The sequence below is a fragment of the Gadus morhua genome, chromosome 20 (genome assembly GCF_902167405.1).
Source record: "Gadus morhua chromosome 20, gadMor3.0, whole genome shotgun sequence".
Classification (NCBI taxonomy): domain Eukaryota; kingdom Metazoa; phylum Chordata; class Actinopteri; order Gadiformes; family Gadidae; genus Gadus; species Gadus morhua.
In genome coordinates this window covers 12,489,653-12,548,542 of record NC_044067.1, presented here as the reverse complement: position 1 = coordinate 12,548,542, position 58,890 = coordinate 12,489,653, and the positions used below count along the sequence as shown (strand labels likewise).

The window sequence follows — 58,890 nt, the reverse complement described above, 5'->3', positions numbered from 1 at the left end:
TTCTGGCAGGCTTTAGGTGAGTCACCACTTCTTACAGGCAGCAGTAGGTGGCTACGCACGCAGTGCCTGCTCTAAATAGACACGCAGCTTAGAGACAGTCTGCAGACTTAGGAAGGGAAAGAGACAGAGAGAGAGATGGAGAGAGCAAGAGAGACAGAGATGAGAGAGAGCTAGATGGAGATGAGAGCGGGAAGGGGAGAGCGAGAGAGAGAGAGAGAGAGAGAGAGAGAGAGAGAGAGAGAGAGAGAGAGAGAGAGAGAGAGAGAGAGAGAGAGAGAGCGATGGAGAGAGAGGCAAAGCAATAGAGTGAGAGAGAGATGGCAAGAGCAAGGGAGAGGGAGAGAGGGAGAGATGTGGAAAGAGAAAGAAAGATCGAAGGGAGCAAGAGATGGAGAGACAGAGATGAAGCAGGGAAGATAGGAAGATAGGAAGATAGGGAGGGAGGGTGGGAGGGAGGGAGGGAGGGATAGAAAGAAAGTGATGAGAAATAATAACTCCAGGGGTAAAGGGAAAGAGTTTTTAGAATAATCTCGTCAGAGTACCTTGTGGATGTGCTGAGTGTGTCAAGCTGAGCTGGAGGGCCAGGAATCACTTCTCATCCGTCATGGCGGCTGGTACCGGGTCATGTGCGGTGCTGTGGCGAATGGGACTGTTATCACAGAGCTGTGCATTCGATGCGCTCACAGTCTTTTTGCCCAAAAAGCGGTGAAAAAAAATGAAACAAATCCAGGGACTGGAAGACAACCAAAAATAGAGATGGGCCAATTAGAGCTGCTCTCAAAGCTTTGATGGAATTAGCTGGGAAATAGGGGAGCTTGCGTAACAACTGCCCCCCCCCCCCCCTTCACACACACACACACACACACACACACACACACACACACACACACACACACACACACACACACACACACACACACACACACACGCACACACACACACACACACACACACACACACACACAAAACTCACTCACGGACAAACACACTTACACACTTACACATACACACAGACAGACTCACATACATCCTGCTCCAAATAACCTGCCTAACCCACCAATTCACATGCACCACTGTTTTCTAAATAATTTTACGTACATTTTGTGTATATTTTTTGTGTAATTTATTATTTTCTACTGGCAGTACTAAACATTTATAAATGTTTATTGTTGATGATAATTTTCCTCATTCCGTTCCACTTCAACAAACAAGGAATTTCCTCCGGAATGATATAGTCTTTTAAAACTGAATCTGAAGTTTAAATCAAAATTCAATAACCAATTGTCAATTGAAGTTTGGAATTTGTGTTTAAAATCCAATTCATTCTGAATTGTAACAGTTCATTTTGTACCACCACATCCGGCTGAGTTACTTGGTTGAAAAGTCTAAAGTAATTTGGTCAGGTTTCCGGGCGTCGACCAAAGCAATGCACCATTTGACCCATTCTCAAACACCCACCAACACACAGACACACACACACACACACATACTGATCTAGGTTACAGACCAGCTCTCCCAGGGAGGTTTGCTCCCAGCTCCCAGGAAGTAGCTTACTATGCCCCCTTAGTGGTATGTCAGACATGTCCACGTTGTCACTGTCAGTCAGTATGGTTTTGGTTCATAAGTTTAAGCCCCAATACCCCAATAGATATACTATGCAGTACAATGTACTATTATACAATGTATAATATGTGTCTGTGTGTGTGTGTGTGTGTGTGTGTGTGTGTGTGTGTGTGTGTGTGTGTGTGTGTGTGTGTGTGTGTGTGTGTGTGTGTGTGTGTGTGTGTGTGTGTGTGTGTGTGCATCTGTGTGTGTGTGTGTGTGTGTGTGTGTGTGTGTGTGTGTGTGTGTGTGTGTGTGTGTGTGTGTGTGTGTGTGTGTGTGTGTGTGTGTGTGTGTGTGTGTGTGTGTGTGTGTATGTGTGAAGGAGTGGTAATCAGCCATGGTGTGGGACCGAATTGCTGTAGAGGCCTCTAGAGAGAGAGACAGAAAGAGAGAGAGAAAGAAAGGTAGAGACAGAGAGACAGAGAGAAAGGGTAAAAGAGAAGATAGGAAGTTATGTGCTTTGGCTATTACTGGGTTAAGTCTGTTGGGTTACCCCACCCCCCCGCCCCACCCAACCCCATCTCCGCTTCCATTCCCTCTCCGCTAGCAGATGGCAAGAGAGAGGTAGTGAGAGAGAAAGAGTGACAGAGAGCGAGAGAGAGAGAGAGAAGGCCAGAGAGAGAGAGAGAGAAAGAGTGACAGAGAGCGAGAGAGAGAGAGAGAAGGCCAGAGAGAGAGAGAGAGAAAGAGTGACAGAGAGCGAGAGAGAGAGAAGGCGAGAGAGAGAGAGAGAGAAAAAGTGACAGAGAGCGAGAGAGAGAGAAGGCGAGAGAGAGAGAAGGCCAGAGAGAGAGAGAGAGAGAGAGAGAGAGAGAGAGAGAGAGAGAGAGAGAGAGAGAGAGAGAGAGAGAGAGAGAGAGAGAGAAAGCATGAGGAGCCGCCGGGTGGTGGAAGCCCCCCCCCCCACACACACACACTCCTCTGAATAAGTGAGGAGCTGGGTCGGGGGGGTGGGATGGGAGTAAGGAGACTTGGGGTGGGGCTATGAGCGCAGCCGGGCGTGCCTAATCAAACAAGACAGCCCCCCGCTTATTATAGAACCCCGACTTTGGATAATACAATCTGAGTCAAACTGCCAAGAGGAGAGGAGCCACAGGAGAGAGAGAGAGAGAGAGAGAGAGAGAGAGAGAGAGAGAGAGAGAGAGAGAGAGAGAGAGAGAGAGAGAGAGAGAGAGAGAGACAGAGAGAGAGAGAGCGGGGGAGCAAGGGAGAGAGAAAGATCGAGAGAGCAGGAGAGAGGGAGAGGGAGGGAGAAAGAGAGAGATGGAGAGGGAGGGAGAAAGAGGGAGAGAGAGAGAGGTGGAGAGGGAGAGAGAGAGGGAGAGGGAGAGGGGAAACGAGAGGGAGAGAGGGAGGGAGATGAAGAGAGACAGGGAGAGGGAGAGAGAGTCATCTCCTCCATTTTTTAAATCATGGAAGCATTTGACACTGAGGCGGATTAAACATGTGGCCGTCTTTTCGCCGCGTGTTAGTCCCTACTTAGTGGACGTGGGCCGGTCAGCAGGTGAGGCCCGCCGTGCCTCGAACACGCTCAGGCTTATTACACTCGGATTATTCCCGCCCATCTTTGCTAGAGTCCCTCCATTCACTTACCTGTCAGGCCCATCCATTTCCCCTACCATCTTGGTCTCTCCTCCCCACCCCTCCTTCGCTCCGCTTACAGTAAGTGGTTATGACTCAATTCTTTCCGTGGCTCTTCGCTTGCTGTGAGGGTAAAAACGCTATGACAAATTCATGTTTTGGCTGCCGAGGAAATGGTAGTGATCACGGAATGCAGGAGAACAAACACCCAAGCAGATGGTGAACGAGGGGAACGACGGCAATAGAGAACACACAATGAGGAAGATGAACAGAAGAGGAGGAAGAGAGAGAGAGAGAGAGAGAGAGAGAGAGAGAGAGAGAGAGAGAGAGAGAGAGAGAGAGAGAGAGAGAGAGAGAGAGAGAGAGAGAGAGAGAGAGAGAGAGAGAGAGAGAGAGAGAGATTGAAATAGCTTATATGTTTATTCACAAGCAGACAAGCTATCTGCATGGTCCAGTGTCCTTCTGAGTGGGCCAGATTGGAGGAAAAGTTCCTGGCCCTTGTCCACTTATGTAGCCGTCCATGAGGCCCTCCATCCCTGTCAACCAATTAAATAACACCTGCAACGCAGCATCAGGTACCCAAACCCCGCCCACTGAGCCTGTCGCTGCTGCTTACCCAGCCCCTCAAAACCATCTGTTTGATCTCTGCCCTGTATGTGTTTGTGTGTGTGTGTGTGTGTGTGTGTGTGTGTGTGTGTGTGTGTGTGTGTGTGTGTGTGTGTGTGTGTGTGTGTGTGTTGTTCATCCGGGCAAGTGGGCATCAATGCGTGCGTGTGTATCATTTGTGCCTTATGCCTACTGTATTTACTGTATTGGTATTTTAGAGCACTTTCTATCTGCACAGTAGAACAACTATGGTGTCTTAAAATAGTATTAAAGTAAAGGGAAATGGTCTCATTAAAGTTAGAAAAGATATAACGATATAATGGGAACTAGAGAGTGAGTATGTGAACGTGAGATAGGTTTAAAATAGAAAAGCCAAAAAACGAATATTAACATTTGTAGCCTATACACCTATAAACTCTAAGCCATGCACATGGCATAAAATATATACTTAGTGAAACACGATGATGGACATTGGTTTTATTTAAACATATACTTTACTTTATCAAAATACAAACATCCAAACAATATTAAGTAAAAGACAATGTCGAAAATGTCGAAATTGCATAACATTATGCAAAGCATGGACTTTATTTTTCCCATCATAAAGCACACAGCTACTTATGAAACTAAAAGTCTCAAGAAAGAATACTAACTATACATTTCATGGTTTAATAAATCTGAATTCAAAGTCGGGATTTAAAAAGCAAGAACCACCAGCATAAACACTGAATAATTGAGTGTGTTGACAAAAATATATACAACTGAACCAGACCATTCACAACAGCAACATTGAAATGTGACTGGCTTTCAGATGTTGCTTGCACTCCAACAGGCTCATCTCAATTACCTCTATTTTCTCTCATCTGTGAGCCTCAATGTTCGCACACAGCCCATTGCATCGCAAATAAGTAGCTGAAGCGATGGAAGTCTGAAAAATAAGTTCAATGACGAAAACGCCTGGAAAAAAGGCAGAGCGGGGAGACAAACAAAACAACATCAGATGTGATGAGATTCAATCAAACAGGGAAAAAATGGGGGGCACACTAGACTAGACTAAAAAACATCAAGAGAACCACGTCTCCCAGAATCCTCGGAGGTCCCTGTTGGCCGACCGCATCCTGTTCTCCTAATCACTGCAGATGTGATAAGTGGATTATCCGTCTGTTGCCCCTGATTTGCCTGTCTGATAATCATGACAGATAAATAAATAACTACACTTCCCTCTTGCTCCCCGGGGCCCAGTTCAACCCAACTGAACTGCTACCCTATCTCAGGGTCCCCATTTGAACCCCTGGGTCCCACTCGGATAAGATCTCTGTGATTTTAAGTAGTAGGAAACCCGAAACATGATCACTCAAGTTCCTACTTTCAACGACATTAGACTTTGGAGAGTAATCGCTGCGCAAACAGCAGCTAACTGTTATTTACGTCACGGTTCATAAACAGTACACGTCTGAAACGGAGCAGGGCATTAATTCAGCACGGGGGAAGATTAGAACCTGTGTCTGAGCACGGCGGAGGAAACGCGTAATCGTGGCTGCAAGGCCCATTTAACCGGCGTTCTGCTCCGAGCTGTGCTCAACGGCAAACACAGCGTTTAATGAGCCTTCCTCACTTGTGCGCGTCAAGGCAGGCACACAACACGATGCCCCTAGGAGTGGCGTAGGGGGAAGGACACGTCTGGGGAATGTGAATAGGTGTAGAGGAGAGCAAAAAAACCCTAAACTTTTTTTTTTTTTTTTTTGGGATGCATGGTATAGTCTATTCTTTTACTTTGAGAACAAATTAATGCCGAAATATTTCCCAGGTTTAAGTACAATAGAAGAGCTATCAATGTACAACCTTTGTACCTTGCGTCATTTATTTAGTTTTGTTCAAGAGTGTGTTGAAAGGGATTATTTTATTAAAGTAGACTATTCCTCCACATTGTTGTCATTACAGAGCTTACTCCGTACACGTTGCCTCACACCAATTTGGGTTAAGGTTGCAGGGGTTAAGTGAGTCTCAGTTCCTCTGAGGGAGTTGGGTGTATTAAAGGGCGTTAACCTCCTCTAATCATTAATGATCTAATTTTAATGATGCTCCCAATGCCCTTATGGTCAATCACACAGTCCTAAGCATGTGTATGTTTATTGTTTTATGTTATGCAAGCCCCTGATGAAGTAGCCCACATTTGTCCTTAGCTAAACTAACAAACAATTTTCCCAAATTGGCACCAATTTGCCTTGTTCGTGTCGATGCACCATAATATCACAAGAATATGCTCCAAATTATAGCACAAAAAGCTCTGTGTTGAAGCCAACATAAAAGAAAGGATATGATGCATGAAGGTAATATTATGAAGATAATATTATCTAGTAATACTAAACACTGCTGCTGGGCAATTCTAACATAGGAATTTTCCCTCCTGGGGATTAATAAAGTTGTTATCTATCTAATAATATTCAAACAAAGATGCAAATGAAAAATGACCATACAGGTGAACACATAGAGAAAGTATTTTCTATTTAGCCAAGGTAACTGCAATTAATGATGATTAGAATAATTAAGCAGGACGACAAATGGAGGAGAAAAAAAAGACGACAAATGATAGGATGTCAATATATGATTGACAGATGATAGCACATACATTGAGATTAAGCAGGTTTATGATAATGACCTTGGCTAAGGAGCCTTTTCCATGTTGGATGCAGGGCTGAGTGTGTGTAAAATATGACATCATTATTTCCTCTGTCTTGCTTTGATGAATGTTGAGAACATCTCACCTCAATTTACCGGCGTGAACTATTGCTGTTAAAGGTGAGCCTCTGTGTGTGTGTGTGTGTGTGTGTGTGTGTGTGTGTGTGTGTGTGTGTGTGTGTGTGTGTGTGCACGTGTGTGTGTGTGTGTGTTTGTGTGTGTGTGTGTGTGTGTGTGTGTGCGCGTGTGTGTGTGTGTGTGTGTGTGTGTGTGTGTGTGTGTGTGTGTGTGTGTGTGTGTGTGTGTGTGTGTGTATGTGTGTGTGTGTGTGTGCATGCCTCGGTGTGTGTGTGTGTGTTTGTGTGTGTGTGTGCCCGTGTTTAACACAGCAGATGGTAGCAATTCTGCCAAGTCTAACTAGCACAAAGCGATTATGTGTGATGATAAGTTGCTTCTCAGTTGAAAGCGTATTATAAGGCCTTTAATTAAAGCAGTAGTCAGGGTGGCTGACACTGCATGCCGTTGGGTTCAAGGATTCCACAGGACCCCGATGGGGGCGTTGGGGGACTTAAGATTGCCCTCTCCTTCCCCTGGAGCCACCAGCAACCACACAGTTCATCTGCCCGCCACATGGCCCTGTTTTCCTTCGTTAGAGCTGTGTACACACAACATAGCCATGGTTAGCATGGCACGTGTGCAAGCTGAGACACAAGCCGGCACGCACACACAGACACGCACACACGTGCATATGACTGCATGACAACCAATGTCTTGTGTGGTCGGATGTCTAGACAGCCATCAGCGGCATTCACCACCATTTTGAGTTTGACGGCCTTCGTGAGCTAACATTGATCAGTCTGTAAAACGTGACATGATGCATCATAATTTGGCCATTTAGGGGTCCAATGTAGAAGGACATGATGAAGGAACAGGGTATGTAATGTAATGGAATATATCTTGACACATAAGTATGGTATTTAAAGAGATGTCCAAAGACCAGTTGCAGTTCGCTGAAAAAAAAATGACAACAACAATTAATGCCTGGTACAACGCACATACGGCAATACAGTCTAGACGCCAAGTACAAGAGGGCCAGTTATGAATCCATGCATACACATATTGAAAGTTTTTTTGGTGTGCCGTGCGTGTGTGTGTGATTGCAAATGCATTTGCATCTGCCCATACACATGTATGTAAGTATATGCATGTGTGTTGCTGTGCAAGCATGACTCTGTACCAACACACGCGCATGTTGAGGGGACATGTGTGTCTGGCCTAGTTTAGGGGATGGCAAATTAATTAATAAAACATGTTATCCAATGGATGACAGTTGACTCAGTTGGCGAACACACACTGCTGATCGTTACGAGGCTGATGCTGGGAAAGGGGTATTCCACAATGCACCACAAATGTTTAATGACATTGTAAAAACAATAAGTACAAATATATTTTGGAATGGTTACCTCAGCGCTATTATCTTTGTTTAGCTTTATTTTTGTACCAATGACCCTCGCTTTGAAACATTTCATCTGTCGCACAAGGATTAAAATGATTGAGTGGTAAGCCTAAACAGCATACCTGTGCAGGGTGGCCATGGTGGATTGCGGTTGCCTTGGAGCTGACGTGTTTAAAAAACGATTTACTTTCATCGTCATTGTAGCTGTTTGTATATTAATAGGTAGTGGAAGAATAAAGGGCTTCATATAGGATGGATGATTTATAACCATCTAAGTGTGTCTAGAGTTTTAGCTTCAAGATAATCTCTGATAAAAAAAGTTGGACAATTTTATAGCCAAACTTCTGCAAAGGGGAAAAACCCAAAGAGTTACGCCTCGGTTTCCTGTTTTGTTACAGAGATTTTCGTCTGGACTCAGAGAGAAACTCATGCAAGAATGACAAGATGGAAGTTTGAGAAAGACCAGTTTTTTCATTCTTTCCAGACAAATTATCTATCAACCATATCACGATTATTGTGGTTTCGCTGTTAGATTCAGACGAGAACTCTGGCGTATTATTCAGATCCCCGCCCCAACTATCATGATTGGTTGGATTTATATTAAAGGATAGGCTGTTAACAGCAGAGGAAATTGGTGAAACTTGACTTGGTCCAAGTTCACCTCTAGGTCCGGCCACGGCCCCGATCCAGGTCCAGCCCTCCCTAAACTCACTCATACAACTTGGGAGCACAAGTTCAAGTAGCAACTCGCTATTGCCCCAGAGAGTGAGCTCTGTCTGGGCATCGACTGACTGCGGTGTCGAGAGAGGGCAAAGCTTCTCGGACACTTAGGGCCCTATTTTAACGGTCTGAAACGCAAGTGGGAAAGCGCAAAGCGCAAGTAGCTTTGTGGGCGGTTCTACGGCGCTATCGCTATTTTACAGGCGGATAAATGACGCTTGCGCCGCGGCGCAAGCGTCAAAAGGGTTGGTCTGAAGCAGCCTAATTACCCGTAGGTGTGGTTTGGGCGTAACGTGCAACAAACCAATGAGAGTGCCAGCTCCCATCCCCTTTAAGAGCCATGAGCGCATTTGAATCGGACGAGTTGATATTTTGACAGCGCGTCTGCAGTCTCCGATGAGACAGATGCACATGAATTTGCAAATGGCTTAGTTTATTGCCAAATAATGTGGCCTAATTCACACATGGAATAAGGGGTTTTCTTCCACAACTTCAGAAATACTGAGTCCTCAAATAAATTTCGGCAAAGAAAACGTATGATAGGCTATAACATATGATATGCGGTAACTGTGGTTCTATTTAATGATATACGCAATACATTATAAACATTGTTTCTTATCAGTATTGTATGCTATCCTAATATGCATGTGTCCCCGCGGTAATAGACATTGCCATTGATTGTATTATGCGTTACGTGTTTAGTTTGCCCAAGTGAAGGAGTTCAAGTAGGGGTCTTGTTCGCAAGTGAGGGAACTATGGAGCGTGAGATTGGCCGGAGAATCGGAGAAGCGGGGGCGGTATTGCGTTCGCTTTACCGCACCGTTGTTACGAAAAGAGAGCTGAGCCGCAAGGCAAAGCTCTCGATCTACCGGTCTATCTTCGTTCCTATCCTCACCTATGGTCATGAGGGTTGGGTGATGACCGAAAGGACGAGATCGCGGGTACAAGCGGCCGAGATGAGTTTTCTCAGAAGGGTGGCTGGCGTCTCCCTTAGGGATAGGGTGAGAAGCTCAGCCATCCGTGAGGAACTCGGATTAGAGCCGCTGCTCCTTTACTTAGAAAGGAGTCAGCTGAGGTGGTTCGGGCTTCTGGTAACGATGCCCACTGGGCGCCTTCCTTGGGAGGTGTTTCAGGCACGTCCAGTGGGGAGGAGACCTCTGGGAAGACCCATGACTAGGTGGAGAGATTATATCTCAACACTGGCTTGGGAACGCCTCGGGATCCCCCCGTCAGAGCTGGTCAATGTGGCCCGGGAAAGGGAAGTCTGGGGCCCCCTGCTTGAGCTGCTCCCCCCGCGACCCGACCCCCGATAAGAGGACGAAGATGAGATGATGATGAGAGTGTTTAGTTTGCGTGTGTTTAAACAGAGCACACACGCGCGCCCGCATTCATTCATTCTTTTTAACACTCACTCGCGGTAAAACAATGTTTTTCACGATCAAATAGGCCTACTCATCAATCCTAAAAGTTATGGGCATGTAGGCCTACACGATGTCTGTGTCAAGAAAATATGTGTTTGCTGTACGGTGTTTGCAGATGCATTGATTAAAAAGTAGCCTACAACTTATTACCGCTGCATCAGCTGTTCTTTCCCAAATAATTTACCAAGAATGTGCGGCTAGGTAGATGAGAGAAGCAAAGTGTATGCGCGAGGTGCACAAGCAATCCGTATGCATCGAATGCGCATGTATGCTTGCGCCCTTAAAATAGCATTTGAACAACGCGCCACTGACTTTAAACCAGGTATTTCCTGGTCAGTAGCGCAATGGTATTCAGAGACGGCAAAATACCGTTTGCGCCAGAACACGCCTCCTCCTTCCGCCGAACCGCCCCTTGGGGCGCAAGATCATTCCCTAATTTACCGGCGAGTGGCGCAGGTGGCAAAAGAGCGCTCTGCGCCAGTTGTAAACTAGCAACGACACATGCGCCAGTGACTAAGTCACTTGCGCCGGATGCAAGATAGGGCCCTTATAGTTTAACGCAACGGTGTGTGTATGGACGTGTGGATGTGTGAAGCTAGTTCTGGACAGCCGTTGATTTTGATGATGGCTACGGAGAGAGGGTTAGGCTTCCCCGACACGTATAGTATAACACTACGTGTGTGTCGATGTGTGGAGCTCCGTATGACTAGTGGTTTATTTTTGGTTTATCAACGCATCTGAGTGAGGGTTAAGCTTCCCAGTATAACGCCACGGTGCGTGTCGCATTCCATTTACAACGTTGCTCATTATAACGTTCATAACCAACGACGGTACTAAAAAAGTAAAACTATGTTTTTTGGGTTGCAACATGCCCCATTTCTCAATCATTTTCAGCCCAAACCACAATTTTTTACTTGTGTTTTTTTAATGTTTAAATTCCAGCTGAAACAGTAGGTTCACTGACACTTAACCCCCTATACATAAACATAACCTATACCCGAAAACCTTAACATAGCCCTAACCATGACCGGGTTGATTGACTACCCAATCAGCTGGACTAGGTCCAGAGAGACTAGGTCCATCCTATTTTGCCCGGCAGTGAGCACCAATTTAATTGAAGCGAAAGCCAGTTAAAAGCCTTGTTCACACAGATTTGAGCTCAACCGACTTTAGATGTTGATCTTCAGTCTGATTTGTGAGCCTACTTTGCAGACAATCTCATTTAGAATGGAGAAGTTCAAAACTATCAGTATTCATTATAGCTCACAGTGACAGAAACATTAAGAAAAGACAACGAAAAAGACAAACAGATAGACCAAGGGACAGACCACAGAGGGAACGATCGAAAGACGGTAAATCCAATGCTCCTTTGAGGAAGGACTTGTTGAAAGATGGTGGTTATCCCAGGCAATTCTGGTGTGATATAGCACTGAGTGAGTGGAGTGAGCTATCCAAATACCTAGAGCTGTTTGAATTACGGCAGTGCATGCATATAAAAACAGGCCGTGGTAAATGAAGACGGATGGACCCTCACACTAGAGAAAACATTCCCCGCTGAAAAGACTTCATGGCACCCTTCAAAATGCCGTACTTGACCCTTGAACCTTCTTTAACCATGTTCTCTGCCAGAGATAAATTATTGTATGGATGTACAGCAGATGAGCACTGCAGAGGGAAGTGGATATTAACAGAGTGATTGATTATTTTGGTCCTGGGAAATGTATTGCAAGGGATCAAAATGGTATATTATAAATGTTTGAGATCCAATTGGCAGTAAAGCAGTGATTATCATCATCAGCTCTACCATTATGGCCTTTGTTTTCAGGAATTATTCAGCTGTAATTTAGTAATTCAGCAGCCTATTAGATGGAAACGATCTTTCCATCCCGCCAAGGACTGGTCAACATGTGCATTGGCTCTGCTGTGTTTCTCTATCGCAACCCGGGAAGACTTTGTGGTCATTCATGGCTACTCCTTATTTCCTGTCAATTTGCCATAGAACTGCATTGCTGGGAACTCAAAAGACACTAGGTGGTCCTCCTTTGCTCTTCTTCACTCTCACTCTTACAATGGCGTGTGAATGAGTACAGGGGACAAAAAGCCACGATTATAAGGATGGAAACCTGAATTCTAAATTATGGGTTTAGGTTTTAGGCTTTTATGTTTAAAGAGATTATTAGGATCACTCCATCCCCAGATTTCAATTAGATTTTCAAGTCTGTTTGAAGTTCATATGCCTCAATTTAATCCTCCCAGTGTTTTTGGAATTAATCAGGATCAAAGAGTCTGGCGATGTTTATAGAAAAATCATGGATATAGTTCAGGGACCTATTTGTCTTTTATATGGCACGGCATTTGACATTTAAATTACGTGTAAAGCATACTGTGTTTATGCAGGAACAAGGTATGAAAATACTTACATGGAACCTTTTTGAATGACAGCTTCATTTTGTACTGAATTGAACCTAACTTGATTGATAGCATTTCCTAGGAACCATGAAAAGGAACCATGGATGAATAACCCACTTTATTAACTCCCTACCTCACAAGCAAACTTGAATTCCTCAGTCCTACATAGAATTTGAATCACCTTTGCTCTAAACATATGGAAGAACATCTATCTCTTCTGAGCATCCTCAGCCTAAAGAAAACACACTCGAAACACGAATCAACCTGCAAATGGCGATGAGGACGTTCGACAATCTCTGACGACCGTGATGACCGATCGACAAACGCTACATGGGGAAAAAACCCAGCTCCATCATCCTTCTTTGTGGGCGGGATAGAGGAAATATGATTTTTTGGGAGGGTGGGTTGTTGTACCCAGGGAAATTTAGGCAAGGGCGAGTGTCACCCTGAGGCCCTACTGGTTTGAGAATGGATGAGGGCATTTTGGCTGTCAGCAGCAGGGAGCCCTATCTAGTTTAGTCAGATGTACACTGGGGACGGTGACAACACTGGTGGTGCGCTGGTGATAGGCTTATCCAGCCCCCCCCCCCCCACTCACATGCTCTTCCCGATGATTTGTTGTATGTGGGCTTTTTGTCTCATTCTACCAGCCCCCCCACCACCACCACCAAAAGGAAATATCAATATCTTTCTGTCCAACTCTCGTGGTGTGTATCCAAAAGCGTCTGACAGCCACAGCCTCTGACTGATTCCACTCGACATGACATCAGTGGACATTTAAAGACGTCAGTATTGCATATAGGGAGAGGCAGAAGGTAAGGCACTTAAGGGTTGTCAACCAAAAGAAACCTTGAGGGGCCCTGGATTAGTTGTCTTCTGTCTTCCTTCACTCCGTCTTCTCAGAAGAGGTGTTGAGATCGGCCCGGGGGATGAGGGAACAAACACACACAGCATGGGCTGCTCTGAATCCCCAGCGCACCCCAGAGGGTGCTATATCAATCAATATGACCTTCTGTAGTCTCTCTCTCTCTCTCTCTCTCTCTCTCTCTCTCTCTCTCTCTCTCTCTCTCTCTCTCTCTCTCTCTCTCTCTCTCCCCCTCTCTCTCACTGACCCTCGTCCTCCAGCATACATTGGGCCAGCTGGGTAACCAAAGACCTTTAGTGCTCCACATTATAAATCTAGAAGCCAAGACGTATGTGAATATATCGATTCTCCTGAACCCGAGGAACAACAGTCATCTCAGTGTAAGATGTAAAAAAAGTAACCATGGGTTTAAGTTTTGGGATGTATTAAGTCATCTTCTGGTGGCACGTTAAAGTCTGCCCACAAAAAGGGGAGGGTGAAAACAAGAAATGAATTTAATAAGCGAATTCAGAGCTCTTGGGAAATCGAGTCGGGAACGCTTTCATTTTTCCCCTCTCTGACGGCCGCCGCCCTAATTGGGTTAGGTGGGCTCGTGGAGGAAGTCGTCAGGCTTCAGGGCTTTTTATTAGCGCCTGGCCTGAGGTACGGTCCATTTTTTTTGCCGATATGGCCACCACCTTGTGCTAAACCCCCACTCCCCACCACTACCCCCCCCACCACTGAGAAGACGTTAAAGGGGCGGCTGTCTGATGCATCAGTCCATCGGTCCATCGCTGCTTTCTCTTTCTGAGGGAATAACTCGTGTCTTTGTGGGGTGAGAGTTGAAGACATTTACCGCCGTCACACAGTTGTCATTAACGTGTTTAATTCAGAACGTCATAATCAATAATATATGCCATTGGTTTACGGGGCTATGGTGTAAAAAGTGTCAAGCCACAACACTTGACAACCAAGAGATAATTGCCTGAGGCACTGCTGGCCCAGATGTTGATATTTCACCAGATGTGTGCTACCCTCTGGGACTCTCGTCTGCTCTCCTCGTTGTGCAGATGAAAAATCTGAAGGAGGGGAGAGATGTCAAATGACCGCTTCTTGAATCAGCCGCTAATGGGGTCTTCAGCCACTGATGACATAGAGGTTTGTGTGTGTGTGTGTGTGTGTGTGTGTGTGTGTGTGTGTGTGTGTGTGTGTGTGTGTGTGTGTGTGTGTGTGAGTGTGGTGTGTGTGTGTGTGTGTGTGTGTGTGTGTGTGTGTGTGTGTGTGTCTGTGTTGCAGTGTCCTTGTACCACTGTGTTCATACTCTGGTACACAAATGTGTGTGTGTGTGTGTGTGTGTGTGTGTGTGTGTGTGTGTGTGTGCGTGTGTGCGCGTGTGTGTGTGTGTGTGTGTGTGTGTGTGTGTGTGTGTGTGTGTGTGTGTGTGTGTGTGTGTGTGTGTGTGTGTGTGTGAGAGAATCAACGTCTGTGTGAGTGCCTGCGTGTGCACGTGAATCTTTGTTACAATGTGTCCTTGTACCGGTGTGTTTATACACTTGTACGTTTGTGTGTGTGTGTGTGTGTGTGTGTGTGTGTGTGTGTGTGTGTGTGTGTGTGTGTGTGTGTGTGTGTGTGTGTGTGTGTGTGTGTGTGTGTGTGTGTGTGTGTGTGTGTGTGCATGTGTGTGGCCATCTAAAAAAAAATGGCATGGTGGTGGTGGTGATTTCCTTGGGGAATTGAAATTAATGAGTGTAATCAGAGGCAAACATTGAGCCAGGCAAGGGCAATTAATACAAGCGGGCGAGGAGCGAGGCCCAGGGCCAGGCGAGGGCTGGGGGTGCTTCCTGGTCCCCGGCAGTGCGGACGCTCAGGCTGGAGAGAGATGGAGGATTAAGATGCTGCCACAGACTGACTTTTTGCGCTGTGTACAGCAGATGTCCACGGATGGGGGAGAGGGGGAGCGGGGGGGAGGGGGGAGTCTGGCACTCTCGACGCCATCCCGACCAAACCGGACCGCTTGGCCGGCGCAAGGCAACCAACACACACTGACAACGTCCCTGGCAGCGTCCTGATAACGCAATCATCTCTATTTAGTTTGAAAGCCAGAAGAGGGCCCTCGCTGGAGCCCCCCACAATTGTATACTGCGCGGATTCAGTGCGGAACCAGAGCCAACATGAGCTGGGGGAAAAAGGGACAATGAGAGAGGAGGGAAGGGAAACAGGGTGGTGGACTTGGAACAAGAGCAATGTGCACAACGGCAGTACATTGGAATGCACTGGCCGAAGGTCTCTTGATACGGCCGTGTGAAGTCAACGTATGTGTGCTTAGTGTGTTCCAAGGAAAGGGTGCTTCCGCTGAAGGAATGCCAACAGAAATTGCAGGGTTGGTTTAAATTGAGTATAATTGAGAGTGTCGCAGGCCAGGATCTTTTCACTCAGTCCTTGTTTGATGCTTGGGATGCTGCGCGTTCCTCAGTGGTCTTCTGTTTCCACTGTTTACATGGGATAATCATACATAACAAGGGTAAGGATACACCCACAGAATTACAGGGGGGGGGGGGGGGGGGGGCTGTTGTCCGAAAGGGAAAGCTTGTCTATAATAATTGTGTGGAAATGAACAATGACGTCAACTTAGACTAGCTAGACCTGACAAGGGCAATGTGAGAGATGGTATAGAGGCTCTAGCTTAAACTCTGAACACAAAAAAGGTGTAACCGCAACATTGGATGATAAAGCGTATGCCTTCGCCTGAGGAACTATGGATTGTGGTTTTTAACTTCAAACAAATGCCAAAGAGCACTGACCTCATTCCCGAGCCTTCTTGGTTTTTTGAAGCTCTCTGTGTAGGATTAAAGTTTGAAGGAACTGCTTCATGAAACAGTGCTGTGCTGAGAAACAATGACAACTAAAAATGTTGTTGCATGTGACTCATACTACTCAAATGACTCATACTCCTCCATTAGCACACAGAAATATGTGTCCAATGCTAATTAAAACTCCTCCGTGTAGGCCTATTGGCTCTTTACAGACAGCATGCAGCCTCCTATGCCTTCACCAAAATCAATACATTGGAATAAATGAAAGACAATTCAATTACTTTCTTTAAAATCATATTCTTAATGGAGAGCAACTAATAATCTTGCACATGTTGTGTGAGGTTTGTTCAGGGAGGAAATTGTTTTCAGTTTGGTGTAGCTAGTCTGCCCTCTGCTGGTCTCTTTAACTCATAGCCTAGAGAACCCCTTTTAATTTCACCAGTCAGAGGCCTAAAGTGCTAAGATTATAGAAAAAATAGTTTTGTCAAGGTTTCAAAAATCCTTATTTTATGTGAAAAGCCTACTTGACTTGCAATTCTCAGGTCATCTACATCTTTTAAAGTGAGGGAGTTTCATTATAGTAAAACTAGATCATCAAAGGAAAAGCTGACCACAATTTTTTAATATCATTGTTGACGATGCTATCGCAATTCCAAATCCATCGAAGTCCCACATACCCGCAAAGAACTCCTGAGAACTGTGGCAAATTTCCACCAAAACACAAATATAAATGGTCATTCTCGGAAACCATGCAGCTTTACTAAATCTGTGTATCAGTGAGTAAAATGGCCTGGATCTTATGGTCCAGTATGCTTCTAACAACTGACAAACTTTTGAGCTATTATCAGAAACAGACATGCAGACTATTATACTGAATGTTTTTTTGAGTTTATAGCCTATAAACTTTTTCAAAGCATAGGCGTGCCACTTCATGAGAAAATACTCATAACTTGATTCTAGAGTAAAAACCCAGCAGTGTCAAACTGTTTGCAGGCATGGTTGCTGCAGTATTTTTGAACCCTTGTGACAGAGAGGCGTGCCCACAGCCAAACCACCTATTAAAATACAGAGCCGCTCACAGTCATAAAGACAGAAGGCGATCAACTTGTTATTATTCTTTCTGGGAGGTGGGTGTGGTGAGGTGACATTTTGAGATCAATAGCTGAAGTAGTATCCCCTTCCCACAACTTTGGCCTCAGTTAAGTAAAAGTTGTCCACCCATAGTTCGAGATATTAACAATTCCAGAGGCTTGTTAATGGCTGCCAAGAATAATTCCCATGTTACATTTCGCCACAAAAATAATTATTCCAGCACATTTGTAGCCCTGCTGTGCTCTTTTGCCTGGCTAATGTGATGAGTGAAACAGCCAATGTATTTAACCAATTGAAAAAGAGACCAGTAGTGTCAACATCAAGCAGTTTCTTTTTGTCGTAATCAAGATCATTTTAAAGAAAAGCTAGGTTTTGTATATACATAAATAATATATAAATATATTTTATCATGATTTGATGCATTTTTAGGGAGCATCTGACAAGAATAATCCTATCAGGGCTAACCAAAATTTGATCAAAACTGGGGTGGTCCTTAGTCGCCCTCTGTTGGAACCTACTGAGTCCAACACTGACTGTAACTTGCACAATTGTATCTCTGGTGCTGAGAATTGGTTCTGCAATGCTTGTATAGCAGGCAATGTATGTTTCTAAGCACATTTTGGCTGGCGCCGTTTACATGCCTGGTTGGTTCGTATATAGCTTGATGTACTTTTAAAAAGATTTTAAGCTTGGCTGGCTGTGCTCATCATATATTAATAGAATCATCCATCAAAGCTCCCAATCTAATGATTATAATGGTTTGATCGATCTTTGTATTTCCCTCACATGATCTGGAGCTAGGCTAGTACTGTAACTCTGCAAGTTAAAGGAGGCGGTAAACAGAAAGCAAATGCTAACCATTTAATCTCCCTTTCTGGATGCACAATGATGAATATGGAATTGACAACACATGTATCTGGGAGGACAGGCTATCAGCTATAGGTTATACCTATTTATTTGAGCTACTTTCCCTTTCAAGTTAAGTCTTTCCTTTTTTTCAAGTGAACAGATAAGTCCCCTTTAAAATATATATTTTTTGGTTAATTTAACCATTAAGTTCAACCTTTATAGGAGAAACATAATCTGGTTTTCAACTCATAAATCAGTACACTAGAACATTGGCAGAGAGTACATATAGAGTACAAGGGCTGTCAACTGGACCACAAAATGTAATTTGATTATTATATTGCAAAAATTAAGAAATTCAATTGTATTTGAATATGTATTGCAGTGTCCATCAAATAAAATAAATCGATTTAATCAACAATGTGTAAGGCCATTATACCGTACTCTTTGGTGACTACTGTTGTAGTATACTCTACGTCCACAAGGGGAAGCAAGTTACAATTGCAAAAAAATATTGAATCAATATCAATATCCAAACAAAAAATGGCATACTAATCTTTGCTGTTTCATTTATTCAAGAATAAAAAGTACCCAATTATCTTTTTGGTGTTAGGAATGTGCAGAGAGCCCAGTATTAACCATAACCAATAACCATGAACATAATAAAATGTAAAATAATTTTAAAACTAACATTCAGTTCCTTATCCACACTCAAACCAATAAACTAAACTCTAAATTACTATGTTAACATTATGAACCCTGCCACCACCCGCCCTAATTGGAGGACGCTGAACAGACAGAATGCAAACAAATAAAACATCTTTGTTATTTAAAACCGTTCTCTCTGAAGAACCGTACGTGTATAACTAAAACTTAATCAACCCCTGACAGAAAGTTCTGGCGAAAATCAATAATTGGTGCTTGAATTTCCCAGTCCAGCCTTGTCTGCAAACTAAACCATGCGTCTCTGCTATGAGCCAGAGCACCCACACCTTTCGATTCTAAATCTCAAGATCAAAGTTAGGCAAGGCAAGGCAACTTTATTTATGTAGCACTTTTCATACACAAGGCAGACTCAAAGTGCTTCACATATAAATATTGTCATACACTAAAATAAAATAATAGTTAAGTAAAAGAAAAAAATATGCTAATGAATGCGTAAAATAGAAAGTAAAAAAGGCATTTTAGTAATAAAATAGAAAATAAAGGCAAAGTTAAAAAAGCTTTTTTAGAAAGTGCAATGTATTTAAGATTTAGCAGAAAGCTAAAGCAAACATAATTATTATTATGATTAGAAGCGGAGTTTCAGCTCATCAAAGTCCCAGGTAACCTTTGGGGGCTTTTCTCCTCCCCCATCAGGAATCCCGGGTAGTCCGATAATTAAATCAGTGAACTTAATCTTGTATTCTCCCATCTGCGAGCAGATGAGGCCAAACACCTGCTCGAAGTATCCCAGTCTGCCGTTGGATGGTTCATGATGGACGGTGCCGCCAACAGCGAGAAGAACCTCCCTGTTCAGGTTGTTTACAACCCGGTACCTGCAGTTCTCCATGCTGGGGTAGAGGAGCAGCCGAAACTCTCTGACCAGCGACAGCAGACCCAAGTTAACCCGGTCTGCACCGTGGTACAGCCCCGAATTTTGGCCAATCCTGCTGTAGAAGGGGGGATTGGGAAGAAATGTCAGTGCTTTTTTAAAGAAAGGTGTACAGGCAACATCCAACAAGAAAAAAAAATCCATAGATGTTTTTACTTAAACCCTCATTTGTTAAGAAACATGCACACATTTAAACAAATGTGAAAAGGTAAGACTGGCGTCACATTCAATGGTGACGCTGACGCCAAAGAACAAAGTTGGCGTAACCATTAAACCATTTCAGCATTACAAGAAGATCTCCACAATGTTAAGACCTACTCTTTCTTTTAACTGATATTTCAGATCTTTTTTAGACACTAATTGCTACAAAGGTGCTGCAGAGGGTGACTCTTTCAAGTCTTACAGACTTTGACATCTATACATCTTTTCACGTTTAGGATGCTTGTCCAAAACAAATTTTTAGAAAGGACAATAATCAAGTTTTGTATCTATGTTGTGGAGGAAATGTCAATTTTTTTAAAGTAATAATAAATGTGTTTAATAAATCGTACCTATATATTATATTTAGTTTTGCATCGTTGAAAAAATGTTGTCGTCCCCATTCTGGAGAATTCTGGTCTATGGCGGGGTTCTGGCTGTTTAGGAGTGGAAAGAACCAGCTGCAAAATGGTTCCCCGGACTGATCAAGGGGCGTCTCAGCCTGTGTTCCTACGGACTGAATCATTCCCTCCAGTAATGGGCCTTGATGGGACCACTCCTGAAAGGCGAAAACAGGGATGGGTACATGAAGCTTGTCATATTGAGGATTTAAAATCATACGTCATTGGTCAAGAATGTCACCATCATACATTATTTTTGTGTGATTGTATGAAGGTGCACTCACTGGCTGGGCATTTCTCGCATCCTCTCTTGTTGCTGCTTGTGGGAGTTCACCGCGTTGTCCATGGAATTTCTTAAAACCAGTAAAGGGAATTCAACAGGATTCTGTACGGTCCACCAGTACTCACTCAATACATTTACATGACACTTGAGAAAATCAAATTATTGGGTTAATCCGACTTATGATTGAGTTTTTGAGATGCTTGTATACACCTAAATCGGACTAAAATTTGACCAAATCGGGTACTCATAGTCGGATAAAGACCCCTAGATTATTAGATTGATAGTCGCATCAACCGTGAATGTATGTTCAATCGGATTGGAAATGAATTTTTTCCAACGTTTTTACGATCTTTATTCATTCATTGCGCAGCGGCCGAACTGACATTTGTCTACTGAAAACATCTTTCTCGAATGCCGCCTGAGTTTGGTGTTGCTGGTGACGTAAAGAGTTCAGCCGGAGGTAGCTCTATTACCACTAGTTGAAATGGGTAAAGCGCCACCTATCATACCAGGGTATGACATTCTTCGGCCAATGAATCGATTTTCTCACTGCCATGTATACTCGGACAATTGCAGTTGTCCAATTGAGGAGCATAGTCGAACTATGTCTCTAATCTGATTAAGCAGTGCATGTAAACGTACTACCGTGGCCGATTCCAAGATGCACTAGTTTAGGGCTGCAACAACGAATCAATAAAATCGATAAAAATCGATTACTAAATGCATTGGCAACGAATTTGGTCGTCGATTCGTTGTGTCGCGCGATTAATAAGGGTTACAGCCAGCCGCCGACAGGTTGGTTCACGGTTCATGCACGCCCACAGCGAGCTTTAGTGTGAGCGACCACAGCTTGTATTTTGGTCATATCTTAAAACTGGACTGTAGGCCTACATAAAAGTGTTGTACCTTCACTGTCTTTGGGTTAAAAAAACTCCTTCAACTCAGTATCCGTCTAGTCCAACCGAAAACTCTGTCAGCTGCTGCTGCTGCAGATGTTGTGCAGACGGGCTCGGAGTCGGCACCGCGTGCATCAACAGTCATTCAAAGCAGCGGTAGTAATCACACAACCGTACGGTGTAGAAAGTCCCGTCAGTTAAAACCAGTAATGCAGTTTTTAAATCCATGTTAAAATCGGCAGGATATAGAGCTAGTTAGCTTAAAAAAAAACGAACCAATGGTCACAAACAGGGTCAAATGTGATGTGATGTGTTCAGGCTCAGTAATATGATTGATGCGTTCAAATGCAGCAGAAAAAATAAAATAATAGTTGAGATTTTGGTGAAAACTTGTTTTCCCAGTAATATAAAATAGATAGTAAAGATAGAATTATGACCTGTTTAATGTCCTATCTTGAACTATCATCATCTTATCAGCAATTCAAGCAATATTACAAGTTCTATTACAAGGAGTCTCGAAAATGCTATCAATAGGTTTGACCGGTTAACCATGGACATCCCTTATATACATATAAAAGTATATCATACATTGTACATTTTTTTTTGTGTTATCCCAGTTATGTTTTTTTAATCTTTTTATTATTTAATATTACTTTTAATAGTTCCGGGACGTTGGAGCAATAACCTGGTGTTTTTACACTTCAGTCTGCACTTTGAATTTGAAGTAATGTTCAGTTTTTGAATAAAGATGCGCCAATTCCAAAATTATTATTTATTTTTTTCTATCCGATTCATCGATTAATCGAAAAACTAATCGACAGATTAATCGATTATTAAAATAATCGTTAGTTGCAGCCCTACACTAGTTGCTCATTTGCATAGTTAACTCAAGTTCAACTTTTGTCAGGTCCCTTAACAAGGTGTATGCCCCAGCCCGCCTGGATATAGCTGTCATTTTCTTTATTTGTTTCCAGAATGGCAGCATCTCAGAAAGAGCAGGTTAACTGGTTTGGAGAAGACAGAAGCAACAATTGAGCTAAGTCCTTGGTCAAATTAATGCATTGAACGTTCGTTGAAGATGTGGAAGGGAGGGGTCATTCAAGAGAGAGTTCGCTTGAGGGGTCAGATTCATAGGCGCCGGAACCTATGTGGCCACGGGGCCAATGGCCACCCCACTTTTCGTTGCCTGTATTGATGAACTATTTAGTTTCTTAGTAATGTTTTGGCCAAATATTGTTACTATACAAACGAACAGTGCTCCGCCCCCTGCGACCTTATATTGATTTAGTCTAAAACGTTCTCAACGATTCAGCCAAACAGAGTAGGCCTACTGCAGCAGGTAGCAATCAGGTTGCCATGGCCCATGGGTAAACAAATGAGCACCGCCATACAAGTTAACTAACGATCGCTGTAGGCTTCAATATCATGCAAGCACAATTGCATGCTTTAATAAAGTATTGTTTTATGCTACCTACCATTACGAGTCTCGTTTGGTTTAGTAGGGAATTCGCACAATGGCGCTGCTGCTGATTGCTTATGGCTGGTTCAGAAACACTGAATCATCATAAAAACTTTCTTCATTGTCATCATCGTCATCATAATCCTCATCATCATCGCAATCATTATTATAGATGGCTTTTGAATTTGACTGTAGAAACTTTGGTCGTGTTTAATGCAGTGCTTCACGCAGCGTGAACGCAGCAACAAAGTGTTAATAACAATGGATCCCGAGTTCCTATACTAGGCATTATGATGGCGGTCCTCTGCGTAGTGCATTGAAGTCTAGTTAGTAGAGATCCGCGGATGAGCTGTAATTTCATCCCGATTTTGAGTTGCGTGTTCCGCGTCCCGACAAACAGCCTGTTGGCTCGCTAAAATGTCCAACCACCATGAAATGTCCCCTGTTGTCAACGAACATAGCCAACATGGTCTTATTATAGCCCGATCATTAACTAAAAGCAACATTGAAAGAATATCCAGCATATGATTTCAACAATGTGCGAGGCAGTGGCGAAGCTAGACCTCTTTTGGGTGGGCTCAAGCCCACCCAAAACTTGCCTTAGCCCACCCTATCGTTTCGTCCACAAATCTAATATTCTACCTTATTTTTTTTACACAAGCAATGAGAGAATGGATGCTGTACAATAATAAACAGGCTCAAATGGGCTAGTGAAATCGAGCGCAACCTTCCTGGAGGGATCTCTAACCTCTGATTGGTGGGTGGGCTTCTCCTGTTTGACAAAACCAAAAATGCAACTTAACATAGTTTCTGCTGTTTTGTCTGTCAAAAAGGCTATAGTCTTCATCAGAAAAAATCCACGATTTCCAGCTGTGTTATAACATGACCAGGTAACAATAATAATAATCATTTTAAAACCTTAAAATAATCTGTCAAATGTCTATTAAATGACAGTTGACCACAAGGCGATTCTATCTATGCCACTTCTTGAATTACTGCATGTTTTAGTCGGCAGAGGCTTGTAATGCTGCATAGCATGATAAGGTGCAAGGAGCAGAAAAAGTTGACATGTGTGCTCATTTTCAGTAAAAAAAAAACGCGGGCATTATTTTATCAGCTGAGGGCATATTAATTGCCATAACAACGTGAGCTTATCAACAAGTACAACATGTTCGAATACTATGAGACTAGATACTACTGATAAAAGGCTTCGGGCATGAGCGGCAGACGGGACTTAGTGTCTTATTTATTTATTTTAATAAGTTACTTATTTTCTTTTAAATAAACATAATACCAAGGGTCAGAAGTTTTACAAGAATTATGATCTTACAAAGTCATGACAGAGGGACTTGGTGTCTTTATTCATGCTTGAAAGATGAACATATATTATTATTTTTTGAAAGGGAATAAGCTGATGAAGCTGACAAGTGACCGATGTTTACTGTAAATATTTTTCATCAACTGTTAATCAATTGCTCTTGTTTCTCTGTTTTGAGATTCACACAGACTTAGCAGTCTTGTTTAAATGTTACAAATTGAGTTAATAAACTGAACTTGGAAATTGTTTTAAGTTGTTGCAGATGTTATCTCCGCTAATTTTATTAATCTAAATAAATAAATATTAGCAGGTTCTCAATAGTAGGCTATTTCAATTCAGGCAGGGCGTGAAAAAATGTCTGTCTCCTAGGGTGGGAATGACAGAAAATAATTGAGAACCACTGGTCTAGAACATGTTGTACTTGATGATTAGCTCACGTTGTTAGGGCAATAAAAACGCCCACAGCTGATAAAATAATGCCAGTGTTTTTTTTTACTGAAAATTAGCACTTGGGATGGGAATTTATAAGAATTTCACGATTCCGATTCTGCTTATCGATCCGATTCCTTATCGATTCTCATTTGGTGAGAAAATAAGTACAAATGTTTTTGTTTGTATTAAATCTCTTTAATATCTGATCAGAAGTGCGTCTATTATTAGGAAATTGTACATTTTCAAATCAATTGGTCTAGACAAAAAAATATATGTTTGGCTTTTTAAGCCCAAATGCCATCATTATGTCCCATAAAACTAAAAACACAGACTGAAAACAGTCAAGTAAGAGCTTGTGCCTTTTGGAATGCTAACAGTGCTCATTTGCATTCAACTTGTAACAAAATTCAACTGACATAAACAAAATGAAGTATTGATTAGACAGAGATTTATTAGATGGGCCTACCTAATAAACCGTTGGAACACACAAGACAGGAAACCATAGAAACACCGGTAAACAAACCCCGAGAAGCCCAATCCCTATGAGAGCTACCCACGCTACGGCCATCAGGAGGCGCACAGAGCTGTTGGCCGTGATATTATATATACAATTATATTATATTATATACTATTATATATAGAGCTCCGGGAGTCGCAAACTGCAACAATCACTTTCTCCTCCATGCTGCAGTTCACCCCGGACTGCGCTGCACTGAGTTTGACGGTAGAATGCTGATTGGCTGTTACATTTCACATGTCACTCAGTTGTCACGCTGTTGAATGCTGATTGGCTGTCATCACGACAAAAACGCCCGATACTCTATTCTACGTTCACTTTGCATGGGATCTTGTCGCCCCGCGTTTGGTGTGAACACACAATGCGCTTCTTCCTCGGCGGCGCCATGTTTGCTGTTCTGAACCAAAACAAAGCAGCGTTTGTGTGACATCATGGCGCATTTGCTGCGACCGGAACTGATAAGGGGAATCGTTAAGCAGGCTTGCTAATGATTCCAAGGAATCGGTTGACTCGGCACCGGTTCTGAACAAGAACCGGTTCTCGATTCCCATCCCTAATTAGCACCCTTTTTTTTTGCATCAGAACAAGATTTTTTTGCATCACAAGTTTTATAAAGATGTATTGGTCCCGGAAAGTGAGACAATATAGTACAGTGCTACCGAAATAGCGGTATGTTTCTCATATTATTAATCTAGTACGTGTGGTACCAATGTGTTTCAGTAACTGTGTAAATAAAAAAAAAGGGGGAAATATGGTCATTTTTGAGGGAAACTTCAAACTTTATATACTTCGTATACCCGTGTGGCTTCCTGGGGTTAAGCCCCCCCAAAAGTCAGAACCTAGAATCACCCCTGATGGTAGGTAAAACAATACTTTATTAAAGCATGCAATTGTGATGTAGAAAAAAAGGAAAAGAAAACATAAAGGGCTTGCATGATATTGAAGCCTACAGCGATCGTTCGTTAACTTGTATGGCGGTGCTCATTTGTTTACCCATGGGCCATGGCAACCCGATGCTACCTGCTGCAGTACTCTGTTTGGCTGAATCGTTGAGAACATTTTAGACTAAATCAATATAAGGTCGCGGGGAGACGGAGCACTGTTCGTTTGTATAGTAACAATATTTGGCCAAAACATTACTAAGAAACGAAATAGTTCAACGAAAAAGTGGGGTGGCCATTGGCCCCGCGGCCACATAGGTTCCGGTGTAGCACCCGATTTGGTTCCCCATCGTAATTGCTGTTCCCCCTCGAAACGCCATGTTAAATGAATCCGCCCACAGGACCAAGCCAGAACAACTGGATCCACGGAAAGCCAAGTGGTACAAAATGATTGAAGATTTGCGTGATATGGAACGCGAAAACGCGATTTCCCTATTGTTTTGATCTTCTGTTCTTTAATTCAGTGTTGTTAGTCATTATTTTTAATGTCAATTAGTCAATTACATTTGTAATATATCAGATCTAAGGATCTGTTAATTGATGATAATGTTGAATAAATAAATACCATGCTTTGTTGTTGAATGTGTTCGGTGAATATCATCGGATCATTGATTTGTGTGAAATCATGAATGAAGGCATTCTGTGCTGCTTAGTTTTTTCTTATAAAATAAATAAATTAATCTTATAAATCATGCATTTCTTTGGAACTAATAAAGAAATGACTCTGAAATCTTGGTTGGACTCTGCTCTTGTCTGTTTTGTCCAATCGAGGCACTATAATAATATAATTGTAGTGCGTATATACTGTGATTGTAGCCTAATAGAAGAGGGCGTCTAACCAATTCCGACGGGTGCGAAGTGTATAAATTAGGATGTACATGATCTGGGAAACTTGTTTGTTACATGAATGTATGTTGGATTCGTGGAGATGGACAAAAGCATGTATATCGAGCTGCTGAACTACAAAAGAGATGGCTCATATCCCCCAGGTATTAATAAGGAGCAGAAATACATAATTCAAAGGCGCTCCGCCCGTTTCCTACTAGATGGTAGGCCATTGTAACGATATGCCTATACCTCAAAAATAATTCCCTGATCTCCTGCTCTTATCAATAGCTTATCAGAAAAAATGACGCGTTTCTTGTAGGCTACTGACACCAACCTTGTTTCAATAGGTGATACAATGTATTACATATCTTCCAAAAATGAAATGGAGGTACGCAAGAAAGTTGTGGTTGGCGCGGGGGAGGCCAATCAGATTTTTTGGGATTTTCATGACAGTGCTCATGGAGGCCACTGTGGAACCCAAAAAAACAAATATTCAGTCACCGCCAGGTTTTACTGGCCTGGAATTGGGGTTGACTTGGATAAATGGGTAAATGGAATTGTTTGATTGGAGTGTATAATATATTGAGCGTATCCATAGATTGTCTTGCTTCCTGGACTGCATTTCCCATGTCTGCTTCTGAACCATCAGGCTTCACAGTGTGCTAAATGCCAATACACCAGGCGCTCCATTAAAAAGGAGCCAGAATATATCCCAATCCATATATGTACTAAGCCTTTCATTTGACTGAATACTTGTAAACAACAACCATGCTTATTTTTTGATGACAATGATATACATTTTGTGAGTTTCAGGTTGACCACCCACTGGAGTTAGTTGGGATGGACTTGGTGGGGAAACTAACTCCATCAGATGATGGAAACATGTATATGTGTGTCATGGTCGACTACTATACCAAATGGGCAGAGGTCTATGCCATACCAAATAAGAGTGCTGAGGTGGTCACCCAGTGCATCATTACGTTTTTTTACAGGTTTGGTGCACCACAACGCATCCTCACAGATCAGGGCAGTGAGTTTGTGAATGAGGTTAGTTAATTTTGGCTTGGTGAATAAACCAGCACTGCTCTTCATGGTCAGGATGCTCTATGTACCATATGCAATACAAAACACATCTGTTGCTAAATTGTACTCTTCATGTTTTTGAAACAGCTCAACTCCAACATTTGCACATTTTTAAATGTGAAGAGGAGTCTATGTGCTCCATATCACCCACAGATGAATGGTCTTGTGGAAAACCTGAATGGGACAATTCAGAGGTGAACCTGTAATTAGAAAATGATTCAAAATGGATTGTAGAAGAGCTATTAGTAGTATTGGTGACATTTTAAAAACCATGATGACTGATGACAATTATTTCCTTGTGCCTATACAGAGCACTGTGTAAACTTGTGGAGGACAAGCCCAACACATGGGACCACTACTTGGATGCCGTAATGTTTGGCTTGAGAACAAAGGCCCACCTCACCACAAGGTTCTCTCCTTTTTTTCTCATGTTCGGCATGGAGGCACGTTACTAGAGCTGTCAAGCGATTAAAATATTTAATCGTGATTAATCGCATTAATGTCATAGTTAACTCACGATTAATCGCAATTAATCGCAAATTATTTTTCTATGCTAAATATCCCTTGATTTTTTTGTCCCATAATTCTTCTCATTTTAATTCTCTTATCAACATGGTGAATTGCATCGGCTTGCCTTGTGCAAATGATTTCTTATTGATAACAACATTGGCATATACTGATCAAAACAGGACGATACAAAAAAAGAGCCTATAGTGCAATTAAACGACTGCTTTGAACAAATGTCATTTGAACATAGCAGTCAGGCTACTGCTTCTTTGTTTTGAGCCAAAGAATTTTTTTTTATTTATTTATTTTTTAAATAAAATAATTGCGTTAATCGCGCGATAAAAACATTAACGCCGTTAAATTTGGGTTGCGTTAATGCCGTTAATAACGCGTTTAACTGACAGCTCTACACGTTACCCATGCAAAGTGGCAGAGAATTTCACGGTATGGCATGATGGGTCTCACTTATGTCAGGTAATTTGACCAATCCAATTCCATTCTTAATCTTTGTTTATTTTTCTATTGGAAGGTGGACAGCTCAGTGGAGGACATAGTGGCCAACACAGTGGTGTCTTCAGGCATTGCCCTGAAAGAAAGATTAGACGCCATGGTTCAGCTGAACGTTCTCAAAAAAACAGGACAAAAGGCAGAAAATAACAAGCAGGTCTGCCTTTGCTGTTGGCCAGAGGGTTCTCCGGAAGAACATCCGAATGCAGCAGAGGAAAGGGGGAAAACTGGAGCGCACCTGGCTGGGACCATATACCATCTCCAAATTGGAGAACAAGAGTGCAGACTTGAGGGATGACAAGGGAAGAGACATCCCAAAATTAACACAGACCACCTCAAACCCTTCACAGATCCCACCCCTCGAATCCCTCACAGGATACCACCAACTCCAAATGAAGAACCCCCTCTGAAAAAAACCCTCATTGACACTATCCCCTCAACATATTCACCTTTACCGGCCCCTCTTGACCTCTCCTATAACCCCACTGCCTGCCAATCACCACCTGCTCCAACCTCTCTCCAATTAGCTTCACCCATACAGTTTCTGGCCACCAGCAGCACACAGGACCCGGTAATCCAAGAGGATGACGTTGTGCGCAGCCGTAAGTGATACATACCCGACAATGGCCTTTATTAAAAAACGCTGTTTGTTAAGGTTCCTTTGTGTTACAGGCATCATGGACGCATGGAATAATAAAAGCCATGTCATTCTGTCCAGAGTTGGGGCCTACAAGGTATTTTACCAAGACGTCTTCCAGATGGGCCCTGGACAAGAGTTGGAGAGTGAGGTGCATATTCTTTGATTTTCAAAGGCATTATGGCTTCACCTACAAAGTATTAATTAGGGATGCACCGATATGAACATTTTGACCGATACCGATATCCGATATTAACATTGCTGTTACGGCCGATAACCGATATTTACCGATATCGATATTGGTATAAAAACAAGTTTCTATGATGATTTTGTATACTGAAGAACATGTAAATATGTTCTTCAGTATACTGTAAATATGAAAAAGTTATTTCTTTCTTTATTTACCAAAACTTCGAAATACATTGTTTCTTCAACAATGGGCATCCATAACAAACACAAGTTACCAACAGTGTTAGTTTTAGGCTACTTTTACAACTTGCATCTATGAAAAAGTTTGGATCATAAATCACAATAACGATCACAAATCAAAATATCTTGACAAGGTTTTATAACTTAAATCAAATCTGCCAATATTCATGGTAACCAGACACTTGTCTAATAAATTACAAAAAGTGTTTCAAGTTTAAGTCAATATCAACTCAAATCTGTGAAATAGGCCAAATCAAATATATCAAGGGAGGTTGGTTGTAGTCTTTTCACTCGGTTCTAGCCCTACTGTTGATCCGGAGAACCGAGCGAAAAGACTACAACCAAATATAAACATATCCGGTTCCGGTTTCCGTTTCAATGGGATTACGGAACGCCAAATAAAACACAACAGAAACTGTATTTCGCTACGATAATGTATATAATGATTTGACACGGCATCCTCTGCGCATTACTTCGGCTTTGCAAGTACTGCATATTGCAATTCGATTACCTTAATTTGAGACCGTAAAAAACATCCAAACCGCCGACATTCATTCTTTTCAGTTAAGGTGACAAACACTCCTGTACTGCCTCTCCGTGCGTCTCTGGCTGCGTCACTGACAATGTCACATGACCAAACAAGTTGCGCATGGGCAAAAAACACACACAACGGCAACTAGACTAGGAAATAAATATCGGCTGTTAATATCGGACCAGTTTTACTTATCGGGCCGATGCCGATATGTTAAAAAATTACTAACATCGGCCGATAACGATATCACTGCCGATATATCGTGCATCCCTAGTATTAATCCTTTTTAATGTTGATGTAGGTAATAAATACATACATCTAATGCTGCTATCCATTTGGATGTACGAAGTGGTAAAGTCGCCAATCTCCCAGCTTTCTTGCGGCATTTCACTGAGGCACGCCCCCTTTCGGTCGTAGTATCTCGTCGCTTTCAAAGTAGAGCGAGCAGATCTGTACAACTAGCAAACAAGATGGCTGCGCCCATAGTCAGTGGGGATTGAGATGTATTTTCTTTGTATTTGTACCACGTTGGGGGTTGTAATGTCGATTTTAAATCCTCTTACACACTTGATTTCATTGCTGCTTTAATCCAGTCACCAATTTATGGTCTTGCTTTGCGTGAAATTCAATGTAAAGTTGTGTTTTCAAGCTGGTTTGCCAAAGAGGCTATGTTGCTAATGATGACTAGCCCGCTACTACCCCTCGTGGCTCGACAGAAACACGACAGCACTTGTTGAAATAAAAATTGGCGAAAATGGCAAAATATTATTGCAATGTTGGCTGGTGTCTAATGTTTCTGTAAAGGCTGGCAACCATTATACACTGGATTATTTATTTTTTCCAAAATAGTTTTCTTCTTAAACTCGTCGGACACAAATAGCAAACTGGAAGGCTGGAGCAAGGGAAATACGTCACGTTCTCGCTGAAGCTGGTCGTTCGTACCAGCCTACCATCAAAATGGAAAGCAGCATAAGTGTAATGGTGAGGCAGCATGGGGCATCAAAGGCCTACCACGTGGACACATTTGCCATGACCGCCATGTGGCAGAAAAGAAATCCAAAACTGAAGGTGTGCTGAAACAAGTTGGTGGTGGTGCTGGTGCTGGTCACGGCTCTAGGCAAGTCACCGTATGATAAGCGGGATATTCGTATTTATTTCCGTAGGCTAACATTCGTGCCTGTGAGCGTTTGCGCTGATATACATATTACTATTGCCCGCGTGTGTGTGTGTGTGTGTGTGTGTGTGTGTGTGTGTGTGTGTCAGCCATGATCGTCTGGGCCAGGGCCTATGCTAAATAAAATAAAAACAATGTCCCATTCCACCTCAGCTCCCTGTCCCAGATGTTGAATACAACAGGTGTTATACTCACGGAAAACACAATGTGGAATAATCAACACTTATCCACTATTTGGGGCCATCGTCTGATCCAGATCATACCCTTTTCCCACCTGTACCAGACACACCTCCAACAGACCCCCAAGTTTGACCTCACTGTATCCTCCCATTACTGGTGAAGAACTATTTGCCGCTTGAAAACTTAAAAAAATGAAGGTTATATGAGTTTGTCAGGCATGTACATTTTGATCTGTCATCTCTTAATGATTAAGGTGAAATCCCCCTGTGAAGAGGCTCTTCTCCACAGCTCTGCTTTCTTCAGGAAGCCATCCACCGTATCATATAGGTTCAAAAGGCTGGTGTCTTTTCCCTGCAGAGACATATTCAGCTCGTTGAGTTTGCTGAATATATCTGCCAGATAACACATCTTTGCAATCCAGTCTGTGTCCTGGAACAGGGTGGCATGGAGAGAGCTGTGCTCAATCAGAAATGTCTGAACTTCTGTGTTTATCATTCTCTCTGTTTATTGAACTGTCAGTGTTGACAGTTCAATAAATCAGACAATGATGGCATAACGCTGTGTTTTACATCTTTTTTTCAAACAAAAATGCTTTGCGCTGGTTAGGGGGTACTTGGCTGAAAAAATATTTCACAGGGGGTACATCACTGAAAAAAGGTTGAAAGGAGTCCCCAGGAATTGTCCCTAGATCAACAATTTAATAGGCCTACATACTTTTACGATTCCATGACTAGGGATGGGCCGATAGTCGATTCTATCGACTATCGACGATAGATGGATTCCATCGTCGATCGTCTCAAGTAGCCGATAATTATATTTTAATAATATTTATTTTTTTTTTATTTTTTTTTTTTTTTTTTTTTTAAAGCGCTGTGGTAGCTATTTTTTCAACTTAAAAAGCACCGCAAATTGTAATTGAAATGAACTGGCACCGGTGGAAAACATACTATGTAGCGCTGACCTGCCGTATTCACTCACTGCTGTGAGAGGAGAGGGGAGGGGCTCGAAACCTACCGGTCTGCTCGCACGGCGAAATGACATCACACCCCGCTGCACCATTTCCGGGTCACAGCTGTGGTACATGAGCTGTGTTCGAAATCGTTCCCTATTCACTCACTCACTATTCCCTATAGTGTTCATGATATAGTGCACTATAGGGAACGAACAAACGAGAATTCGGACACTACGCTGAACATTTCTAAACGTCATTTGCGTCAGTAAATGCGCCGGGTATTTGTGTGACGCAGACAGATTGTGTAGCCCAGATTGTGTAAACAAACCGGGCACTCTAGAGGAAAGCTGGAGGTTGTATTGATGTTGAATGTTACATTTGTACCATACATTATGGTAGGGGAGAGCCGGGTCGATTGAAACACGGGACGATTGAAACACAGCGATTTCCTCGAGAACCACGCAAGGCTTTCACGTCAAATTTCGTCACTATGTTCAGCACGCAAGACTGACCAACCCCACGAAATTTCGTATAATGACGTCCCACCGTTCAAATGTTATCCCCCAAACCTGTTTTCGAGACCGCTAACTAAAATCCTTCCTGCGGTAGTTTTTTTGTAATAAATAGTTGTGTTTTTTGTCTCATGCCATAATAATATGACTATACAACAGATTAAATAGTACTTAAACCTATGTTAAAGTGTGCGATGTCAGAGTTTTGAAGTTTAGAGGTAAAAAAGGTTTAAGTGTCAGTAGTCGCTGTCGGGACGATTGAAACACTTGTTTCAAACGCAACAGGAGTCAAGTTATCCGGTTGACGTGGTAGTTTTTGTTTAAAATAAATAAAAGGATATTCAACTGTGTATCCCTAAACATGACTTAGGACAGGGAAATAAGTAAATTTAATGCAAATTTAGTCGTCCAAAAGAAGAAAGGTGAGTTTTAATCGAAATGTGCATCTTGACAATTACGCTCAATTACGCACGGGCCAAAAATATATTTTAACCTATTTATATTATGCGGAATTATGTGAAATTTTAGCAATGACGAGTACACTACTATGTTGTCCGGTATATCGCATAAAAACAAGAGTAAGTTCAATAGTTTATTTTTAAAATATGCTGTTTCATTCGTCCCGCATGTGTGTTTCAAACGTCCCGACTAGGCGGGGCGTTTGAAACAGATGTCAACTTACTTTCAAAGTTAAAAAACAGCTCGATCATCCAACATATGGATTAAATTACACTTGAAACTAAGATAACACACATGTGAGTTGTTGATCACATGTTGAAATTATTTGTAACGTCATCTTTGAAAAAGACGTTTAACTGAAAAGTGTTTCAGTTAAACGACCCGGCTCTCCCCTACAAGGTTTTTCTTATTAATTTTGAATGTTTAATTTTCTTGTTAAATCCCAAATAAATTGTTGATATTTCTAAACGAAAGCCGGAGACTCCATCATTAAATGTAGTCGTTTTCGCCGCTTGCGGTTATTGAGCTTCTTCTTCTCCTCCGGAAAAACACGACTGCATTGCATTGTGGTATATGGGAGTAACACCACGTAGGGAACATCATATGTACACTCACATTTTGGGTATTTTAAGTGCATATAGGGCATGAAATTAACCAGTGAGAATTCGAACAACACTACAAAATAGCGAGCACCCTATATAGTGCACTATATCCGTGATAGGGAACGATTTCGAACACAGCTACGAGCTGTGTGTCATCAGAATGTGTCATCATGACAGCGCCGCCGGCGCCGACGCATCGAAACTTAAATCAGCGGAGGCTCACGCTGGTCCAAGGGGAAGACCATCGTATTCGTTTTTAAGAAGAAATTCGAAAAATAAAAACGCGATTTTTTTCAAAGTGATAAATTATTATAAATAATTAATATTATAAAATTATTATAAAGATGCCCCCCCCGATAGTATCGACTATCGGCGATCGCTAGGGGGCGCTATCGGACGATGGCCCAACCCTATCCATGACCATATTTATTTATTTTTTCCAAGGCCATGTATCCATCAGAAAAAATATGTATTCTTGCTGACTCTCTAGGAGAGTCGCCAACAAAGAAAAAAAAGTGTTAGGAGACAACAAGGTAAACTAGCCTATATTTTCCCACACCAGTGACATTTGGTCACATTGTTGTTAATCTGTAACTGAATTGTTTACTAGTAACAACTTAACTAACTTTTCTTTAGAGCACTGATGAGAAAACTAGGCGTCAATGTGTCACGATGGAAATGTGACACTGTTGCTCATCCACTCCAAGAGGACACCACATCTTGCGGAGTGTTTGCTTTAAAAGTAGGCATAGGCTATGTGACATGGCAAAAATTACATATCGATATGCTATATCACGTATTGGGGGACCTGTGAATTATGGGCTCAATCTCACACTTTCAGTTTGCTGAACACCTCCTGGAAGGGTCAAGCTCATTACAATTCCCGACATCAAACATGGATGACCTGAGGAGGGAAATGGCCGATCTTTAAATCGACGCGCATTCCTCATAAGAGGATTGAACCCGTCTCATCAGCGTGTTGGTCGCGAGTGCTACCGCTACACCAAGTGGCTGGATTAGGGATAATATAACCTAACCCTATTATTGTAGACTTTGCATCCCTTCCCGTGTCTGTCAAATTATTTTAAAAAGTTACCTTAATTCGTAGATGACTTGAGTGACTTGTGTCATTTCTGTGGGGAGGAAGACACCTTTGATAAAACGGAAAACGTTACTTGGGTAAGTAGCATTATAGGCCTACTGTAATATTGGCGCGCAGCCCCTATGAACCTGCACATATTTATAAGTCAGCCTAATGCTGCCTTCTTTTTTTTCAGATTGCGTGTGATGTAGGGATGGGCATAATTAATCGATGCTTGATAATTGATCGTTAAGAAATGCGTCGATCAATTTATATTGTTATCGATCAAAAGGACGTTGGGTTGCATACTGTGAGTCTTGAAGCATTTAATTGAATATCACTATGTGGGAGAATTACCACCCTGCCGACTGGTGGAAAGTGAATGGAAGAAGGTTCCCCAGGCTGTCAAAGTTAGCGCGACAATACCTCTGCATCCCCGCAACTTCGGTCCCGTCAGAGCGGGTGTTTTCTGCTGCTGGACTGACAGTTACAATGCTGCGTTCGCGTCTGACCCCCGAGCATGTTAACATGCTTATATTCCTAAACAAAAATATTCAGGCTGGAGTTACTGTATGCTATGGACAGTAGGGACAGTCACCACCGTATGTGAGTCGCTCTTTTTTTTCTTAATGTGTTGTCTCTCGCTCCGCTTTTCTTTCGGCTTGGTGCCTATTGGAGTCGTTACATTTTGCCAAAACTGTGATATTTTAGCAACAAGTTCAGCCTTATAAGGTATTGCTTTTAGATAGACTAGTTCATGCAATTGTTGGTAAATGGGTGGCTCATCTTTTTGTTGCGAGCCTTTTCCGCGCGCCGGCTGCAGCCTATAGGCATTATATGTCAGCCTTTTTCCCCCCTTTTTTTCAAAACAGTTATACAGTTTAATACCAACTTTTAGCCTACTGCCTTTGTTTGATTATTGTTGTCCGATAAGTTGGCTACTTATTGTAATTGGAATAGGCTACAGATTTAGTCTTGTTGAATCGTTTCCAAACCTTTAAGAGCGCCTGTAGGCGCATTGTTCGGACTTTACGAGCGCCGCATAGGCCTATAACCTATAATGCCTGTATTTATTATTTTAAAACTGTTAAACAGTTGTAGGTCTTCAAGTTAACTGTATTGTATTAATGTTGGCCCATACATTATTGTTGGAATAAAGATTTCATTGATAAAAACATGCTGCATTTTGTATTTTCTACCAACGGGAATTTCAATAGAAAAAAGTTAATGATTAATCGATAATTGATCGATAACTCTAGCGATGCTCGATCAAGGAAATTTCTTCAAATGCCCATCCCTAGTGTGATGCCTCTCTGAGGTGGTTTCACACAGGGTGTGTCGGAAATCCAGCCATGGAGAGCAATTATGCGTGTTATGCATGCCTTCATGCCTGCGTCCAATAAATAGGCTACTAGGGCTGGGCAAGTTGGCGCCCAATTAAGCGTTAACGCAATCTTGTTTGTTTTTTTACAAATGGACGCTGTGGTATCCCGGTGCTCGATTGGGCCGGGTTCCACTGACAAAACTCGCTTGGCATTGGGGTTTTGGCCATTGCAGGCATTTATTTAACAAACAACTTAAACAATCAAACCATAAAGGAGTCGCGGTCTCTAGGGCCTCCGTGGGCCTCTAGGCTCTCTAGCTGCCACGAGCACCTCCTTCCTGCACCCGACCCGTGCTGTGCTGTGCTGTGCCTCCTTTTAAAATGGCTCCTCAGCTTTCGGCCAGGTGTCCCCCAATCACCCTGATCGGGGAGCCAAAAGGGCTGCTCTCCGTCGCCGGCTGGTGGGTGGGGGTGGTATATACAGTCCTTTACGATACCCCGGGCCCGTCCAGGCCGAGGTCTCCGTGGCGGGATGCCACAACGCATTAAAGCGCGTTATTATTTTTAAATTCTTTTAGGCCTACTTTGATTTTGAAAAGGTTTTGCCCACAGAATGTCAACATTCTTTTTTGTTTTTAGTTCCGCTTACTGTACATTCAATTATAATTGCAGCCCGTTTACAATTCCCAAATCTGTGGCGCTACTTATTTGAATTTAACTACACTTGTAGTTACTGTTGGTTTACAATTGCAGTAAGTGACAGCCTGTTTACAATTCCCAAATCGGTGGCGCTACTTATTTGAATTTAACTACACTTGTAGTTACTGTTGGTTTACAATTGCAGTAAGTGACAGCCTGTTTACAATTCCCAAATCTGTGGTGTTCCGTAAATCTCATATTCAAACCACACTGGGTGAGTCAATAAAACTCGCTTTGCGTTTCTTCCTCGAGTAGGCCTACGTAAGGTAACACAGCAACTACGCACGGCTCATCAGTAAATCAGCGTAAGGGGAACAGGAACTGGGCGGGGGAACCAAATCTGGTGCTACACCGGCGCAGTAGGTGTTACGGGAGCATGTCTATGTTCCCCTCTTTGTATGAGACTGGGGAACATAGGACCCTTTATAGGGTCCAATGTTCCCCGCTTTTCCCAAAAAGGGGTCCTTTGTTCCCCGAGAGGGGGACATAGGACCAGGGAAACCTAGGACCCTTTGTTCCCCGAGCGGGGAAGATAGGACCCGGGGAACACAGGGATGACCCCTCCCCTAGACTGCGGTCAAGTGAGCCGCTATTCGTTCATCCGCGGTTAAGCCAGCCGTCACACAAAATCTTCGTGCGCCTTTACTCTAAACATACTTTGGTTGGTATCTCGCAACGTTTTCAAATAAAACCCTTCACCTACGTGCGTAGATATATAGAACACTAGCAGTCTTACACTGCGGTCAAGCCAGCCGACTCATCAAGATCGGCGGTCAAGCCAGCCGACTCAGTTTTTTGCCGTACCTGTATATACTAGCCATTACAGTAATAGCGTCTCAGAACTAGTTTCAAATAAAAGCATTCGTCGGGTACATACAAAAAGACAGTCAATAAAAGCAAATACTATCAAAGGAAGTGTACGGCCGTTGTGGTATTTACTTTCAAAATAAAAGCCCACCAAACATTCCAATATGAGACATATTACATATGATTTTGGATACGATTTAAAAGAAAATGCCCTGTTATTCCAGGCTCATTTCACTGCAGGGCGATAGTTCAAGACCCCACAGGGTCACCCAAGAAGTTTCAGGACATTCTGATGCGTAGTTTCAAAATAAAAGCCCACCAAATATGAGACATATTACATATGATTTTGGATTCAATTTAAAAGAAAATTCCCTGTTATTTCAGGCTCATTTCACTTCAGGGTTATAGTTCACGACCACATGGGGTCACGCAAAAGGTTTCAGAACATTCTGATGTGGAGTTTCAAAATAAAAGCCAACCAAAGTTTCCAATATGAGACATATTACATATGATTTTGGATTCAATTTAAAAGAAAATGCCCTGTTATTTCAGGCTCATTTCACTTCAGGGTTATAATTCACGACCCCATGGGGTCACGCAAAAGGTTTCAGAACATTCTGATGTGGAGTTTCAAAATAAAAGCCAACCAAGGTTTCCAATATGAGACACATTACATATGATTTTGGATTCAATTTAAAAGAAAATGCCCTGTTATTTCAGGCTCATTTCAGTTCAGGGTTATAGTTAAAGACCCCATGGGGTCACACAAGAAGTTTCAGAACATTCTGATATGGAGTTTCAAAATAAAAGCCAACCAAAGTTTCCTAACCCTATGGGGTCGTGAACTATAACCCTGAACTGAAATGAGCCTGAAATAACAGGGCATTTTCTTTTAAATGTAATCCAAAATCATATGTAATATGTCTCATATTGGAAACCTTGGTTGGCTTTTATTTTGAAACTCCACATCAGAATGTTCTGAAACTTCTTGGGTGACCCTATGGGGTCGTGAACTATAACCATGAAGTGAAATAAGCCTGAAATAACAGGGCATTGTCTTTTAATTGAATCCAAAATCATATGTAATATGTCTCATATTGGAAACTTTGGTTGGCTTTTATTTTGAAACTCCACATCAGAATGTTCTGAAACTCCTTGCGTGACCCCATGGGGTCGTGACCTATGACCATGAAGTGAAATGAGCCTGAAATAACAGGGCATTTTATTTTAAATTGAATCCAAAATCATATGTAATATGTCTCATATTGGAATTTTTGGTGGGCTTTTATTTTGAAACTCCACATCAGAATGTTCTGAAACTTCTTGGGTGACCCTATGGGGTCGTGACCTATAACCATGAAGTGAAATGAGCCTGAAATAACAGGGCATTTTATTTTAAATTGAATCCAAAATCATATTTAATATGTCTCATATTGGAATTCTTGGTTGGCTTTTATTTTGAAACTCCATATCAGAATGTTCTGAAACTTCTTGCGTGACCCCATGGGGTTGTGAACTATAACCATGAAGTGAAATGAGCCTGGAATAACAGGGCATTTTCCTTTAAATTGAATCCAAAATCATTTGTAATATGTCTCAGATTAGAATGTTTGGTGGGCTTTTATTTTGAAAGTAAATACCACAACGGCCGTACACTTCCTTTGGTAGTATTTGCTTTTATTGACTGTCTTTTTGTATGTACCCGACGAATGCTTTTACTTTAAACTAGTTCTGAGACGCTATTACCGTAATGGCTAGTATATACAGGTACGGCAAAAAACTGGGTCGGCTGGCTTGACCGCCGATCTCGATGAGTCGGCTGGCATGACCGCAGTGCCTAAGCGGCACGTCAAAAAGAACACCACCATTATTTCGGACATAGGCCTACTAGCCCACACCAGCGCTCGGCGACACGCCGACCCACTAGGCTTCACGCCACTGTTCTATTCCCTAGCGTCGCCACTCCTGAAAAGCGCTTTCTTAAAGCTGTTTGGTAGGCTACATCTCGGCTTGACAGCTTGTGATGTAAACAATTTTTGTCTCTGCTATTTCTGATGAAATGTTTCAAGCTAACCACAGTTATGAATGGTTTCTTCAACCACATAATGGACAACACCATATAAGGTTGTAATGATTTTGTAGATAAGATAAGACTACAAACATGGCCACTTTGCCAAGACAGACCAAAGGTTTACCTGGGTAAATTAGAACATGTAGGCGTGGCTTAATTACCGTTCCGCCCACTCCCGATATAACTGTTTGTTTACCTGTGTTCGAGAGATGCTTCATGAACCACCACCAGAACGCAAGCCCGTTTACCGTGTCTCTGTTAGAATAAACCACATGTTGATTTTTTACCACTCTTCGAGTCATACCTGCACGAGACGACCATACCACAAAGGATCTAAATAGTTTTTCATAATTTGATAAATAAAATGTAGGCCTAAAAATCCAAATCATGGAGAAAAATGTGGGACCTGCCTAAAATAGACTATATGCGTCTTATTGGTGGTTGTTGAAGAGTAACTATCGCTAATGCACAGCGCGGCAAAATCTTAAATTGAGGGTCAAATGGGGCAAATTACCTGTAGGATCAATATTTCTAATGTGAAGCTTCAGCTTGACGCTCCGTTTTCCCTTCGACGCATACCTCATCCAATATCCACGATAATAATCCACCGGACCACGACGTGATGTTTTAAAGGGTTTACTTGTCCAACGCAAAATACAGAAAAACAATCCTTTTCCACAATGAGGTTCTAATTAGAGGTACGAGAACGAGAGAGAAATTGAGAGGTCAAAAAACTGTGTGGCTCCAAGCTTATTATCCAGACAGTAAGACCGGTAGTTAAAAACCAACTGTCCCACACACACCAACTGTCACACTTCAAAATAAAGTGATTAAATGTGCGTGTACACCGAAAACATTGCAAGTGAATTACAAAATAAAATGTTATGCATTCGAAATTAATACAATTAACTATTATTATATTTACTATTATTTCACTTATGAAAATCCAACTGTCATTGTAAAATATGAACTTAAATAAAGCGAATAGGCATTTAGGCGCCTACATTACCGGCCCCTAATTGTTATCAATCTCTTTGAAACAATTACCCAAATAACTCAGATTAAATTAAAGGAGCCTACATGGTATGATACATATTATATTGAACACGAACATCAAAGGATATCATCTTGTTCTTCACTCCATGGCATGAGGACTTGACTTCAGAACAGTCTTTAGAACAGTCCATTATTGTCATCCGATTCTTGGAGCAAACATAGCTTTGTTATCGGGCGACAAAGCTCATTGGTCTTGATCTTGACTTTAACCTGACGGACAAAGCCTTTCTTGTCCGGAAAAGTCTCCAGGATCCTCCCAAGAGGCCATGAATTTCTGGGAGATGTGTCGTCCACAATCAGCACCACATCGCCGACGCAGAAGTATCTTCCAGGAGTGGACCACCGTTGGCGTTCTTGAAGCTGTGTCAGGTACTCCTTGCACCATCGTTTCCAGAAGACGTCCGAAAGATACTGGACCCGTCTCCATCTGCGGTTAGCATATTGATCGTCCTTGTTGAATACTCCTGGAGGTAACTCGGGCTTGACCTTGAGTAACAACAGGTGATTGGGTGTTAAGGCCTCTAAATCGTTGAGGTCTGAAGATGGCTTTGTGATGGGCCTGCTGTTTATGACAGCCTCAGCCTCACACAGCAACGTATGGAGACCTTCTTCATCCAAAAGTTGTTCCTTCACGGTGACGTTCAGAATCTTTCTCACTGAACGGATCAACCGCTCCCAGCTTCCTCCATGGTGCGACCCTGCTGGAGGATTGAAGTGCCACTGAACGCCTTTGTGTTGCATTTTGTTTACGATCTGGCTGGTATTCCATTCTTTGATTGATTTCTTCAACTCACTGTCAGCCGACTGAAAGTTGGTTCCGTTATCCGAGTACATCTCTCTGACTTGTCCTCTTCTGGCAATGAACCTCCTAATTGCGTTGAGGCATGCATCAGTGTCAAGAGAAGTGGCAACTTCTAGATGCACAGCTCGTATGGCGAGACAGGTAAAGATGACACCGTACTTCTTTACTTGCACCCTACCTCTCTTCACCAGGAACGGGCCGAAATAATCAATGCCAACTCGTGTGAATGGAGGCTCATCAGGCAGAACTCTGCATGTTGGTAGATCTGCCATGAGTTGTTTTCCAGCTGATCCATGTAACTTCTTACAGATTACGCACTTGGACAGGAAAGTTCTGATGGCTCCATTAGCTCCAGGTATCCAGAACCGTTGACGTAGTTGGGCCAACATGTGGTTCCTTCCGGCGTGAGCTGTAATGTCATGAATGTGTCTCAACACAAGCCTTGTGATGTGTGAATGCTTTGGCAGGATGGCTGGCTGTTTAGAATGATCTGGCATCGCCTCTCTGCTCAACCTTCCTCCAACCCTCATGACTCCTTCTTGAAGAACTGGATTCAGCTTATAAAGTGAGCTACCTTTCTTCACTCTGTGATGTTCCTTCAGCATTGTCAAGTCGTCCTCAAATCTTTGCTTCTGACAGTACTTAAGGATTTCTGTTTCAGCTTCTAACAAATTGTCACATGTAAGGTTTGTTCCTTTGTAAGCCTTCTTGAACTGCTCCACTTTGCTTTCTCCACATAATGTGTTAGGTTCCTTTCTCTTTGCTTTCAGCTCTTTAAGCAACCCTTTCAGCTTCAGAAGCCAGGCAACGGCACGTTTGAGCTTTGTCCAGGATGAGAAGTGGCTCATCAACTGGTCCACTGGATCTGTTGAGTCTTGCACCTGAATGACGTGCATTTGAGCTACTCTTTTGACCTCAGAGTCGTCGATATCAACCATTCCAGGATCTGGATTATTTGGCCACTGATCTTCTGTATGGAGCAAGAAATCTGGTCCTGAAAGCCAGCATCCCAACTTCAAAAATGCTTCAGCAGTCTGTCCTCTTGAGACATGGTCAGCGGGATTCAGAGTGGTATTGACGTATCTCCACTGTGAAGTCTGTGAGTGCTGCAGGATTTCTGATATTCTATTTGCAACGAAGGTCTTGAATCTTGTACGCTCGCTGTTCAAGTATTTAAGCACAGCCGTGCTATCTGTCCAAAAGATTGATTCATGAAGTTCCAGTTCAAGCTCTTTTTTCAGAATCTTGTCCATCTTGACTGCAACTGTAGCTGCAGTTAGTTCCATTCTTGGTATGGTTGGAGACTTTAAAGGTGCAACCCTGGCCTTTGCCATCATCAGGGTGGATTGAGCTTCTCCAGATGCAGTACGAAGTAGCAGATAGCTTGTTGTTCCATAAGCATCCTCACTCGCGTCCGCGAAGTGATGCAGTTGTGCGAAGACTGGTGGACCAAGCTGCTTAGTTTTAATGCATCTGTCAACTCCAAAATTCTCGAGCTGTTGCAAACTTGAGATCCATCTTTTACAGCTCTTGATGACTTCGTCTGGCAGATCTTCGTCCCAACCAAACTTCTGCCTGCATAATTCTTGAAGGATCTTCTTGGCGGGCAGTATCACTGGAGTGACAAAGCCAAGCGGATCAAAGATGGAACTGATGAGGGAAAGCAGGCCTCTCCTAGTGTGTGGTCGATCTTTGAGGTTTATCTTGAACTTGAACTGATCTGATTCAGCACACCACTGGATTCCCAATGCTCTCTCCATTGGTAGGTTATCTTCATCAAAGTCCAGATCCTGAAAACCCTTTGCCTTTTCTTCTTCGGGAATTGAACTGAGAAACTTACGGCTGTTGCTCGACCATTTAGTCAGTCGAAATCCACCTCTTGCCAGCATGCTCCTTAGGTCGGCACAAAGTTTAATTGCCGTATCTTCATCAGTTGTTGACTTAAGACAGTCGTCTACGTAGAAATTTCTCTTGACTGTTTTGGCAGTTTCGTGACCGAAGTCATCCTCAAAATCTGTTGCACATTTCTGCAGTGCGAAGTTAGCAACACTTGGCGACGATGTTGCACCGAAGATGTGGACCAACATCTTGTGTTCAACCAGCCCTTGCTCGTAGTTCCCATCGGGCCACCATAGGAACCTGAAGAGATCCGTGTCTTCATTGCTGACTCTGATCTGGTGGAACATGGCCTCCACATCAGCCATAACCGCCACACTCTCTTGTCGAAACCTCGTAAGGACCCCCAGTAGCGAACTCGTTAGGTCTGGTCCCTGCAGGAGTTGCTGGTTCAGCGATGTTCCCCGAAAGCTTGCACCGCAGTCAAAGACAACACGTAGCTTTTGTTTGACTGGATGTCTGACTCCGTGATGAGGGAGGTACCAGGTTCTACCTTCCGTTGGCTTATGCTCGGCACCGTTGAGTTTCACTGCATAGCCCCTCTTGAGAATGTCATCCATGAATGCAACATATTCCTTATAAAACTTGACATCTCGAGAGAATCTTTTCTTTAGGTTGAAAGCCCGTTGCTCTGCAACCGCTCTGTTGTTGGGCATGCACAGGGACTTGCTCCTCACTGGAAGACAGACGCTGTAATGACCATCCACAAGTTTTGAAGATTCTGACACCATGTTGATAAACTGGTGATCGTCCTTGGACATTTCGATGTCTTCGTCTTGTCCTGCATCAGGAAAGTCCTGCTTGAACTGCAGCTGCCAAAGCTGTTCTAACTTAGCTACAGAGATGCGATTTGCTGTGATTTCTGTCACTTTGTTTGCTGTGTCATCACTTCCACCTCTGAGTGGTCCGTTTACCGTCCAGCCTAATACTGTCCTGACGGCGTATGGTCCATCATCCACACTGCTGATCACCTGTAACGGCTCCATTGCCTTGGGAACGTTGGCTCCGATGAGTAACCCAACCTCTGCTTGAATAGTTGGAAGAATCACCTCTTTAAGGTAGGGCCAACAGTTAACGTCCTCTTGGCGGGGAATATTATCCTTGGCTACAGGGATGGTTTTTTGTGAGAAAACCTCAGCAAGCTCAATAAACTGGTTGCAATCCAGGCTACTGATTTCCAGTCCAGTTACGATGCGGGTGTTCACGATAGATTCATTACCCATTGTTCTCAATGAGATGCTTGTATTGCGTCCACTCATGTTCAGTGACTCTGTAGCAAAGGTCGCTGAGCTACCTGGATCCATAAACGCGTAGGTCGCCACTGCCTTGGATCCCTTTTGTGCCTTAACGTAGACCGGAATGATTGAAAGAAAGCAATCTTCCTTGCCGGCCCCTGTGACACCAAAAGTTTCCGTCATCTGTACAAGGGCGCTTGATATGGATTGTTGATCGCAGCTTTCCTTTGTTGTTTCGTCTCTGGAGGATTTAGCGTTCATGTGCAGCAGGGTAGGATGCGGTCGGGAGCATTCTCGGCATTGAGACTTCTCCTTACAGCCGCTGCTCATGTGACCATGTTTCAAACACGCAAAACACAAACCTTTGCTTCTCAAAAAGTCAATCTTCTCCTTGTGTGGCTTGCTCTTTAATTTTCTGCAGACTGTTAGACTGTGTTGCTCTTCTTTGCAATAAAGACAAGGCTTGCCATAGGAGTTCACTGAAACGATTTGGGCATTTGGTGTCGCTTGTTTGTCGTTCTCCATCTCTTCTCTTCGGGTTTCTGGGGAAACAACTGTTGTTGTAAACACCTTCCTTGGTTTGAGTGTCTCTGTATATTGTGGGTTTGGCTTCTGTCGCACTGGGTTTCTCGTGCCTGCGTTGGGGTCTTGAATGTTTCCGTAAAGCGGGTGTAATATATATCTAACCTGCTTGTTGACAAAGTCTACAAAATCCTTAAACTTGACTCGTTTCTTTGTTTTTTCTTGTAGGTCGCAGGCAGACTTTCTCCATGCTTCCTTGAGCCTGTATGGAAGCTTGTTGGCCAGTGCTTTTATGTTAGCTGTGTTGTCCAAGTCTTCCATGTAGCTAATATCTGCCATTGTGTTGGAGCAGCCTGTGAGGAATAACGCAAAGGACTGTAGTGCATTGCCATCCTCTGGCTTGATTGTCTGCCAATCCAAAGCTTGATTTATGTAGGCCTCAGCTATCTTGTAGTCGTCACCAAAAAACTCTTTTAGCATTTTCTTGGCTCTATCATAACCTGCTGAAGGTTCCATGTGAATGCAGCTCTTAACCAACTCATGTGGTGGTCCACTTGTGTACTGCAGCAGAAATTGTAGCCGATCACGGTTGTCATCAGTGCGGCTTTCAATTCCATGTTCAATAGATCTGATGAAGGTGTTATACTCAAGCGGGTCACCCTGGAATGTTGAAATGGTGAGATCGGGGAGTAAAGCTGCTTTGTGATTCTTCACAAGGTATTCTGTGACATTGGCTTGTTGAGACATGGCTTTGCAGAAGCCATCGAAAACACGTTCGTTGTTGCAATCCATGTTCGGCGAAGGCGGGGCATTTTCCAGTGGTGCAGGCAGAATGTTGTGCTTAACCTTGGGTGGTGATGAGACCAACTGCAATGGTTGTTGAAAGCTGGTTTTCACATTAGTTTCTCCTTTTTGTTCAATTTGAGCGCTGCTCATTTCCACTTGTGTGTTTTCATATTTTTGCAAAACTTCGATTTTTGCATCTGATTCAGCGAGCGCTGTCTGCATTTCATGCATCTCCTTTCTAGCCTTCATAGCAGCCTCGAACTCAGCCTCTCGACACTTTTCTTCTGCTTCCCTGCATCTTTTTTCTGCACGCCAAACCGCTTCTTCCTTTTCTAATGCCAACTTGTCTCTTAAAGCTGCAGCCTTTGCCAACAATGATGCACGTTCCATTTCGGCCTTTATCCTGATTGTGGAAGATGAGGATGAGACGCTTCCACATTGGGATCCAGTTCCAATTTGTCTGCGTTTAGTGGTCGAGCGGTTTGATGATCTAGATCTAATATCAGATTGCATCTCTTCCATGACACACTCTACAGCCTGCTCAGAGCGTTTCATAACATCCTTCATCCATTCCTCACTTTCCCAGAAGAAGGTGTTATTGGCTTCATTTTTAGGATCAAACCAAGTCTTTTGATCATCCAGAAACTCATCCTCAGCCATGAGTTGTTTCAAATAAGAATTTTGGTTGCAAAAATCTTGATGCAGATGATTAAAATCAACGCGCAATTTATTTTTAACAGTGTCGACATTTGCATCATCTTCCATTAATTGCCGGATTTGATTCTTCATGCTAGTGAGCTGTGACAGCTTGTGCCTTCGTGCATTTACTGCTTTAACTTTATTTTCTTCCAAAGCCTTCTCAGTCCTATTTACAGGTCGTTTTTTAAGTTCCTGTTCATCCATTGCAAGTGTCGGTATTATTATTTTTTAGAAGTAGTAGGCTGATAATGTTCAAACACCTCTGAATAAGCCTTTCGTCAAAAGCCGTTTATTTTCCTTATATGGACGTCCGCAGACTGATGTCGGGGCGAGTAGCTCATACACACGCGCGCGTGCGGAGCGTCCGTGCCGTCATCGTGCGCTATCTTAATTAAAGGAGCAAAAACTTAGTTGGTTTTTGACAGTTGGACCGTCGAAAGGGATCTTCTTGGATTTTATTTTCTTCCATAAAACACCGAGCTCTCAGCGCCGCGTTTCCTTTGTCCAATATCCTTTCTCAGTCAAGCCGTTCCAAGATCCATTATTCCGTATGAAGAGCGAGTTTTTTGACTAATGTAAGATCAATATTTCTAATGTGAAGCTTCAGCTTGACGCTCCGTTTTCCCTTCGACGGCATACCTCATCCAATATCCACGATAATAATCCACCGGACCACGACGTGATGTTTTAAAGGGTTTACTTGTCCAACGCAAAATACAGAAAAACAATCCTTTTCCACAATGAGGTTCTAATTAGAGGTACGAGAACGAGAGAGAAATTGAGAGGTCAAAAAACTGTGTGGCTCCAAGCTTATTGTCCAGACAGTAAGACCGGTAGTTAAAAACCAACTGTCCCACACACACCAACTGTCACACTTCAAAATAAAGTGATTAAATGTGCGCGTACACCGAAAACATTGCAAGTGAATTACAAAATAAAATGCTATGCATTCGAAATTAATACAATTAACTATTATTATATTTACTATTATTTCACTTATGAAAATCCAACTGTCATTGTAAAATATGAACTTAAATAAAGCGAATAGGCATTTAGGCGCCTACATTACCCTTTTCCCATCCGTTCAACCACCGTTGCTATCTACGTCTGGTGCTTAAGCAGGCGGTTACATTTAATTAGTTAAGTGATAAAACTAAAAAGGGGCTGGGAAATCTGCCTCGATGACTACATCACTTTAAATCATCACTTAATGAACGCAGTGTCTCATCTCATCTTCGTCCGAATATCCGGGGTCGGGTCGCGGGGGGAGCATATGCATGTGTACGTTTTTCAAATGACATTTAGTAATGGAAGCCTTCCCTCAGTTGCCCCAAATGCAATTTGAAACCTCCAAGAAAGCCATGGGAGAATCTAGGAGGAATATGGGTCTCCAAGTCCTTGAGGCATCAGCTACAATAACTTAAATAATGAATAACTTAAAGGCACTCCACATGAATTCAGATTAAATGTATTATGCAAATACACTTTCTTTCAGTCTTTGATGAAGAGACATGTTCAATGTGTGGAGCTGACAGGCCCCCTGGAGAAGCACCTGCCAACACAGACTGGGTGAGTTGTTGTGAGCAGCAGCTCAATGTGGAATCGTGATGTGACATACAGTGTTGGTAGCAACTTACTAAGTTACTGTAATAATATTACCCCGATAGATAACAGCACATATTCCTCCATGAGTTATATGTAATGCACTACTTTTCTTAAGTAACTTCACCGACGCTTGTGATATACCAGTTAAACTTAAGTGTACCAACTGACAAAATCATGTGCATGAATAAATCATGAATTCATTTTTAAATTCAACAGATCCAGTGTGATAAATGTGACCGGTGGTTCCATGCCCTCTGTTTGACCATGGACCCCAGGACACTTAAAGAGCTCAAGCAAAAGCAATGGCTCTGTGCTGTGCAAATAAATATTTTACCTGTTACCTGTCCTACAAGTGCCTCATGACCTTTATATTACCTTTACATTTCTCTCGTTCTGCTGCTGCCACTTGAGCCACATCCCATGAGCCCCAGCCAGCATGTCTCCTCTCCTTCTCTTCGCTGCTGTGTTGGCCTTAGTGCTGTGTGCCAGGCACCGACTGATATGACCATCCTGTTATACTGACTACTTGTACACAAGGAACCATGTGATTTTACAGTATAGATTTAGAGAAAATGTCATTTGAAAAAACGTACACATGCATATTCTCGCCTTTGCAAATTGCATTATGTCAGCAATTTGAAGTGGGCTATAGACCGAATTTCACATAAGTTCAGGCACTGACTGATATGACCATACTAACTGTTGTACTGACTACTTGTACACAAGGAACCAATGTGATTTTACTGTATAGATTTTGAGAAAATGTCATTTGAAAAACGTACACATGCATATTCTGCTGGCCAATGGAGTCGAAGTTCCGCACTGGCGGCGAATTTGCCACAGTCAGCTGCTCACCCATAACACTGTTGACTTGGTAGTGGTAGGCCTACATGTACTTTTTAAATAACCATAACCACCTTGCTACATTTTCAAACGGTTTGTTTTGTTATAAACGTCAGAGATGTAGTTACGGCACTGCATACTTGATAGGCTACTGATGAATAATTATGTTAGATTCTAAAAAAATTGAAATGTTCTAAAATAGGTACAATATTATAACCACGTTAATAAGGTTTGTAAGAAACCAAACCGTTGGTAAACCGGTTGAAAATTTAGCAAGTTATGGTTATTTAAAAAGTACATGTACCACTACCAACACAATGTTATGGGTGAGCAGCTGACTGGCAAGATGTCCGCAAGTGCGGACATTCTAGACGCCACCGTACGACAGCTAGTGTTCTATATATCTACACACGTAGGTGAGGGGTTTTATTTTGAAAACGTTGCGAGACACCACCCAAAGGCTGTTTAGAGTAAAGGCGCACGAAGATTTTGTGTGACGGCTGGCTTAACTGCGGATGAACGAATGGCGGCTCACTTGACCGCAGTTCCCTATAGGTCTACATCCTTTCCGTGTGATTTCCATTTCTGAGATACTTTATTCAAATTAATCTTCCCTCTTAACAAATTGGCCTATCGACCGAAAATCAGCTACCCAATGTTATCAACTACCCAATGTTTTTATAACCTTTATAATCATACACGGAAACACTCACCTCTTCAGACGACCAAAACCGTAAGGTCCTTTCTATCAGCGGTGCTATTTCACTGCCGGGTGGCATGAGAATTCCCTGTGTGGCGAGGTACTGAAAAATGAAACCTCGCTGCACTTTCCTCCTTTTCAGGAATTCCACCGCATCGTTGGAGTTGAAAAGAATTGCTTCCTTTAAGTCTGAAATAAAATGCTTAAATTATTTGAGGAGTTTGCCACAGCTGTTAACATTTCCCACCTACAAAAGTACTCGTAAATGGATCTCACCTTCGACAGATCTTGGGATAGGCCTATGACTATTTGTGACTGTATCAAAAAGTGATCGCAAATCACTTTCTGACATCAGGTTCAGCAGACTATTGCAGCCAGTGCGCTCTCTCGACGATAGTCCTGCCATCCTTAACAGTATAGTGTGTTCCCGAATCCTCGGATTAACGCTTCGGTTTCGATTCCCCACACGTTAACAAGGTCGGCACCCTGGTACAGCCTCACATGATGGCCGATCGTGCTGTAGCAGGGGCGGGGTGGAATGGAGTGTTGTTTAAACGAAGGTGTACAGGCAGCATCCAACATGAACAAAATATATCAAAATAACAAAATAATATAGACATAGATATAGATGTTGTTACTTAAACCTTAATTTGTTAAGATACATTGCACCCATTTAAACAAATGTGTAAACAATTAGTTTTAATGTTTAAACAAAACTTTATTAGTTTGCGTCACCATGTCACCATTACAAGACCATCTCTAAAATGTTAAGACCTACTCTTTCTGTAAACTGATATGTGTGATCCTTTATAGACACTAATTGCTACAAAGGTGCTTCAGAGGGGGAATCTTTCAAGGCTTAGGCTTGGACATCTATGCATTGTGGTGGCCCAGCCGCTGAGCAGTGCCACACAGGGCCACATGGTGGCCACAAAGGCAGGCAAAGCCAAGGGGTGTGGTGTTGGATGGGAGGTACTACTCTAAAAGCTGTATCATAGAGACCCCGCCCCACTCAGCTGTCTCAGCTTACCACTCACTCACAGGTGTGCTGAGTTAGCCTTGCAATCAGGAGGCCTTTTAACCCCACCAGGCCTCATGTACTAAGGTTGCGTACGCACAAAAACGTGGCGTACGTCCTTTTCCACGCTCACGTTCAGATGTACAAAACGTGAAATGACCGTAAAAATGTGCGGTCCCCACGCCAGCTCCAGAGCTGTCGTACGCACGTTTCTACAGCTATTGTTCCTTTGGCGACACTTAGAGGTGACGCTGGGAAACTGGGAAAAAGGTGAAAACAATGACTCATCAGAGTGATTTGCACATCAGAGACACACTAATGAACAATTAACACACCTTGCAATTATATGGGTGGCTATAAAAGCATGCGCAATGGATGAAGAACATTTTTTTAAAAATGGCTGCGTTAGCGTTGTTAGAGGACATCGCAAATGGTCAAATCCGAAGGGAACGTATATTTAGGGAACGCGAGGACTTACTCGCAAATGATGATGATTGGCTCATGAGCCGATTTCGTTTCCCCAGGCCAGTATAACTGGAGCTGTGCGCAGAGCTGCGGCCGGCCCTAGAGCGCCACACAGCCAGGAGCCAGGGGTTGTCCGTGCCCACACAGGTGCTGACCACGCTGGGGTTCCTGGCAACAGGGGCCTTCCAGCGGGAGCTGGCCGATCGGTCAGGAGTGTGCCAGTCCACCCTGAGCCGACCCATGCCAGCTGTGTGGGACGGAATCATCCGAATGTCATCCAGGTATCAAATTCCCATACAATGCTGTTGAACAGGCCAACAATAAAGCGCAATTTGCAGCAACAGCCGGTTTCTCTAATGTAATCCGAGCTGTTGACTGCACACATATTGCCATAAAAGCGCCATCACAGGATGAATTTGTTTACGTCAACAGGAAACACTTTCATTCTATCAATGTCCTCCATGTCATATGTGATGCGCAAATGCAGCTTCTTAACATCGTGGCAAGGTGGCCTGGTTCAACGCACGATTCATTCATTCTGACCAACAGCATGGTTGGGAACAGGCTGGAGGCTGGCACTGTGCGCGATGGGTGGCTTCTGGGTGAGTAAATGCTTTATTCGTGTAAATGTCCCGTATGTATAAACCAGCGTAATGCACATCTGGGGCTTGTGCACATCCAAATATCATCTTTCTCTGACGTGTTCAGTATTCACGTGAGTAAAAGCGGGCGTAAAGTTAGAAATGTCGCCCGCGGTGCACTTCTGCATTCATTCATTGGCCCTCATTTATCAAACGAACGTAGAAATGAGCGCAAATCTGAACGCATGATTCATCTTACGATTGGAACCACGTGAGATTTACGAAACCTTCGTATCACACCAATCCCAGCGTACGAAGGATCTTGGTGTTGCTAAATACGGCGGCTGAGATCGATCGTAATTAACGTAACACGCCCATATAAAAGCACGTCTTCAGAAGTCTCGCCCCTAACTTTTATGACATGGAGAAATGTCCAACGGTAAAATAGAGGAATTTTTCCGAGACCGAAATGGAGACGCTCGGGTCACTGGTGGATGCGAACCGTCTGGTTTTATTTGGTAGCCTATAGCTGGCATTAAAGGCCAGCAAAAGAATGCTATATGGAAGGAAATAACTGTTGCAGTGAATAGTGTTTCCAATGTTCGCCGGGCTACGGAAGAGGTTTGTTAATTACATTAATTAAATAATAAATTAAATGTACAACTTCTGTTATCCAGCTTAAAACATTTCACATATATGCTATTGTTTGCATTCCGTTAAAGTTATTTAATTCCGAATAAGGTGAAGAAAAAATGGTCTGACATGAAGCTCAGCACCAAAAAACGTGTTGCGGCTGTGAAGCCGGCCAAGCAAGAAACGGGAGGAGGCCGGTGCAGTGCGACTGCAGCGTAACTCACCGAGATGACTCTGACCATGTAGTGCGCCCTGATGTAGACGATGCCCAACGTTGCTATTTTGGAAAATAAAAGAATCGTGCGTGCCCCCAGGCCATCGGGCTACCATGTTCAGGATGGACATTCTGGCATCGCAAATAATCGGAACATTAACTGAATGGTAGCTTTTGCGGTTGATGTACGCGTAATCCTTAATAGATGGTTCATACGCACATGGGTACAATCAACCGCACCAATCACATTTGGAAACCTAGCAATAGCATAAAAATCCCGTTTGATTCCAGTTTGCTGATCGTTATTATATGGGAATTTAATATAACGTTCGGAGAGGGACATTATAGCTGCCAAAACTGCTGGCATGGTTCGGCTAATACTTGGCTGGGAAATAGCAGACCTGTCCCCGATCTCCCGCTGCAAGATCCCGGTGGCCAAAAATCCCAAGGTAGAGCAAACCTGCACAGGTATTGCGTTTGATCGCCTAGTTTCTCGCCTTAACTGTGGCTCCAAAGCATTGCATAGCTCCATCAGGAGATGCCTTGGGAGACGAAAACGACTCAAGAGCCATTCATCGCCCTCCTTAAAAAATTCGGCGCGGTCTCGAAAAACTCTCGTCTGTGCGTTGAGGTCCTTAACAGAGCCAGATCTGCCATCGCTGAGACACGACCACCTATTTGGATTCTGTTAAAATAGACAGCTGAATCAACATTGTCACATTCTAATTATTTTCATAGCAATAATGTTTTTAATTAGGCCTGACTTGATTGTAATTGTTTGAACGGCTGGGCTAATTCCAATTTATTTAGTAATTAATACAGATGTTGAACATGGGCTACTTGTGTTGCACTATTCATCATTGAAATACCCGTATGTTGCGCCAAAAAAACTTGCGTACACGAGCTCAGACCTGACGTGAGATTTCATCGCAGCCTGCGCTCACGTTCAAATTGATAAATGCCAAGCTCAACGTTGAAATGAGCGTACGTCCATTTTACGCACGTTTTCTGTCGTACGCTCGTTTGATAAATGAGGGCCATTGTGTGGTTTTTACGTTGTGTATTGTATTCTGCCTTCATCTGACCCCAGGGGACCGTGGCTACCCCCTAAGAACGTGGCTGATGACCCCTCTTACAAACCCCAACACCGACCAAGAGAGGAGGTATAATGACCTCCATTCCCGGACGAGAATAATTGTGGAGAGCGCAATCGGCCTGCTGAAGGGACGGTGGCGATGCCTGGACAGGTCGGGGGGGATGCTACTGTACAGACCTGAGAAGGTGTGCCACATTGTGATGGCCTGTGGCGTCCTCCACAATGTGGCACACCGCCATGGCATACCACTGCCAGAGAAGCACAACCCCCCACTGGAGGAACCGGATGCCGGACCCGTCAACTGCAACCCACCCCGAGGAGCCATACGGGCCCGGCAGAATGTGACTTCAAGCATGTAAAGAGGCAAGGACAGAATTTACTTTGACACAAGTGTATTTATTGACGCGCTTATGTCACTGAGTACATTAATAAGCCGATCAAGGCGATCATTAATGCCACCGATGTCTCTGACGATTTCTGCCTGTGACTCCAGCACAGCTCGGGTGAGGACACGGCCGGTCGGGTGGTCAGCAGATGAATTCGAGGCGCCGCGTGCAGCGGAGCCGGTGGAGAAATCGGATTTAGCGGTGACGCTGGAGACGCCGGGGCCGACGGAGGAGACGCCGGGGCCGACGGAGGAGACGCCGGGGCCGACGGAGCAATCCTTGCCCTCTCCTTGCTTGTCTATTCAAAAATAATAAATTTAAGTTAATAAACACAGGTCAAAGTCTTTAATATCCTGGCATCTTTACGCACGACTTATGTGTATTGTAAGCAGCCAATTGTATGATAATTACAGCATTTATGACTTCAGCATATTTACCTTGGGGATGATCGGTGTCCCCTTCATGGGCTCCCACCACTCCGGTGAGAGCTGTGTCACCGATCAAAGCGGCCACTCTCAAATCGAAGGGGGAGAGTTCCCCCACTCCCGTCCCCCCACCTGTTGCGGTCACGCTTCGGCGGTGGGCCCTCCGCTTCACCTCCACCTTGAGGTCTGACCACTTTTTTTTAATTTCAGAGTGTGTGCGCTGCTGAGACCCCACTGCATTGACGGCCTCGCAAACACGCTCCCACTCACTTCTCTTTTGTTTTGCATTTATCCCTGTTGACAGGGTTCCAAATAGCATATGCTTGCGCATTTCTACCTCGTGGAGCAAAATCTCGAGCTCGGACTCCGTGAAGTTTCGTTTTTTGCCTCTGTTCATGGTGCCAGGTGATCGGATTAAGAGGTGAATCTCAGGTCCAGAGGCCTATTTAAATAAAATTGCATATTTAAATGAGGGCGTGGACAGGGAGGAGTTTGGCACCTCGGCATGTGCGCTCAATTCCACGTTGATTGAGATGTACAAAAGAAACGTGCTTGGATCCATGCGTTCGCACACTTTGATACATCTGAATTTATTTGTGCGTAAGACAGTTTCTGGATTTTGGCGTACGCCAAGTTTCAGTATGAAATCCACGCAAGTCTTAGTACATGAGGCAGGGGTCTCATTTATAACCGTTGCGTACGCACAAAACGGGGCTGAAAGTTGCGTACGTGACTTTTCACGCCAAGGTTGTGATCTATAAAAACAACTTGACGGGAAAATGTGCGCAGCCCTAAGCAAACTCTGACCCATGCGTACGCATGGTTTGGAGGAAAAGGAGAATTGGCGACACAGACGGTGTGGTGGTGAACTGAAGTCAGACCGAAGAATTGCAGAGTGAGAAGAACGATTGTTTTATCATCGCCCTTCATCAATTTCATTTCAACCCGTATCATGCGTTAAATCCTAATCAGAATAATTTAAGTCCACTGCGTTATTTCTCAGTTATAACTCCAGAAATATCTCCTTAGAATAGAAATAAAAATAAATTCTCTATATTTAATCCCGTCACTCCATACTGTCCACTGACGGCGCGACTGCATGGAATAAAGCATCTGTCCAACATGTCAATAACATAATATTTTTATGTGACACTGTAAACACATGATCAAATGTCAATTAAATCCCAAGTGTGAAAAACCAAGCCACACTCATCACAATCGTTGTCCGTTACTCTTGATGCTTTTCATGACAAATCAGGCATTAAAAAGGGGTTATGTTCAAGAACATTTTACGTGGGTAATTACAAACTGATTATCCAAGGCGTTCTCGTCAGTCTTATTACCGTAACCCTATAAATACAGAGGTGAGCGCCGTGGTAATGCTGCACCATATGGCACTTCTGGCGGACCATGCAGGATTCGGAGCTAGAGGGTATTTAGGGACCATAACGATTTATTGGTAGGCTACATAAAAATATGTAACTCTATGTCAGACCACTTCATTTTTAATTATGGGACTGTGCGCTCCGTGCTACTGACAGAGTTCACTGCTGCAGCAACATGTTGCCTCTCACTCTGCTTTTTGTTGTTGGCGATTCCAATCCCGTGACCGCCGAACAAAACTACCTTTTGGGCCTCCATCTCACCCACAAGTGTCTCCACTTCAACCTCCGTGAAATTTCGCTTTTTTGATTTTCTCAGTACTTCTGCCATTGTTTCCAACAAGACATAATACCGGCATCTGAGTCTGTTTTATATGCAGATGCATTCATGAGGTAATTTGCATTGACCATTTATGGTTAAAAAGGGGCGTGTAGAGGGCGGAACGTGAAGCTGATTCAGCTGCGCACAATTATAGTCAGTATGTGATTTATAAAGCAAAGATTGCGTACAGGTGTGCGTACGCAGTGTTTTATAAATCCGAATATTTTTTGGCGCACGCAAAACTTGGCTTCTGGGCGTACGCACATTTTTAGTAACGATCCCACGCACAGTTTTATAAATGAGACCCCAGAACAAGCTGAAGACAGTTGCTGTGTTCGAAATCGTTCCCTATGCACTCACTCTTCCCCATATAGTTTTCATGATATAGTGCCCTATATAGGGAACGAACAAACGAGAATTCGGACACTACGCTGAACATTTCTAAATGTCATTTGCCTCAGTAAATGCGCCGGGTATTTGTGTGACGCAGACAGATGCGCCCACATCATGTAAACAAACGCACTCAAGAGGAAAGCTGGAGGTTGTATTCATATAAATCTTATATCGATAGTTATGATATTATAACTCTAGTTATATGATTGTAGGCGTAGCCGTCTAGGCTTCACCTTATGGGCTTGTCCCGTGCGCGTGCTCGCGCGCACTGAAAATCTTCAACTGCACCAATCAACGTGGGCACCGCCCACATTTCCCACGGCACCGTGTATATAAGGCGGCACAAACCGCCGCCCATCCTCCACGCTATTCTTTCAGCATTTGGAGGGTACAGCAGGTGGGAAACTAGACGGCTACACCTACAATCATAGAACTAGAGTTATAATATCATAACTATCGTTCTATTTCATGTAGGCTACGCCGTCTAGGCTTCGCCTTATGGGCTAAGGTGAAGCTGCAAGCGGAGCCCAATGAATGTACTCCTAACCCTGGAGCGCTGGAACCGGCCTGGACCCCGCTTCCTCCCGGCCTGCTGGTGGGAGGAGCCCGTAAGAATCGCCCCGAACCGGGAACGATTCTCACGGACGGCCTGCTGCTGAGCCAGCACCTCCGAGAACCGGGGCCCAAATAGTCCATCCGGAACAAATGGGCTCTGGACGAGGACCACGGCTAATGGGCCCTGGACCGCGGTGTGAGAGAGCCATTTGGTCCTCTGAATCATTGTGGCCCACGCCATATGCCGGCTGGCCGAAACGGCTACCGGCTGGCACAGCTGAAGGATCTCGCTGGAGAAGCGGAAAAACCGCCAGCCATCTCGTGGCCTCCTCCGGGCCGTAAGCCTCCCTGCCAGCCGACAAGGAGACCAGGGCAGAGGAGAGCAGGGCGATGTTGTTGACCGCCGCCGCAGACTGCGAGGCACAGACGAACACCCTGTCCGTCAGGCCGGCAATCTGCTTCTGGAGGCGGTCGGGGGGCAGTGGTTTCTCGTTAGGACGCCATCCAGCGCCCGGACAGAGAAGCGCTGCCAGGTAAGGCTTCAGCCCACCCTTCCACGCTGGTGAAGTCAGTGAAGGCCCTCACCGGGGCCTTCAGAGTAGAGGGGTCCCCATCCCGCAGTGGTGAAAAGGTGCTGAACCGGTGGGAACAGGGGGCACTGGGTAACCCGCCGGTATTAAGACAGGGTGCGAAAACGCCCTGCATAGCATCCAACATGGGGGCGAGTGGCAGGGCTGACAAAGGGATGCCCTTGATGGCCGCCGCCTCACCCATAATCTCG

General features: G+C 43.4%; 2 protein-coding genes across 2 annotated transcripts; one reads left to right on the top strand and one right to left on the bottom strand.

Moving 5' to 3' along the window:
- Positions 1–19,244: 19,244 nt before the first annotated feature.
- LOC115533612 (uncharacterized protein C3orf38 homolog) lies at positions 19,245–51,186 on the bottom strand. Its single transcript, XM_030344195.1, has 5 exons — positions 50,916–51,186; positions 50,653–50,828; positions 20,550–20,618; positions 20,218–20,423; positions 19,245–19,724 (listed from the first exon to the last, which is right to left on the bottom strand). The coding sequence occupies exons 1-5, from the start codon at positions 51,043–51,045 to the stop codon at positions 19,364–19,366; spliced, it is 942 nt and encodes a 313-aa protein (XP_030200055.1). The 5' UTR covers positions 51,046–51,186; the 3' UTR covers positions 19,245–19,363.
- Positions 51,187–51,560: 374 nt separating this feature from the next.
- Positions 51,561–55,005, top strand: LOC115533525 (putative nuclease HARBI1). The gene is made up of 4 exons (XM_030344068.1): positions 51,561–51,611; positions 52,270–52,403; positions 52,672–52,724; positions 54,641–55,005. Exons 1-4 carry the CDS (start codon positions 51,561–51,563, stop codon positions 55,003–55,005), a joined length of 603 nt encoding a protein of 200 aa, XP_030199928.1.
- The last annotated feature ends 3,885 nt before the right edge of the window (positions 55,006–58,890 follow it).

Bases quoted from the DNA above. Each gene is read 5' to 3' on its own strand.
- LOC115533612 (XM_030344195.1), bottom strand. From the start codon at position 51,045: ATGGCAGGACTATCGTCGAGAGAGCGCACTGGCTGCAATAGTCTGCTG. The intron at 50,829-50,915 runs GTGAGATCCATT...ATTTTATTTCAG, and splicing joins TATCCCAAGATCTGTCGAAG to ACTTAAAGGAAGCAATTCTT. The intron at 20,424-20,549 runs GTGAGTGCACCT...TTCGCCTTTCAG, and splicing joins ATGCGAGAAATGCCCAGCCA to GAGTGGTCCCATCAAGGCCC.
- LOC115533525 (XM_030344068.1), top strand. From the start codon at position 51,561: ATGGTGGCCACAAAGGCAGGCAAAGCCAAGGGGTGTGGTGTTGGATGG. The intron at 51,612-52,269 runs GTACTACTCTAA...GTGCCCACACAG, and splicing joins GGTGTGGTGTTGGATGGGAG to GTGCTGACCACGCTGGGGTT. The intron at 52,404-52,671 runs GTATCAAATTCC...TCTGACCAACAG, and splicing joins ATCATCCGAATGTCATCCAG to CATGGTTGGGAACAGGCTGG.